Raw genomic sequence first — 72089 nt, 5'->3', positions numbered from 1 at the left:
TCAACCCGAGCCAGTTTCCTGTAGTGGGTTCGATTCCCACATTGGGCGTCATTAATTATTTTACTCTTTATCCTTCCCGGTTATCATTTTCAACGGTTATCATTTGTAACTAACATTCGCATTCAACATTCATTACATTAAGCAATTTCCACCACTTTGATTACGCATTCGCATTCAACAAACACATTCATTACATTAACCAATTTCAACCGCCACATGGTAAGGGACTCAATTAGCTCGTGGGAAACACAAGTGATTCCAGTACACGAGCATCTTTCCCGAGTGGTATCAAAACCCGCGTCAGTTCGATTCCCACATTGGGCGTCATTATTTATTTTACTCTTTATCCTTCCCGGTTATCATTTTCAACGGTTATCATTTGTAACTTTTGTCATTCGCATTCAACATTCATTACATTAAGCAATTTCCACCACTTTGATTACGCATTCTTATTCAACAAACACATTCATTACATTAACCAGATTCAACCATTACTGAGAAAGGAGCCTGATTAGCTCAGTTGGAAACACAATGGCAATGTCTACCCGCGCCAGTTTCCTGTAGTGGGTTCGATTCCCACTTTGGGCGTCATAAACTATTTTACTCTTTATTCTTCCCCCTTATCATTTGTACCTTTTTTGTAACATTTGTAACATTTCATTTTTAACGCTTATCATTTGTACCTTTTTGTAACATGTATTTGTAACATTTTACCATTTATTTCACAATAATTTATTTTCCCTTTCTATTCTTCCCGCTCATCATTTTTAACGCTTAACGTTTGTAAATTAACATCTGCCTTCGCCTTCACACGCAATTTCTTCCGAAATTGCAATTCTAGTTATTATTCAACATCCGCTCACTTTTTTGACGCTTAACTACTTCCACATACTTCAACTGATTCACTCCATTCCACTTTTCACTTATTCCAAATATTCATGGCACGACTGGTCACATTTTTCTCCTTCCAAAAATTTTCCGTTTTCGCAAAATTCACAAATTTACGGCGAATTTTACCCCATTCATTCTTAATGGCAGATTCATCATTTCACATTTACATTGTTCCAGTTTGAAATTCACATAATTCAACACATTGGGGACATTCCCAAACTTGCCAAATTCAACATTTTCACGTTTTCATCTTTTATTTTGAAATTCACACCCAATTCCTTTTTCCCTTCTCATTTCTACATTTTTCAACCGATTCAACCCATTCCAACTTTCAACTGTTCATCTTTTCTCTACCTATTCCACAACTTCCCACTTACCAAAAACTTCACATCTTTTATTTTGAAATTCAACCAAAATTCTCTAAAATTTCCTTTTTTCTACTCTAATTTCTACATTTTTCAACCGATTCAACCCCTTCCAACTTTCAACTGTTCATCATTTTTCTACCTATTCAACAACTTCCCACTTCCCAAAAACTTCACTTCTTTTATTTTGAAATTCACACCCAATTCCTTTTTTCCTTCTCATTTCTACATTTTTCAACCGATTCAACCCATTCCAACTTTCAATTGTTCATCATTTTTCTACCTATTCCACAACTTCCCACTTACCAAAAACTTCACATCTTTTATTTTGAAATTCACTCCCAATTCCTTTTTCCCTTCTCATTTCTAAATTTTTCAACCGATTCAACCCATTCCAACTTTCAACTGTTCATCATTTTTCTACCTATTCCACAACTTCCCACTTACCAAAATCTTCACTTCTTTTATTTTGAAATTCACACCCAATTCCTTTTTCCCTTCTCATTTCTACATTTTTCAACCGATTCAACCCATTCCAACTTTCAACTGTTCATCATTTTTCTACCTATTCCACAACTTCCCACTTACCAAAAACTTCACGTCTTTTATTTTGAAATTCACACCCATTTCCTTTTTCCCTTCTCATTTCCACATTTTTCAACCGATTCAACCCATTCCAACTTTCAACTGTTCATCATTTTTTTCCTATTCCACAACTTACCAAAAACTTTACATCTTTTATTTTGAAATTCACACCCAGTTCCTTTTCCCTTCTCATTTCTACATTTTTCAACCGATTCAACTCGTTTCAACATCATTCTGCTACATTCCTTAAATATTTATTCAACTTCTTCACCTTTACACGCAATTCCTTCAGGAATTGCAAATTCTAGTTATTATTCTATTTTATTCCCGCCACTTTTTTGTCCCGCTTCTTCTTCCACAAAATTCATCCGATTCACTCCATTCCACTTTTCACGTATTCCAAATATTCACGACATGAGCGCTTGTATTTTTCTCGTTCCGAAAATTTTCCGTTTCCGCAAAATTCCCCAAATTCCGACAAATTTTTCCCCATTCATTCTTAATGGCACATTCGACATTTCACATTTACGTCGTTCCAATTTGAAATTCACATCATTCAGCACATTCTAATCACATTCGGAAGGATTCTCGACATTCCCAAAATTCCCAAATTCAAAAATTTCACTTTTCACGTTAAAAATTCCGACAAATTTTCACAAAATTTCGTTTTTCACCTCTAACTTCTACATTTTTCAACCGATTCAACTCGTTCCAACTTTCAACTGTTCATCTTTTGCCTACCTATTCCACAACTTCCCACTTACCAAAAATTCCAAATTTTCAAATTTGAAATTCAACCAAAATTCTCTAAAATTCCGTTTTTCTACTCTAATTTCTACATTTTTCAACCGATTCAACCCATTCCAACTTTCAACTGTTCATCTTTTGCCTACTTATTCCACAACTTCCCACTTACCAAAAATTCCAAATTCTCAAATTTGAAATTCAACCAAAATTCTCTAAAATTTCGTTTTTCTACTCTAATTTCTACATTTTTCAACCGATTCAACCCATTCCACATTTATTCCCCTTATTCACCTTATGCTTACCACATTCACTCCCATTCACCCCCACTTCCACTATGCTTCCCACATTCACTCCCATTCACCCCCACTTCCACTACGCTTACACATTCAACCCTTGATCCCCAATTCCAGTGTGGCGGCCATCTTGGATTGACCCTCAAGTGCCCCCAATGAACCCAAAATGAACCGGAAGTGCCCCAAATCAAACCGAAAGTGACCCCAAATAGACCGGAAGTGACCTCAGGTAAACCGGAAGTGACCCCAAATCAAACCGGAAGTGACCCCAAATGTACCGGAAGTGACCTTTCTAGACCGGAAATGACCCCGAATAAACCGGAAGTGACCTCAGACGAACCGGAAGTGACCCAAATTAAACCGGAAGTGACCCAAATAAACCGGAAGTGACCCCAAATAGACCGGAAGTGACCCCAAAAAGACCGGAAGTGACCTCAGGTAAACCGGAAGTGACCCCAAATCAAACCGGAAGTGACCCAAAATGAACCGGAAGTGACCTTTTTAGCCCGGAAATGACCCCAAATAAACCGGAAGTGACCTCAGCTAAACCGGAAGTGACCTGTTTTAAACCGGAAGTGACCCAAATAAACCGGAAGTGACCCCAAATAGACCGGAAATGACCCGAATCAAGCCGGAAGTGACCTTATTTCAACACTAAGTGCCCCAAATAGCTACATTTGCGCTAACGTCTTCGTTTTTTGTCCGATTTAACCCGTTTCAACATTTTTACCCAGAAAGTGAACCTCCTGAGGCCGTTTCTTTGGGTTTTGTTCCAAATTTAGAAAGATTTTGGCGCAATTGCTTTTTTTTATTTTCCCATTCATTCTCTATGGGGATTCAACATTTGCTCTAACTTCTACATTCTTTAACTGATTCAACCCGTTCCAACTTTCAACTGTTCATCTTTTGCCTACCTATTCCACAACTTCCCACTTACCAACAATTCCAAATTTAAAATTCAACCAAATTCTCCAAAATTTCGTTTTTCTACTCTAACTTCTACATTTTTCAACCGATTCAACCCATTCCAACTTTCAACTGTTCATCTTTTGCCTACCTATTCCACAACTTCCCACTTACCAAATATTCCAAACTTTCAATTTTGAAATTCACCACAAATTCTCCAAATATTCTACATTTCTCAAGTAATTCAACACGTTTCAACATCGTTCGGCAGCATTCCCCGAAAAAGTTATTCATACATTTCGCCTTCACACGCAATTTCTCCAGAAATTGCAAAATTCTAGTTATTATTATTATTCTATTTTATTCCCGCCACTTTTTTGTCCCGTTTCATCTTTCACATAATTCATCCGATTCACTCCATTCCACTTTTCACGTATTCCAAATATTCACGACATGAGCGCTTGTATTTTTCTCATTCCGAAAATTTTCCGATTCCGCAAAATTCCCAAAATTCCGACAAATTTTTCCCCATCCATTCTTAATGGCACATTCGACATTTCACAAAATTTCGTTTTTCACCTCTAACTTCTACATTTTTCAACCGATTCAACCCATTCCAACTTTCAACTGTTCATCTTTTGCCTACCTATTCCACAACTTCCCACTTACCAAAAATTCCAAATTTTCAAATTTGAAATTCAACCAAAATTCTCTCAAATTCCGTTATTCCACTCTAATTTCTACATTTTTCAACCGATTCAACCCATTCCAACTTTCAACTGTTCATCTTTTGCCTACCTATTCCACAACTTCCCACTTACCAAAAATTCCAAATTCTCAAATTTGAAATTCAACCAAAATTCTCTAAAATTTCGTTTTTCTACTCTAATTTCTACATTTTTCGACCGATTCAACCCATTCCAAATGCATTCACCTTATGCTTCCCACATTCAATCCCATTCACCCCCACTTCCACTACGCTTACACGTTCAACCCTTGACCCCCAATTCCAGTGTGGCGGCCATCTTGGATTGACCCTCAAGTGCCCCCAATGAACCAAAAATGAACCGGAAGTGCCCCAAATCAAACCGAAAGTGACCCCAAATAGACCGGAAGTGACCTCAGGTAAACCGGAAGTGACCCCAAATCAAACCGGAAGTGACCCCAAATGTACCGGAAGTGACCTTTTTAGACCGGAAATGACCCCTAATAAACCGGAAGTGACCTCAAACGAACCGGAAGTGACCCGAATTAAACCGGAAGTGACCCAAATAAACCGGAAGTGACCCCAAATAGACCGGAAGTGACCCCAAATAGACCGGAAGTGACCTCTGGTAAACCGGAAGTGACCCCAAATCAAACCGGAAGTGACCCCAAATGAACCGGAAGTTACCTTTTTAGACCGGAAATGACCCCAAATAAACCGGAAGTGACCTCAGCTAGACCGGAAGTGACCTGTTTTAAACCGGAAGTGACCCAAATAAACCGGAAGTGACCCCAAATAGACCGGAAGTGACCCCAAATAGACCGGAAGTTACCTCTGGTTAACCGGAAGTGACCCCAAATCAAACCGGAAGTGACCCCAAATGTACCGTAAGTGACCCTTTTAGACCGGAAATGACCCCTGATAAACCGGAAGTGACCTCAGACGAACCGGAAGTGACCCGAATTAAACCGGAAGTGGCCCAAATAAACCGGAAGTGACCCCAAATAGACCGGAAGTGACCCCAAATAGACCGGAAGTGACCTCTGGTAAACCGGAAGTAACCCCAAATGAACCGGAAGTGACCTTTTTAGACCGGAAGTGACCCCAAATAAACCGGAAGTGACCTCAGCTAAACCGGAAGTGACCTGTTTTAAACCGGAAGTGACCCAAATAAACCGGAAGTGACCCAAATTAGACCGGAAATGACCCGAATCAAACCGGAAGTGGCCTTATTTCAACACTTAGTGCCCCAAATAGCTACATTTAGGCTAACTTTTTCGTTTTTTGTCCGATTTAACCCGTTTCAACATTTTTACCCCAAAAGTGAACCTCTTGAGGCCGTTTTTTTTGTTTTGTTCCAAATTTAGAAAGATTTTGGCGCAATTGCTTTTTTTATTTTCACATTCATTCTCTATGGGGATTCAACATTTGTTCTAACTTCTACATTTTTTAACTGATTCAACCCGTTCCAACTTTCAACTGTACATCATTTGCCTACCTATTCCACAACTTCCCACTTACCAAAAATTCCAAATTTGAAATTCAACCGAATTCTCCAAAATTTCGTTTTTCTACTCTAATTTCTACATTTTTCAACCGATTCAACCCATTCCAACTTTCAGCTGTTCATCTTTTGCCTACCTATTCCACAACTTCCCACTTACCAAATATTTCCAACTTTCAGTTTTGAAATTCACCACAAATTCTCCAAATATTCTACATTTCTCAAGTAATTCAACACGTTTCAACATCGTTCGGCAGCATTCCCCGAAAAAGTTATTCATACATTTCGCCTTCACACGCAATTTCTCCAGAAATTGCAAAATTCTAGTTGTGTGAAGGCGAAGGCCTTCACACATATGTTATTCTACTCCATTCACTTTATTATTGTGTGAAGGCGAAGGCCTTCACACATTGATATTGTACTTTATTATTAAACAACTTATTCCTCCCACTTTTTTGACATCTAACTACTCCCACATGCTTCAACCGATTCACCTCGTTCAACCTTTCACACGTTCCAAAAATTCATGGCACGCTTGCCAGTATTTTTCGCGTTCATAACATTTACCGTTTTTAAGTAATTAGCAAATTTGTGCCTTTTATTTCCCCATTCATTCTTAATGGCAATGTCAACCCGAGCCAGTTTCCTGTAGTGGGTTCGATTCCCACATTGGGCGTCATTAATTATTTTACTCTTTATTCTTCCCGCTTATCATTTTCAACGCTTATCATTTGTAACTAACATTCGCATTCAACATTCATTACATTAAGCAATTTCCACCACTTTGATTACGTATTCGCATTCAACAAACACATTCATTACGTTAACCAAATTCAACCAGTATGTAGACAGGGACACAATTAGCTCGTGGGAAACACAAGTGATTCCAGTACACGAGCATCTTTCCCGAGTGGTATCAAAACCCGCGTCAGTTCGATTCCCACATTGGGCGTCATTATTTATTTTACTCTTTATCCTTCCCCTTATCATTTTCAACGCTTATCATTTGTACCTTTTTTGTAACATTTATAACATTTCATTTTTAACGCTTATCATTTGTACCTTTTTGTAACATGTATTTGTAACATTTTCCCATTTATTTCACAATAATTTATTTTCCCTTTCTATTCTTCCCGCTCATCATTTTTAACGCTTAACGTTTGTAAATTAACATCTGCCTTCGCCTTCACACGCAATTTCTTCCGAAATTGCAATTCTAGTTATTATTATTATTATTATATTTTATTCTCCTCACTTTTTTGTCCCGTTTCATCTTTCACATAATTCATCCGATTCACTCCATTCCACTTTTCACGTATTCCAAATATTCAGGAAAGGGTGGCTTGTATTTTTCTCATTCCGAAAATTTTCCGATTCCGCAAAATTCCCAAAATTCCGACAAATTTTTCCCCATCCATTCTTAATGGCACATTCGACATTTCACAAAATTTCGTTTTTCACCTCTAACTTCTACATTTTTCAACCGATTCAACCCATTCCAACTTTCAACTGTTCATCTTTTGCCTACCTATTCCACAACTTCCCACTTACCAAAAATTCCAAATTTTCAAATTTGAAATTCAACCAAAATTCTCTCAAATTCTGTTATTCCACTCTAACTTCTACATTTTTCAACCGATTCAACCCGTTCCAACTTTCAACTGTTCATCTTTTGCCTACCTATTCCACAACTTCCCACTTACCAAAAATTCCAAATTCTCAAATTTGAAATTCAACCAAAATTCTCTAAAATTTCGTTTTTCTACTCTAATTTCTACATTTTTCGACCGATTCAAACCATTCCAAATGCATTCACCTTATGCTTCCCACATTCACTCCCATTCACCCCCACTTCCACTACGCTTACACATTCAACCCTTGACCCCCAATTCCAGTGTGGCGGCCATCTTGGATTGACCCTCAAGTGCCCCCAATGAACCCAAAATGAACCGGAAGTGCCCCAAATCAAACCGAAAGTGACCCCAAATAGACCGGAAGTGACCTCAGGTAAACCGGAAGTGACCCCAAATCAAACCGGAAGTGACCCCAAATGTACCGGAAGTGACCTTTTTAGACCGGAAATGACCCCTAATAAACAGGAAGTGACCTCAGACAAACCGGAAGTGACCCAAATAAACCGGAAGTGACCCCAAATAGACCGGAAGTGACCCCAAATAGACCGGAAGTGACCTCTGGTAAACCGGAAGTGACCCCAAATCAAACCGGAAGTGACCCCAAATGAACTGGAAGTGACCTTTTTAGACCGGAAATGACCCCAAATAAACCGGAAGTGACCTCAGCTAAACCGGAAGTGACCTGTTTTAAACCGGAAGTGACCCAAATAAACCGGAAGTGGCCCAAATTAGACCGGAAATGACCCTAATCAAACCGGAAGTGACCTTATTTCAACACTAAGTGCCCCAAATAGCTACATTTGCGCTAACTTTTTCGTTTTATGTCCGATTTAACTCGTTTCAACATTTTTACCCCAAAAGTGAACCTCTTGAGGCCGTTTTTTTTGGTTTTGTTCCAAATTTAGAAAGATTTTGGCGCGATTGCTTTTTTTTATTTTCCCATTCATTCTCTGTGGGGATTCAACATTTGCTCTAACTTCTACATTTTTTAACTGATTCAACCCATTCCAACTTTCAACTGTACATCTTTTGCCTACCTATTCCACAACTTCCCATTTACCAAAAATTCCAAATTTGAAATTCAACCAAATTCTCCAAAATTTCGTTTTTCTACTCTAATTTCTACATTTTTCAACCGATCCAACCCATTCCAACTTTCAACTGTTCATCTTTTGCCTACCTATTCCACAACTTCCCACTTAACAAATATTCCAAACTTTCATTTTGAAATTCACCACAAATTCTCCAAATATTCTACATTTCTCAAGTAATTCAACACGTTTCAACATCGTTCGGCAGCATTCCCCGAAAAAGTTATTCATACATTTCGCCTTCACACGCAATTTCTCCAGAAATTGCAAAATTCTAGTTATTATTATTATTCTATTTTATTCCCGCCACTTTTTTGTCCCGTTTCATCTTTCACATAATTCATCCGATTCACTCCATTCCACTTTTCACGTATTCCAAATATTCACGACATGAGCGCTTGTATTTTTCTCATTCCGAAAATTTTCCGATTCCGCAAAATTCCCAAAATTCCGACAAATTTTTCCCCATCCATTCTTAATGGCACATTCGACATTTCACAAAATTTCGTTTTTCACCTCTAACTTCTACATTTTTCAACCGATTCAACCCATTCCAACTGTTCATCTTTTGCCTACCTATTCCACAACTTCCCATTTACTAAAAATTCCAAATTTTCAAATTTGAAATTCAACCAAAATTCTCTCTAATTCCGTTATTCCACTCTAATTTCTACATTTTTCAACCGATTCAACCCATTCCAACTTTCAACTGTTCATCTTTTGCCTACCTATTCCACAACTTCCCACTTACCAAAAATTCCAAATTCTCAAATTTGAAATTCAACCAAAATTCTCTAAAATTTCGTTTTTCTACTCTAATTTCTACATTTTTCGACCGATTCAACCCATTCCAAATGCATTCACCTTATGCTTCCCACATTCACTCCCATTCACCCCCACTTCCACTACGCTTACACATTCAACCCTTGACCCCCAATTCCAGTGTGGCGGCCATCTTGGATTGACCCTCAAGTGCCCCCAATGAACCCAAAATGAACCGGAAGTGCCCCAAATCAAACCGAAAGTGACCCCAAATAGACCGGAAGTGACCTCAGGTAAACCGGAAGTGACCCCAAATCAAACCGGAAGTGACCCCAAACGTACCGGAAGTGACCTTTTTAGACCGGAAATGACCCCTAATAAACAGGAAGTGACCTCAGACGAACCGGAAGTGACCCAAATTAAACCGGAAGTGACCCAAATAAACCGGAAGTGACCCCAAATAGACCGGAAGTGACCTCTGGTAAACCGGAAGTGACCCTAAATCAAACCGGAAGTGACCCCAAATGAACCGGAAGTGACCTTTTTAGACCGGAAGTGACCCCTAATAAACCGGAAGTGACCTCAGACGAACCGGAAGTGACCCAAATTAAACCGGAAGTGACCCAAATAAACCGGAAGTGACCCCAAATAGACCGGAAGTGACCCGAATCAAACCGGAAGTGACCTTATTTCAACACTGAGTGGCCCAAATAGCTACATTTGCGCTAACTTTTTCGTTTTTTGTCTGATTTAACCCGTTTCAACATTTTTACCCCAAAAGTGAATCTCCTGAGGCCGTTTTTTTTGTTTTGTTCCAAATTTAGAAAGATTTTGGCGCAATTGCTTTTTTTTATTTTCCCATTCATTCTCTATGGGGATTCAACATTTGCTCTAACTTCTACATTTTTTAACTGATTCAACCCGTTCCAACTTTCAACTGTACATCTTTTGCCTACCTATTCCACAACTTCCCACTTACCAAAAATTCCAAATTCGAAATTCAACCAAATTCTCCAAAATTTCGTTTTTCTACTCTAATTTCTACATTTTTCAACCGATTCAACCCATTCCAACTTTCAACTGTTCATCTTTTGCCTACCTATTCCACAACTTCCCACTTACCAAATATTCCAAACTTTCAATTTTGAAATTCACCACAAATTCTCCAAATATTCTACATTTCTCAAGTAATTCAACACGTTTCAACATCATTCGGCAGCATTCCCCGAAAAAGTTATTCATACATTTCGCCTTCACACGCAATTTCTCCAGAAATTGCAAAATTCTAGTTGTGTGAAGGCGAAGGCCTTCACACATATGTTATTCTACACCATTCTCTATTATTATTATTATTATTATTCTATTTTATTCTCCACACTTTTTTGACACGTTTCATCTTCCACATAATTCATCCGATTCACTCCATTCCACTTTTCACGTATTCCAAATATTCACGACATGAGCGCTTATATTTTTCTCGTTCCGAAAATTTTCCGATTCCGCAAAATTCCCAAAATTCCGACAAATTTTTCCCCATTCATTCTTAATGGCACATTCGACATTTCACATTTACGTCGTTCCAATTTGAAATTCACATCATTCAGCACATTCTAATCACATTCGGAAGGATTCTCGACATTCCCAAAATTCCCAAATTCGAAAATTTCTCGTTTTCACGTTAAAAATTCCGACAAATTTTCACAAAATTTCGTTTTTCACCTCTAACTTCTACATTTTTCAACCGATTCAACTCGTTCCAACTTTCAACTGTTCATCTTTTGCCTACCTATTCCACAACGTCCCACTTGCCAAAAACTTCACATCTTTTATTTTGAAATTCAACCAAAATTCTCTAAAATTTCGTTTTTCTACTCTAATTTCTACATTTTTCAACCGATTCAACCCATTCCAACTTTCAACTGTTCATCATTTTTCTACCGATTCCACAACTTCCCACTTACCAAAAGCTTCACATCTTTTATTTTGAAATTCACACCCAATTCCTTTTCCCTTCTCATTTCTACATTTTTCAACCGATTCAACCCATTCCAACTTTCAACTGTTCATCATTATTCTACCTATTCCACAACTTCCCACTTACCAAAAACTTCACATCTTTTATTTTGAAATTCACACCCAATTTCCTTTTCCCTTCTCATTTCTACATTTTTCAACCGATTCAACCCATTCCAACTTTCAACTGTTCATCATTTTTCTACCTATTCCACAACTTCCCACTTACCAAAAACTTCACATATTTTATTTTGAAATTCAACCAAAATTCTCTCAAATTCCGTTTTTGTACTCTAATTTCTACATTTTTCAACCGATTCAACCCATTCCAACTTTCAACTGTTCATCATTTTTCTACCTATTCCACAACTTCCCAAATACTTCACATCTTTTATTTTGAAATTTACACCCAATTCCTTTTTCCCTTCTCATTTCTACATTTTTCAACCGATTCAACCCATTCCAATTTTCAACTGTTCATCTTTTGCCTACCTATTCCACAACTTCCCACTTACCAAAAATTCCACATTTTCAAATTTGAAATTCAACCAAATTCTCAAAAATTCAGTTTTTCAACTCTCATTTCTACATTTTTCGACCGATTCAACCCATTCCAAATTTATTCACCTTATGCTTCCCACATTCACTCCCATTCACCCCCACTTCCACTACGCTTACACATTCAACCCTTGACCCCCAATTCCAGTGTGGTGGCCATCTTGGATGACCCTCAAGTGCCCCCAATGAACCCAAAATGAACCGGAAGTGCCCCAAATCAAACCGAAAGTGACCCCAAATAGACCGGAAGTGACCTCAGGTAAACCGGAAGTGACCCCAAATCAAACCGGAAGTGACCCCAAATGTACCGGAAGTGACCTTTTTAGACCGGAAATGACCCCTGATAAACCGGAAGTGACCTCAGACGAACCGGAAGTGAACCAAATTAAACCGGAAGTGACCCAAATAAACCGGAAGTGACCCCAAATAGACCGGAAGTGACCCCAAATAGACCGGAAGTGACCTCAGGCAAACCGGAAGTGACCCCAAATGTACCGGAAGTGACCTTTTTAGACCGGAAATGACCCCTAATAAACCGGAAGTGACCTCAGATGAACCGGAAGTGACCCAAATTAAACCGGAAGTGACCCAAATAAACCGGAAGTGACCCAAATTAGACCGGAAATGACCCGAATCAAGCCGGAATTGACCTTATTTCAACACTAAGTGCCCCAAATAGCTACATTTGCGCTAACTATTTCGTTTTTTGTCCGATTTAACCCGTTTCAACATTTTTACCCCAAAAGTGAACCTCTTGAGGCCGTTTTTTGTTTTTTTTTCCAAATTTAGAAAGATTTTGGCGCAATTGCTTTTTTTATTTTCCCATTCATTCTCTATGGGGATTCAACATTTGCTCTAACTTCTACATTTTTTAACTGATTCAACCCGTTCCAACTTTCAACTGTACATCTTTTGCCTACCTATTCCACAACTTCCCACTTACCAAAAATTCCAAATTTGAAATTCAACCAAATTCTCCAAAATTTCGTTTTTATACTCTAATTTCTACATTTTTTAACCGATTCAACCCATTCCAACTTTCAACTGTTCATCTTTTGCCTACCTATTCCACAACTTCCCACTTACCAAATATTCCAAACTTTCGATTTTGAAATTCACCACAAATTCTCCAAATATTCTACATTTCTCAAGTAATTCAACACGTTTCAACATCGTTCGGCAGCATTCCCCGAAAAAGTTATTCATACATTTCGCCTTCACACGCAATTTCTCCAGAAATTGCAAAATTCTAGTTATTATTATTATTCTCTTTTATTCTCCACACTTTTTTGTCCAGTTTCATCTTCCGCATAATTCATCCGATTCACTCCATTCCACTTTTCACGTATTCCAAATATTCACGACATGAGCGCTTGTATTTTTCTCATTCTGAAAATTTTCCGATTCCGCAAAATTCCCAAAATTCCGACAAATTTTTCCCCATCCATTCTTAATGGCACATTCGACATTTCACAAAATTTCGTGTTTCACCTCTAACTTCTACATTTTTCAACCGATTCAACCCATTCCAACTTTCAACTGTTCATCTTTTGCCTACCTATTCCACAACTTCTCACTTACCAAAAATTCCAAATTTTCAAATTTGAAATTCAACCAAAATTCTCTCAAATTCCGTTATTCCACTCTAATTTCTACATTTTTCAACCGATTCAACCCGTTCCAACTTTCAACTGTTCATCTTTTGCCTACCTATTCCACAACTTCCCACTTACCAAAAATTCCAAATTCTCAAATTTGAAATTCAACCAAAATTCTCTAAAATTTCGTTTTTCTACTCTAATTTCTACATTTTTCGACCGATTCAACCCATTCCAAATGCATTGACCTTATGCTTCCCACATTCACTCCCATTCACCCCCACTTCCACTACGCTTACACATTCAACCCTTGACCCCCAATTCCAGTGTGGCGGCCATCTTGGATTGACCCTCAAGTGCCCCCAATGAACCCAAAATGAACCGGAAGTGCCCCAAATCAAACCGAAAGTGACCCCAAATAGACCGGAAGTGACCTCAGGTAAACCGGAAGTGACCCCAAATCAAACCGGAAGTGACCCCAAATGTACCGGAAGTTACCTTTTTAGACCGGAAATGACCCTTAATAAACAGGAAGTGACCTCAGACGAACCGGAAGTGACCCAAATTAAACCGGAAGTGACCCAAATAAACCGGAAGTGACCCCAAATAGACCGGAAGTGACCTCTGGTAAACCGGAAGTGACCCTAAATCAAACCGGAAGTGACCCCAAATGAACCGGAAGTGACCTTTTTAGACCGGAAGTGACCCCAAATAAACCGGAAGTGACCTCAGCTAAACCGGAAGTGACCTGTTTTAAACCGGAAGTGACCCAAATAAACCGGAAGTGACCCAAACTAGACCGGAAGTGACCCGAATCAAACCGGAAGTGACCTTATTTCAACACTGAGTGGCCCAAATAGCTACATTTGCGCTAACTTTTTCGTTTTTTGTCTGATTTAACTCGTTTCAACATTTTTACCCCAAAAGTGAATCTCCTGAGGCCGTTTTTTTTGTTTTGTTCCAAATTTAGAAAGATTTTGGCGCAATTGCTTTTTTTTATTTTCCCATTCATTCTCTATGGGGATTCAACATTTGCTCTAACTTCTACATTTTTTAACTGATTCAACCCGTTCCAACTTTCAACTGTACATCTTTTGCCTACCTATTCCACAACTTCCCACTTACCAAAAATTCCAAATTCGAAATTCAACCAAATTCTCCAAAATTTCGTTTTTCTACTCTAATTTCTACATTTTTCAACCGATTCAACCCATTCCAACTTTCAACTGTTCATCTTTTGCCTACCTATTCCACAACTTCCCACTTACCAAATATTCCAAACTTTCAATTTTGAAATTCACCACAAATTCTCCAAATATTCTACATTTCTCAAGTAATTCAACACGTTTCAACATCGTTCGGCAGCATTCCCCGAAAAAGTTATTCATACATTTCGCCTTCACACGCAATTTCTCCAGAAATTGCAAAATTCTAGTTTATTTTACTCTTTATCCTTCCCGGTTATCATTTTCAACGGTTATCATTTGTAACTTTTGTCATTCGCATTCAACATTCATTACATTAAGCAATTTCCACCACTTTGATTACGCATTCGCATTCAACAAACACATTCATTACATTAACCAAATTCAACAGTTACTGAGGTAGGAACCTGATTAGCTCAGTTGGAAACACAATGGCAATGTCAACCTGCGCCAGTTTCCTGTAGTGGGTTCGATTCCCACTTTGGGCGTCATAAAGTATTTTACTCTTTATTCTTCCCCCTTATCATTTGTACCTTTTTTGTAACATTTGTAACGTTTCATTTTTAACGCTTATCATTTGTACCTTTTTGTAACATGTATTTGTAACATTTTCCCATTTATTTCACAATTATCTATTTTCCCTTTGTATTCTTCCCGCTCATCATTTTTAACGCTTAACGTTTGTAACTTAACATCTGCCTTCGCCTTCACACGCAATTTCTTCCGAAATTGCAATTCTAGTTGTGTGAAGGCGAAGGCCTTCACACATTGATATTGTACTTTATTATTAAACAACTTATTCCTCCCACTTTTTTGACATCTAACTACTCCCACATGCTTCAACCGATTCACCTCGTTCAACCTTTCACACGTTCCAAAAATTCATGGCACGCTTGCCAGTATTTTTCGCGTTCATAACATTTACCGTTTTTAAGTAATTAGCAAATTTGTGCCTTTTATTTCCCCATTCATTCTTAATGGCAATGTCAACCCGAGCCAGTTTCCTGTAGTGGGTTCGATTCCCACATTGGGCGTCATTAATTAATTTACTCTTTATTCTTCCCGCTTATCATTTTCAACGCTTATCATTTGTAACTAACATTCGCATTCAACATTCATTACATTAGGCAATTTCCACCACTTTGATTACGTATTCGCATTCAACAAACACATTCATTACATTAACCAATTGCAACCACGACATAGTAAGGGACTCAATTAGCTCGTGGGAAACACAAGTGATTCCACTACACGAGCATCATTCCCGAGTGGTATCAAAACCCGCGTCAGTTCGATTCCCACATTGGGCGTCATTATTTATTTTACTCTTTATCCTTCCCGGTTATCATTTTCAACGGTTATCATTTGTAACTTTTGTCATTCGCATTCAACATTCATTACATTAAGCAATTTCCACCACTTTGATTACGCATTCGCATTCAACAAACACATTCATTACATTAACCAAATTCAACCAGCAAGAAGGAAGGGTCCTCATTAGCTCAGTCGGAAACACAATGGAAATGTCAACCCGAGCCAGTTTCCTGTAGTGGGTTCGATTCCCACATTGGGAGTCATAAATTATTTTACTCTTTATTCTTCCCCCTTATCATTTTCAACGCTTATCATTTGTACCTTTTTTGTAACATTTGTAACGTTTCATTTTTAACGCTTATCATTTGTACCTTTTTGTAACATGTATTTGTAACATTTTCCCATTTATTTCACAATTATCTATTTTCCCTTTGTATTCTTCCCGCTCATCATTTTTAACGCTTAACGTTTGTAACTTAACATCTGCCTTCGCCTTCACACGCAATTTCTTCCGAAATTGCAATTCTAGTTATTATTATTATTCTCTACGATTCTCCACACTTTTTTGACACGTTTCATCTTCCACATAATTCATCCGATTCACTCCATTCCACTTTTCACGTATTCCAAATATTCACGCGACGAGCGCTTGTATTTTGCTCGTTCCGAAAATTTTCCGATTCCGCAAAATTCCCAAAATTCCGACAAATTTTTCCCCATTCATTCTTAATGGCACATTCGACATTTCACATTTACGTCGTTCCAATTTGAAATTCACATCATTCAGCACATTCTAATCACATTCGGAAGGATTCTCGACATTCCCAAAATTCCCAAATTCGAAAATTTCACGTTTTCACGTTAAAAATTCCGACAAATTTTCACAAAATTTCGTTTTTCACCTCTAACTTCTACATTTTTCAACCGATTCAACTCGTTCCAACTTTCAACTGTTCATCTTTTGCCTACCTATTCCACAACGTCCCACTTACCAAAAACTTCACATCTTTTATTTTGAAATTCAACCAAAATTCTCTAAAATTTCGTTTTTCTACTCTAATTTCTACATTTTTCAACCGATTCAACCCATTCCAACTTTCAACTGTTCATTATTTTTCTACTGATTCCACAACTTCCCACTTACCAAAAGCTTCACATCTTTTATTTTGAAATTCACACCCAATTCCTTTTCCCTTCTCATTTCTACATTTTTCAACCGATTCAACCCATTCCAACTTTCAACTGTTCATCATTTTTCTACCTATTCCACAACTTCCCACTTACCAAAAACTTCACATCTTTTATTTTGAAATTCACACCCAATTCTCCAATATTTCCGTTTCTCCTTCTCATTTCTACATTTTTCAACCGATTCAACCCATTCCAACTTTCAACTGTTCATCATTTTTCTACCTATTCCACAACTTCCCACGTCCCAAAAACTTCACATCTTTTATTTTGAAATTCCCACCCAATTCCTTTTTCCCTTCTCATTTCTACATTTTTCAACCGATTCAACCCATTCCAACTTTCAACTGTTCATCATTTTTCTACCTATTCCACAACTTACCAAAAACTTCACTTCTTTTATTTTGAAATTCACACCCAATTCCTTTTTCCCTTCTCATTTCTACATTTTTCAACCGATTCAACCCATTCCAAATTTATTCACTTAATTCACCTTATTCTTCCCACATTCACTCCCATTCACCCCCACTTCCACTATGCTTACACAATTCAACCCTTGACCCCCAATTCCAGTGTGGCGGCCATCTTGGATGACCCTGAAGTGCCACCAATGAACCCAGAATGAACCGGAAGTGGCCCAAATCAAACCGAAAGTGACCCCAAATAGACCGGAAGTGACCTCAGGTAAACCGGAAGTGACCCCAAATCAAACCGGAAGTGACCCCAAATGTACCGGAAGTGACCTTTTTAGACCGGAAATGACCCCTAATAAACCGGAAGTGACCTCAGACGAACCGGAAGTGACTTAATTAAACCGGAAGTGACCCAAATAAACCGGAAGTGACCCCAAATAGACCGGAAGTGACCTCTGGTAAACCGGAAGTGACCCCAAATCAAACCGGAAGTGACCCCAAATGAACCGGAAGTGACCTTTTCAGACCGGAAGTGACCCCGAATAAACCGGAAGTGACCTCAGCTAAACCGGAAGTGATCTGTTTTAAACCGGAAGTGACCCAAATTAGACCGGAAATGACCCGAATCAAGCCGGAAGTGACCTTATTTCAACACTAAGTTCCCCAAATAGCTACATTTGCGCTAACGTCTTCGTTTTTTGTCCGATTTAACCCGTTTCAACATTTTTACCCCAAAAGTGAACCTCCTGAGGCCATTTTTTTTTGTTTTGTTCCAAATTTAGAAAGATTTAGCGCAATTGCCTTTTTTATTTTCCCATTCATTCTCTATGGGGATTCAACATTTGCTCTAACTTCTACATTTTGTTTTTACTCTAATTTCTGCATTATTGCATTTCAAATTTCTAATGCATTTTTTGTGTATTGTGACAGCAAACGAGCAGGTGATCGAGCAAGCATCTGGTGAGCTGACGGATGTCTTCACAGAATTCTTTAACACTTCCCTGCAGCAGACCATCCTCCCGTCGTGTTTCAAAGCTGCCACCATCGTACCTGTGCCGAAGAAGCCTGCTCCGTCCTGCTTCAATGACTACCGCCCCGTGGCACTTACGCCCATCATCATGAAGTGCTTTGAGCGGCTTGTCATGGAGCACATCCGATCTGTTCTCCCCCCACCATTGACCCCTTCCAGTTTGCGTACCGAGCCCAACGGTCCTCTGAGGATGCCATCTGCTCTGCCCTCCACTCGGCCCTCACCCACCTGGAGAGAAGGGACACGTATGTGAGATTGCTGTTTGTGGACTTCAGTTCTGCCTTCAACACCATTGTGCCACAACGCCTCATCAGCAAACTTGACACGCTGGGCCTCAGTACCTACCTCTGCAACTGGCTACTGGACTTCCTCTGTCAGAGGCCACAGGTAGTACGTGTTGGCAACAAAATCTCCGCCAGCATCACGCTGAGCACGGGGGCCCCCCAAGGCTGCGTGCTCAGTCCGCTGCTCTTCACCCTCCTGACGCATGACTGCACTGCAACCTACAGCGACAACCGTATAGTGAAGTTTGCTGACGTCACGACTCTGGTGGGTCTCATCACCAAGGGAGACGAGACTCAATACAGGCTGGAGGTTGACCTTCTGACCATGTGGTGCAGGGACAACAACCTCCTGCTGAACGTCGACAAGACCAAGGAGATTGTTGTGGACTTCCGGAAGGGTCACACCCAACACCTGCCGCTGACCATCGACGGTGCTGTGGTGGGGAGAGTGAGCAGCGCCAAGTTCCTGGGGGTGCACATCAGTGAGGATCTCTCCTGGTCCACCAACACCGCTTCACTGGCAAAGAAACCCCAGCGCCGCCTGTACTTCCTGCGGAAACTCAGGCGAGCGAGCGCTCCTCCGGCCATCATGACTACATTTTACCGCGGCACCATTGAGAGCGTCCCCTCCTTGAAGGACATTTACACCACCCATCTCACCCGCAAGGCGACCACGATTGTGAGTGATGTGAGTCACCCCGCTCACTGTTTGTTCGAGCTTCTGCCCTCTGGGAAGAGGTACAGAAGCCTGCGCTCCCGCACCACCAGACTCTCAAACAGCTTCATACTCCAGGCTGTTAGGATCCTGAACTCGCTTCCCCGTTCTGCGTAGCATCCTGTAGTTTTACTGTCTGTATGCACACTGGCTCTTATTTGTTGTGTTATCTGGTTATTTATTATTTATTATTACTCTTATTATTTATTGTTTGTGCCTTCTTGTTTTTTTATATTGCGTCGTTTACTTGTATGTCTATCGTGTACTATGTCTTGTCACCGTGGGATAGAGAAAACGTAATTTCGATCTCTTTGTGTGTCTCGGCATGTGAAGAAGTTGACAACAAAGCAGACTTTGATATGAGAGCATTGTGTTCGTATGGAGTGTGTTTGAAGTGAACAGCAGAGAAGAAAGCGCATGTAATGGCGGCCTCCGTATGATATCCGGATAAATAAAAAAAAATTGTATCCATGTATAATGCGCACCCCAGATTTTAGGACAATAAATTACTTACATTTTGCGCATTATACATGGAAAAATACGGTATGTTAGTTTGCGAGCAAGCTGTAAGACGCATTCAGATTTGTTCCAAGAAGCAAAAAGCGCTCCATTTGCATTCATCTCTGAATGCAGACAGTAAACATGCAGCGTATCCACAATGTCCTCATTCGAAGCACATGTGCGTGTACCGGTGATAGTGAATGTCTGATAATTCATTCTTGTTTTTGGTTGGTAGAGTTTGTGTGCAATAAATATTTAAAATTCCCAAACCAAAATATTTGTATTTAAAAATAACATTTTAAAATTTTTACATGTGATACAAATCTATGTTCAAGCACAGTAACTGATTTCTCTCGCTCTCTTTCTCTCACGCTCTATTCCTCTTTATGCAGTTGAATTGCTTTGATGAATTGCTGTCACAAAGATTCGAGGTTTTTATTGTGGGAGAGATTTGGCATACATTACAACGTCTGTTGTGGTGGTGCTTGACACATTGTCCAAACTGTTACTTCCCAATTTGAACACTAGGTGTCACCCAAGTGACATTAAAAACTGACGTGGTGCTGTCGCTTCGTTGGAAATGTAAACAATAAAAGAAAAAAGAAGTATGAAATCGATTATCGAAATTACTGCAAGAGTCAAACTTGTTTGTCAACATTATAATTTCATACATCAATCCTCACATTTTGAAACATTCAACGGCCATTGAATACCTGCCGAGCTAGACGGCAATTGACTGATTTTCTGAATCCAAACTCTACTTTTGATATTCAACCAGCAGCACATCGTCATTTTTGTGACTAGGTACGTGGCTCAAAACACGATAATTTAATAAGCTACTTACCCGAGGGATTTGAAATTTAGATTTTCCGATTGTCGTAAATGCATCACGAGAGCATGTACGCGTCACGAGGTGAACACATTCATCCCGGTCCTGCCGTGAATGGGTGCCGAAGGTAAGTAGCAACACGTCGTCCTCATAAGAATGCAACTGGCCAAATGTGTTTCTTTAATGGTCTAAATTTACTATAAACTATCATGTTTATGTCCATTCGGTGTTTGTCTGTCCGCGCGTGTAGGCAAATAGCCCCAAACGGTCCTTGCGTTTTCTTGCTACCGTTAGCACGCTAGCATCTGCTACTGTTAGCTCGTTATCGCGCGTGGCAACGACATATATTCAAACGTTGAGGTAATATAGTTAGTGCGTCTTCTAGCTTCGAGACGCTCTGACGTTGGCGGTGATTGAGATATAACAAAATTAGGACGATAGGTTGCATGTTTGAACAGTGTTAAGATTGTTTGAATGTCCATTTGTTGTATAAGTTGCCATGTGTTTGGTTTAAGTGGTTACGTTTATAAAGTCAATAAACCTACGGCCGCCATTTTAATTTCTTTACGGCAGAAATGCATGGCGTCTTTCTCCGTGGAGTTCTTCAATAACAACGGGGAACGTCTAACAACCTGGTGGTTTTATTAGCGTCAAAGTAATTTCTGTTTAGAAAATTAGGTATTTGAGGCTAACTCAGTCATGTATTCATATTTAATGAAAATGTTCAGTGGCTGTAAATTCATATGCATATGAACACACACAGTTTTTGAGTCATTACAAACGATTTCTTTTTACATGCACGTTTTTGGTTGACTGATTTTCTGAAAATACGAGACTCGGGGGATTCGGAAGTCTGTTTAATGTTCGATAAATGTATTTTTGTATGCCTCAATAAGGCATTGCAATCTGTATGAGTGGTTTGTATGTGATCTCACTGCACACATACATTCTCACCGTGAGAACCCTGAAGGCCGTGATTGAGTAGTTTGATAATATGTTTGAATTACACCATTTTTCATGAAAATTGGCTGATCATGAGAGGAGCATCTCTGGTTCTGACCATTTTGCGGATGTGTAAAAGGTGTGTTGTGGGTTCTGTGGAAGTTTGAACATTTTCTCCAAACATAAGAAGATTCACGTTTGTATGCTGTATTGTATCTTATTTTTGATTGGTAGAGTTTGTGTGCAAGAAATATTTTAAATTCTCAAACCAAAATATTTGTTTGTATTTAAAAATAATATATTTTTAAAATTTTTACATTTGATGGAAATGTATGTTCAAGTATAGTAACTGATTTCTCTCTCTCTCTCTCTTCCTCTCTATGCAGTTGAATTGCTTTGATCAGGTAAGGTGTGGATTATGATTATTTAATTTCACTAATGGCATCAGACAGATTTATAATTTTTGCAGCAACAAAATAATTCTTTCTTCATCCTCTTGATTTTTACTGGATTTTGAAAATACAAGACTAAAGGAGATTGGAAAGTAGGTTTTGGTGTTACATAGAAAGGAACCTGAAAAAATACTTTAACAAAGATTCGAGGGTTTTTTTTTGTGGGAGAGATTTGGCATACATTACAACGTTTGTTGTGGTGGTGCTTTACACATTGTCCAAACTGTTACTTCCCAATTTGAACACTAGGTGTCACCCAAGTGACGTTAAAAAACTGTTTCAGTGTAAACAATAAAAGAAATATAAAATCGATTATCCAAATAACTGCAAGAGTCAAACTTGTTTGTCAACATTATAATTTCATACATCAATCCCTCCCATTTTGAAACATTTTACGGCCATTGAATACCTGCCGAGCTAGACTGCAATGCTTTTTTCATCGCCACTGCATGTCCTTCAAAAACAAGTGGTAGCTTGTTCAATTTTCAACGACTTTTATGGGGCAGTCTTTTTACTTCTGCTATCATTACAAAGCATATATAGATACGTTCTATTTTTTTTTCTTTGAGATGCTGATTTCTAACATTGTGACTCTTCAGTCGTGTTGTGTGCAAATAGCGACTAGTCCTCAAATTTATTTTTCATTGGTTCGGATGGGTTTGTATGGTGACAGGAGCATCCCCAGTTGTGACCACTGTGTGGATGTGTTTGAAGTGAATCATATTCAAATGTTTATGTTCTGATTTTGCTTAATTTTGGTTAAGTAGATTGTGTGCTAAAAATATTTAAAATATCAAAATGTCTATATTTTAAATAGTCCTGCAACATTTTGTACGTTTTTTGTACGCAGATGTATGTTCAAGTTCAATAACTGATTCTCTTTTTGTCTCTGTTTGCAGAGTTCATTCGCTTTGACCAAAGGTGAAGTGCGGATTATATCCAGCCAGCTAACCATGCTTCCACCCATTATGCAATAAAAGTTTCATAGTGATGATGTTTAACTGTAAAAAATGCTGTTTGTTCTTTGTTCAACATACAATTAGATGCAGAGATCCTGTCACCTGCGTTTATACATTTAATGTACAAATGCTATTGTTAGGAATATTACAATCTTTTAACATTTACTGCTGTGCCATTTATCATTAATTTTGTGGCCACCTAATAAACGCATGATTTTCTGCACAGAATTGCTAACCGAATTTCACATTTTATTATAAATTGTCATGCAAATTTAATTTAATTACTTATTTTTTTAATCATTTACTTAATTCAAAAACCATTTCTAGTATACGGCGGGTCAGCAGTGACAGTAAAAATAAGGTTGCAGTGCCACCATTTTTTAAAGCTGACGTGAATTACAAAAGAAGTAGAAAGATGGTACCGTTGTAACAACTATTTGAACACTGTGGTTGACTCTAATTAATGCTTTTATGCTTTTTGTACCCCTTCTCCCCAGGCTGCCGACTGAGTCCCCCCCCCCAACCCTCTTTATTGCTGCTCCACTTTTTGTCTCTGACTTCTTTCACTCACTGTCTATCTTGGATTGACAAGACGCATTGTGGTGGACGTTGACTGATCCCTGTGGGCTGGATCAGACATTGACGAATCAGACGTGGACTTTGATCCCTGTGTTGAGGATCAAACTTTTTTTTTGATCCTTGTGGTGTGGATCAGACATTGACTTGATCCCTGGTATCTGGATCAGACCTTGACTTGATCCTTGCCTGGATCGGACCTTGACTTGATCCCTTGCGGTGCGGGATCTGATTGAAAAAAAAAACCTGCCTTGGGATTGGCATTGAAATATAACCCTGTTGTGGGCTGTGCATTCAAAATATAACCCGTTGTGGGCTGTGCATTGAAATATAACTTCTTGGACCTGGGCCTAACTGTGAAATATTACTACCTCTTGTGCGAGATCCAATTGACAAAAGTGCAAGACACGAGCCATGCCACGCAAAAGCAAGAAGGCGCAAGCTGCCAAGGTAAGATGGCAACAGCGTAAAAACAACACAGACTCTGGAAGTGCAGATAAACCAACAACTGCCAAACAATTGATGGCCACTGAACCTGGAAACTCTACGGAGGTAATGATGTCTACATCTCATGATCCTGTAACATGTGTTTTGGCATCCTACAGTCAAGATCATCCAAAGTATGCTGATTCCAGAAACAGTCAGTGTGCTGCAAACTCTGCTACATTTCTAGCTTTCCTGCAGGAGACAGACAATGTGACAAGTGCTCACCTGGACTTTGTTCTCGATCGAGGCAATGAGCTCTATGTGGCTACTGTGGCTGTGCTGAAAGCAGAAGGACGATACGAACATCCTCATTTGGCAACCGATGAAATTCCATCCATTGTGAATGGCTTTCACAAAACACGTGTTAATAAAGTATCAGTCAATGTATGGTCTTTTCAATTCCTCTATTGCTGATGTGGCATTTATGATGCTCTGTGACGGACTTCAGTGCCTGGTGTCAGAGGTAAATTATGCTCTTTTGGTTATGAATTCATTGTTTATTGCTGTTTTCCGAAACCAACAAGGAAGATATGGCTATTTTGATCCACACGCCAGAGACCGTGATGGTCTCCCTCCGCCCTCCGGTGCACCACATGGTACAGCTGTCATGATGCTTTTTACATGTTTGAACGATCTGATAGATAAGCTCATACAGGTGTTCACTCTGGCTGGTGCCGCTCCCACTACTCAATATGAATTGATGCCGGTAAGTTTTCAACCTATTGACAATGCAAGTGACCGTGAAATGGCGACTGATGCAGAAGCTTCTCCAATGACAACACACAATGATGACGCTATGTTAAGCCAGTCTGCTGCTGAGATGACACACAACAGTACGGTGGTATGTACACAACAACAAAAAACACGAGATGTGTTGAAAATTGCGAGATCCAAAAGGAGAACATTTGCAAGACGAACTCAAGCTTACAACATAATTGACAAAGCTATGGCGAGAGTCACAAAACAAGAAACAAGGCGAATAAACGCAAACCTGAAAAAGAAGGAACGTTACAGCCAAACTCCAGAGATTAGACAACGTAAAAAGTCTTACATATTGACTCGCTACCAGCAAGATCCTAATTTCCGTGTAAAACAGAAGTCGTTTGCAGTCGACAATAGCAAACATGACACAATTAAGATGAAACAGCGTTCTTACACCAAACAGAAATATAGTCATGATGTTGAGTATCGGACCAAAAAACGTTCCTATATCAATCAGAGATATGGTCATGACGAACAATTTCGGAACAAACAACGTTCCTATATCAATCAGAGATATGGTCATGACGAACAATTTCGGAACAAACAACGTTCCTATATCAAGCAGAGATATAGTCATGACGATCAATTTCGGAACAAACAACGTTCCTATATCAAACAAAGATATGGTCATGATGATGAATTTAGGCGTAAACAACGTTCTTATATCAAAGACCGTTACGCACTTGATCCTGCATTCAGATCCAAGCAGAAGGAGAACTCAAGTTTGCTTTGGAAAGCCAAACATGATTCATCAATGAAGGCAAATGCTCATCGCACTGCAATGAAAGTACTACAAAAATACAGAGTCATTAACAGATTATGTAAAGAGAGAAACAATTGCGCAATCATGAAAGCTGTTGCGCTATTCAAAGTTCAGGTAAAAAATGGACCGACTTTTGTTTGCACAGTTTGCCACAGAGCATTATTTCCCAATCAAGTACGCCAGCTGACCAAATATAAGAAAAACAAGGACGTTGTTGCAAGTTGCCTTACACGAAGGTTTGTTCATGTTTGTAATCGTGAATGTAACACATGCTGCAAAGTACCGGATGAGAGAAAAATGGAGTGGATATGTCACACCTGCCATGCACATCTCAAAGATGGTAAAATGCCAGCACTTGCTGTAACTAACAATCTCCAACTTGCAGACATTCCCGCTGAACTGTGTGATCTAAATATTCTGGAAAGACATCTCGTTTCAAAATGCATTTCATTTGCCAAAATCGTCCCTCTGCCAAAGGGTCAACAACGAGCCATCCGTGGGAATGTTGTGTGTGTACCATCAGAAGTGGAAGAAACGGTCAATGTCTTGCCCAGACTAAGAAGTAGGTCTCAGGTGTTGAGAGTGAAACTGAAAAGACGACTTTGTTACAAAGGACATCAGATATTTCAAACTGTCACTTGGTCCAAGTTAATGAGTGCCCTGATAAAACTGAAACAAATTCATCCGCAGTACAGAAACATCACCATTCGCGACGATGCTGACCTTTGTGACCCGACGCTCACTGATGATGACAGCGGCTCTGATGAAGATGAAATGAACGAGAGTGACTACAATGAGGAAGACCTCGAGGCAATCCACGCATTTGAGAGGGATGCTCTCTGTGAATTGAACAGTGACTCACAGAACGATGCACGTGGTAATGTGCAGCAACAACAGTGTGCTGAAAATGTGGAAGAAGGTGATGCACCAAACGGTGGGGTTATCCTGGAGTCATGTCTCCAACCAAATGATGTGTCAGAGGAAATTATGAGTTTTACTCAAGGCATTTACTGTGTGGCTCCTGCAGAAAGAAATAACCCCGTAAGCTTTTTCAGGACTCCCAAACTTGAGGCCATGGCATTTCCAGTGCAATTTCCAACTGGACAAAACACCCTTGATGAAGACAGACAAATAAAAGTAACACCAAGCAAATATTTCAAAACACGTCTGTGTTGTGTGGATGAACGTTTTGCTCGTGATACAAACTACTTGTTCTTTGCTCAGTTTGTGACTGAAATTTACCTGGCAACATCAAGCATGAGAATCCAGCTACGCAAAGGTAAACCTTTTACCAGGGATGGTCGGAGGATAAACAATGCTATGCTGCAGGACAAACGTGAAGTTGAAAAACTGGTGCGCAGCAAGGATGCAGTCCGTTTCATGACGCCCCTGAGAGGCACGCCAGCCTATTGGGAAAGAACCACCAAAGATCTTTTTGCAATGATCCGACAGCTGGGTACACCCACATTCTTTTGCACATTTTCTGCTGCCGAAATGCGTTGGGAAGAGGTTATCACTGCCATTAAAGCGCAACAAGGTGAGGTGGTGAATTTTGCTGAACTTGACTGGGCCACGAAGTGTGAAATTCTGCGCAGCAATCCTGTGACGACAATGCGCATGTTTGACAAACGTGTGGAAGCTCTGTTCAGAGATTTGATCCTCTCTCCGGCACGACCGATTGGTGAAGTCGTCGACTACTTTTACCGATTGGAGTTTCAGCACAGAGGAAGTCCTCACATTCATTGCCTCATATGGGTTAAAGATGCCCCTGTATTTGAGGAAGCCTCAGAAGGAGCCATCTGCGATTTTGTGTCCCGCTACATCTCGGCTCAGCTGCCGGACCCAGAAAAGGAACCCGAGTTGTATAAAAAAGTCACAGAAGTTCAGATGCACAGCAAAGGTCACACCAAAACGTGCGTCAAACACCAAGGTGCAAACTGCCGATTTGGTTTTCCCAGACCACCGTGCGAAACCACAATGATCATCACACCTGTAGCCTGTGAAAATCAAGATCAACACAAGGAGAAGCAGGTGGTGGCAAATGACAAGCTTGTTCGTGTGCAGCGTTTGCTGAATGAACCCGAAACCTCATCCCTGACTTTGCCGCAGCTTTTGGCTAAATGCGAGCTCACTGACGCCGAGTACGTGGAATGTTTGTACACGACCGCCTCAAAGAGTTCTGTTGTGCTCAAGCGAGATCCAAAAGACTGCTGGGTGAACAACTACAACCGCCATTTGCTTCTTGCCTGGGATGCCAACTTGGACATCCAGTACATTCTGAATGCCTTTTCGTGCATCTCATACATCTGCAGCTACATCAGCAAAGCTGAACACGGTCTGAGTCAATACCTGAAGTCTGTTATTGAAAACTCACGCAATGAAAATGTCAATGAGAGCGATGAAATGAAACAAATCATGCAAGCGTACTCAAAGAAAAGAGAAGTGAGTGCTCAGGAGTGTGTCGCACGCGCGTGTGGCTTGCATATGAAACAGTCCTCTCGCAGTGTGGTATTTGTACAAACGAGTGACAATCCGCTGAAAATGAGTTATCCTCTCTCGCTCCTTGAGGGCAAAACGCAGGAGTCTCATGAAGTGTGGATGACTGGCCTGCCAGACAAATATAAAAGCAGACCCCAAACGAAGGACTTTGAAGTGATGTGCTTGGCCGATTTTGCATCAACATGCAGAATTGTTTATGGAAAACAGGTAAAAGGCAAAAATGTTTTGCCTCTGCTGAACGACATGGGCTTTGTCCAGAAAAGAAAAGAAAAAGCTGCGGTCATCAAATACTGCAAATTCTCTGAACAAAAGAATCCAGAGGAATATTACTGCTCCTTGCTCAAGCTGTACCTGCCTCATCGTGCTAATTGCCAGTTAAAATCTGAACGCTGTCCCTCATATCAGTTGTTTCATGATCATGCCTGTGTACAGTTACCATATAACGACTCTGTGGAGCGTGTGTGCGAAATTGTCAACAGGAACAGAGAAAGGTATGAGAAGCACAGTAAAGACATTGACGATGCCATCCAAGAGGTGGAGGAGAGCGGGCTCGTCATAAACGAATGGTGCCACCTGGCTCCTGAGAGCGAGTTGCAAAGACTCGAATGCATTGAGGAAAACAACGCAAGAGATGAACCAAATGACAACGTGGAGGACAATGTCCCGGACTATAACGTAAGGTCAGAAACGTCTGAAATTTCCATTGCGACAGAAGCTGCTGCCATCGATCCCGCAGTGTTACGTGACATGTATCGGAACCTGAACCAAAAGCAAGCGTCTGTTTTCTACAAGGTCAGAGATTGGTGCATAAAACGTGTGTGTAGCTCAAAGCCCATCGAGCAGTTCTTCTACCACATCAACGGTGGCGCCGGGACCGGCAAATCGCATCTCATTAAGTGTATCCACACCGAGGCTACCAAAATACTGCAAAGACTACCACGACTGGCTGAGGAGGCCGACATTTCCAAACAGACGGTCGTTCTCGCAGCCTTCACTGGCACGGCGGCATTCAACATTTCTGGGACAACTTTGCATTGTCTGCTCAAACTGCCGAGAAGTCTCAAACCCCCGTACCACGGCCTGGGCAATAAACTGGACGAAGTCAGAGCCGAGCTGTCGATCGCCCAAATACTCATCATCGACGAGATTTCCATGGTGTCCAAAGACCTCTTTGCCTACGTGAATGCCAGGTTGATACAAATCAAAGGCATCAATTTACCTTTTGGTGGCATGTCTGTTCTTGCTGTTGGAGATTTCTTTCAGCTCCCTCCCGTGAGACAGTCCAAACCGCTATGCGTGTACGATCCCACTCGGCTGGACCACTGGCGTGACAACTTCAAAAAGATCACGCTCACCGCCATCATGAGGCAGAAAGACGATGTTGCCTTTGCCGAACTGCTGAACCGACTCCGGGTGAAAGAAAAGTCTGATGAACTTTCGGAACTGGACAGAGCTCTTCTTGCTACGAGGTACACTTCTCCAGAAATGTGTCCAAGTCATATTCTGCATGTTTTTGCCACCAATAAACAGGTAGATGGCCATAACTCTGCGATGCTGGATCTGCTTCATAAGGACATTGTACAAATTGATGCAGATGACTACAAGAAGGACAAACAAACCGGCAGAATGGCGAGGCAAACTTTCCCTGTGCAAGGCGCTAAGAGCGAGCTCCCGGACTCGATCAGAGTTGCCCTCGGTGCTCGTGTTATGCTCACGCGTAATTTTGATGTTCAAGCAGGTCTGTGCAACGGGACGTTTGGAAAAATTGTGGAATTGGTCAACTATCCGAATGAAGCCCGCGTAAAGAAAGTTGGGTTGGAACTTGATCATGTGAGTAACACAGCGCGTGCCGCTAACCGTGTGTACATTGACAGACAGGAGGAGAAGCTGAAAAAGCCTGGAGTGACGCGCCGACAGTTTCCCATCAAGCTTGCTTTTGCCTGCACGATCCACAAGGTACAAGGCATGACAACGTCAGAGGCTGCTGTTTCGCTGAAAGGCGTTTTCGAACACGGCATGGGGTACGTAGCTCTGAGTAGAGTGACCTCGCTCAGCGGTCTGCATATTCTGCATATGGACGAGAGAAGACTTCATGCAAATCCAGAAATCACTGCTGCTCTTGCTGAGATGGCAGAGGATTCTTTGGAGAGCGTCATGCCACTCCTTCACGTGATGCCGTCGGTAGATCGAGCAAATCACCTGGTTGTCGTCCATCATAACACCGAAGGGCTGTCTTGTCATGTGCAGGACATCAGGTGCCACCACGAGCTGCACTTTGCTGATGTTTTGTGCTTCACAGAGACACACCTTCAAGGATCTGTGGCTGATGGACGTGCCTGCTTGGAAGGCTTCACAATGTTTCACAGGAACCGAAGAGATTCTTACACAAACTGTCCTGACTTGGCAACAAAACTTGGTGGCGGCGTAGGTATTTGTGTCAAAAGTCACATTGCAGCCCAGGAAAAGAAATACATACAGGGTGTGACCGACATTGAATTTGTTGTGGTGAAACTTGAAGCTCCCCTCAATGTGTTGATTGCTGCCGTTTACAGGCCTCCAGGCAACAGTCTGCGCACTTTTCTGCCAAGCTTGGGAAATCTCTTGCGGTACCTTGAAGTAATGGACCATCATCAGATCTTGGTTTGTGGAGATTTTAATGAAGATATGCTATCTGCCTCATTCAAGCCCATTCTCGATTTGTTTCGCTCAACAGGTTACACGCAACTCATAACCACTGCTACCACTGACAAAAACACATTGCTTGACTTAATTTTTGTCTCTCGACCTCAGTGTGCTCTTCATTCAGGTGTCTTGCAAACGTACTACAGCTATCACAATCCTGTTTTCTGTGTTTTGGCCACTGAAAGGTAAGTCACAGCTAAATCATGTGGTTCAGCATTTGCAAAAAGGATGGAAATCAGAACGTGAACGTTGTCGTAAGTGTATAATATTAGTGGTGGGATGTGGTGGGTGATTTGTTGCCTTTAGGTGAGATGGGATCTGGGGCGAAAGTTGCTCAAAATGACAAATGAAAGAAACCTGCTGGAATAGTGGTTGGGGGTCGGTGAGGAATCACGTTGAGTTAAGGGAAGGCAGAGGCTTATTAAAATTTCAAAAAGCCTTCCCTTAACTCAACTTTTTAATTTTTAAAAAGCCTTCCCTTAACTCAACTTTTTATTTTTAAAAAGCCTTCCCTTAACTTAACGTTTTAATTTTTAAAAATGTTACTTTTATTTTTTTTAAATTTTAACTTTTAAAACTTTTACCTTTTTACATTTTTAAATTAACTTATGGTTGAGAGGAGACTTTTTAACTTTTTAAACCTTTATTTTACAATCAAATTTTAACCTTTTAAACCTTTATTTTACAATCAAATTTTAACCTTTTAAAACTTTATTTTACAATCAAATTTTAAAATTTTAAACCTTTATTTTACAATCAAATTTTAACCTTTTAAACCTTTATTTTACAATCAAATTTTAAAGATGAGTTAAGGGAAGGCCTTTTACATTTTAATTTTTTAATTGTTTTGAACTTTTATTTTGAATTTTTTTGAATGTCATAATCACCAGGCGAGAACAGAAAACAGATGAGGTAAGTTGCTCGTCATGAAACATGTTTTTTCCTTTCTTTCTAAAGAGAGTAAATGCTGCTATTTCACTCCTTTGTATTTTAACAGTTTTTATCTGGCGAAAGCAGTTCATCCCAGAATGGAGGTAGGCATGACATATCACCTTATTGTAATGTAATTATAAAATTGTAACATGTTGTAATTTATAGTTAAGCTTGTGTAAGCCCTCTGTACAATCATACATTTTCAATCAACTTTGCTGGATTGTCCTTTTTTCTCCACAAAGACCTTGAGCATGCAAAAACATTCATCATGGACGAATGACTCCCAAGCAGACTCAAGGCACGCCACCCCTACAACATGGCAGCACAAGAGATGCTCAATTCCATCCCTGAAGACATCTCCAGAGATGCCTGGCTGGCAGCAGCTTGGAAGCAGGAGTGGGAGGCAGCTGGCCCCTCCCTCATGCACAGTTATGTCTGGGAACCAGGAGACGGCGCCATAGGAGGAGACGAACTACCTCGCCAGCAGTGGACCACACTGAACCGCTTAAGAACTGGTGTTGGGCGCTTCAACATGTCTAGTGGGGTCTGGCGGACAGTGCGGCATGCGAGTGCGGAGCCCTCGAGCAGACAGCCGACCACACCATCAACACCTACACCAACATATAGACCACCCTCAGAGGCCGGCCTCTTCGACCTGGGACCAGAGATGCTGGCGTGGCTCCACGACACCAAGTTGGAGCGCTGACGTTACACGAGAGAGAGAGAGAGAGAGAGAGAGAGAGAGAGAGAGAGAGAGAGAGAGAGAGAGAGAAGAAGAAAAGAAAAGTTGGGTTGGAACTTGATCATGTGAGTAACACAGCGCGTGCCGCTAACCGTGTGTACATTGACAGACAGGAGGAGAAGCTGAAAAAGCCTGGAGTGACGCGCCGACAGTTTCCCATCAAGCTTGCTTTTGCCTGCACGATCCACAAGGTACAAGGCATGACAACGTCAGAGGCTGCTGTTTCGCTGAAAGGCGTTTTCGAACACGGCATGGGGTACGTAGCTCTGAGTAGAGTGACCTCGCTCAGCGGTCTGCATATTCTGCATATGGACGAGAGAAGACTTCATGCAAATCCAGAAATCACTGCTGCTCTTGCTGAGATGGCAGAGGATTCTTTGGAGAGCGTCATGCCACTCCTTCACGTGATGCCGTCGGTAGATCGAGCAAATCACCTGGTTGTCGTCCATCATAACACCGAAGGGCTGTCTTGTCATGTGCAGGACATCAGGTGCCACCACGAGCTGCACTTTGCTGATGTTTTGTGCTTCACAGAGACACACCTTCAAGGATCTGTGGCTGATGGACGTGCCTGCTTGGAAGGCTTCACAATGTTTCACAGGAACCGAAGAGATTCTTACACAAACTGTCCTGACTTGGCAACAAAACTTGGTGGCGGCGTAGGTATTTGTGTCAAAAGTCACATTGCAGCCCAGGAAAAGAAATACATACAGGGTGTGACCGACATTGAATTTGTTGTGGTGAAACTTGAAGCTCCCCTCAATGTGTTGATTGCTGCCGTTTACAGGCCTCCAGGCAACAGTCTGCGCACTTGAGAGAGAGAGAGAGAGAGAGAGAGAGAGAGAGAGAGAGAGAGAGAGAGAGAGAGAGAGAGACTCCCAAACCAGGGTGGCAAGAAGCAGGACTTCTCATTCCTCTGTAAGTAGCCAATTATTATTGACTATTGTTACAAAACACTCTCTTTAATTTTGAATGTCTTTTTCAACTCATGTCCTCAACCACCTCTATGTTTTTTCTTCTTCAGTTTTCTATGTTGCGTGTGGCTCCACATGCTCCATTTGTATAGACCATTTGTTTGGCCACCTTGGTACTCAGCCTTGATGAGACCTGGCCTGTCTCGCCAAAAAAATGACCGACATTTTAAGAAGATCCATGGGACCAGTGTTATTCTCCTTTTCTATTGACTCCAAGCAACAGGTAAGTAATTGTGATTCCAAATTGAATGTGTTCATATCATTCACTCAAGATGGACACAAGTTGTACATATGCTTGATTTATGACTGTATTGTAATGTGATTTTTCAAAATGAATTAATTATGATGTTATATTATAGCACAGGGAGAGCCAAGACTTTCCAAAAGACCTGTACAACGGAGGCCAGCATCATGAAACACAAACTCCCAAACCAGCACGGTAACATGAAACACAAACTCCCAAACCAGCATGGTAACACACAGGACTTCTTCTGATTCTTCTGTGAGTAACCATCAAGGAATATTTTCATGAAGCATTTTGCTCCTTTTCCTCAACACATCTTTCATGTTTTTTTTTAGTATGTTCTTGGGTCTTGCCTGTGGTTCTACACGCATCCAGAAATGCAGACAAAGAACAGCTTGGCCTTTAACAGTCGGAAGCCTCTGATTTTACTCTACTAAGCCTCAGATACAGTCTGTTTTCTGTTCTCATTCAGTCATTCATTCATTCATTCATTCATTTATTCATTTATTCATTTATTTATTTATTTATTTATTTATTTATTTATTTATTTATTTATTTATTTATTTATTTATTTATTTATTTATTTATTTATTATATTTTTTGCCTCAAATTATGTTTGCATTATCTTTTGTATAACAGCGTCTTCAATCATGTTGCACTTAAACTCTTAAAAAATAACACTGAAATTAACATAACATCCATCCATCCATTCATTCTCTGAACCGCTTAGTCCCCACGCGGGCCGCAGGTGTGCTGGATCCTATCCCAGCCGTCATCGGGCAGTAGGTGGGGGACGCCCTGAACCGGTTGCCAGCCAATCGCAGGGCACACAGCGATTATTATCTATTGAATCAGTAAAATACTTGATATGTTTTTATTTGTTATGTCTTCAGCGTTTTTGAAAGTTATTTATATTATTTCTTGCATTACTTCTTTGACTCAATTAAAAAAACTGTATTTTGTCCCAAAAGGCACTATTTTTTTCCTTCTCTTGTGTGTGATTTATTATATTTTGTTTCCAATATTTAAACAGCTCAGTGACCTAGTGGTAGAGTGTCCGTCCTGAGACTGGAAGGTTGTGGGTTCAAACCCTGGCCGGGTCATACCAAAGACTATAAAAATGGGACCCATTGCCTCCCTGCTTGGCACTCAGCATTAAGGGTTGGAATTGGGGGGTTAGATCACCAACTGATTCCCGAGCGCGGCACCGCTGCTGCTCACTGCTCCCCTCTCCCCCAGGGGATGGATTAAAATCACACGGGGATGGGTTAAATGCAGAGGACAAATTTCACCACACCCAGATGTGTGTGTGACCATCATTGGGACTTTAACTTTAACTTTTTTAACATGAATTTGAACACTTTCGAGTCAAGCCCAATTTATTCATACTTTCCGAAAGTTATTTATATTATTTCATGTATTACTTCTTTGATTCAATTAAAAAAAAAAAAACTAATTCCTCCCAAAATCAGGAGTTTCCGGGTTAACGTAATAAATCGGTGAGCGATTGGCTAAGGCAGCGCCCAATTACGTGAGCGGTTGTCTAAGCCAGCGCCCAATTATGTGAGCGGTTGGCTAAGGCAGCGTTATGGTAGCCAATCAGAGCCGGTGCTCTGTAAACTATTGCGGTTCGGTGTTATTGTGGAAATTATTACTCGCCACTTTAAACTTTGTGAAAATTATTAAGTATTCCAATATCCTCACATTTCATTTACTAGACATTTGCGTGTACATACATTTTCTAAATTTTAGAAAAGTCGCGTACACGCAGATTTGCGCTGCTAGATAAGAGTCAACATTCAGCATCTTACAAAATACACAAATCAGACATCTATTCGTTTAAGAATACTAATTCATTATGTTCATATGCCCATGTATTTCACCACTTAGTAATTGCCAATTTATATTTGGTGAACGACAATTGGCTGCAGAGAATGACGTTCCTGACGGGTCGCAGCCAGACGGTGAGAGTGGGCCGTCATACATCCACACCTCTCAGTCTCGGTACCGGCTCCCCACAGGGCTGCGTACTGAGCCCACTGCTTTACACGCTCTACACACATGCATGCACCCCCGCCCACCGTAGCAACATCATTGTGAAATTTGCGGATGACACAACCGTGGTGGGACTCATCTCAAAGGGGGATGAGTCTGCCTACAAGGACGAAGTGGTCCGGCTATCGGAGTGGTGCGGAGAGAACAATCTGCTCCTAAACACTTTTTTTAAATTATTCTATTTATTCTATTTTTTTTTTTTTTTTATCTCATGCGCGGATCGGTTGGCACTTTTTAAATTTCGTTGTACAGGTGACAATGACAAATAAAGATCTATTGTATTCTATTCTATTCTAGAACCGCGATCATGGTCGAAAATATGTTTTGACCATGACTGACAGCTCTCAATTGTATAATCACAATTCACATGATGTGTTTAGCAGTTATTATTTTTCTTTCTTCCGTGTGTAATTAATATCTTATTGTTAGGTTTTTACAGACAGAGTGAATAAATGTTAAGAGAAACGCACCAACGGACAGACCACAAGTGAGGCAGAATATTGAGTCGTAGCTTGCGCAAGGAGTGCAGTACAGACAGCTTACAATGCCCAACCTACACTAAAGTCTGTCTGCATCCTTGCTCTCTTTATTTGGGGAATTTTCCTCATCACATGTGTAGCAGAAACCAAATAAGGGTAGGGGGAAGCGCAAACGGTTTCTGCTTTTGGTAAGCGCAGGAAACTTCTGGTGTGTGTAGATTACTGCAAACGTTATGCTAATGTGGCGACATAGGAAGAAGCAAACAGAGTTCATCAAGTTCAATGGGTTCAAGCAGTCTTATCAGCAAGGACCAGGGGCGCTCCCAGCGCTCCATTTCTTGAGGGTGTGAGGTGCCGAGTCAGCCACTTGAGGAAGGCTGACACAATGTCGTTGCTGCTGTCTCTCGCTGACCGAGACAAGACCTCACACCTTGGCTGATGTGGTATTCTGTGGTGGACATAAGAACAGCAAAGCAGAACAACGTACGCACGTACGCAGATCTAATCTAACGGTAGATCTAACGAGACATCATTTACTGTAATATAGTAATATAGAAACTAAAAGAGAACGCATGATAACATATATATACAATTTTCCAACAATTCCCCCCTGTTTATCATAAGTTCTCAGAGACCCTCAAATCACCCAAAGGCTACTTCAAAAGATTTTCAGCCGCAGGATCATACGTCATAAGAACAAATTTACACCCGGGAGGCGACCGAAGCCAATCAGACAACGTCGGACTCAGGAAAAAGGTCGGACAGGTCCACAGCGGGGGCCTCATCAATGGAGTCAATGCGAAGATGACAACTCGGGGGCCGTGGGAGCTCAAAGTCGTCCTCAGGGAGCAACGGAAAAGCGTCAGCCGGCGGAGAGATAGCAGTTGTAATCAATTTATTAATTAGGGACCGGAGACACGGAATGCAACAACATCCACACAAGGTCAAAACAGCAGAAAAAACGGCAAGGGAGACAAGGACCGAGGAAACCAGGGTGCGGTACTTGCCGAACACATTCAGCCAGCTGTTCCAAACCTCCGTGTTCACACCACTGTGGTCCTTCATCTTCCCATTCAAGGTCCTCAAACCCTCAAGGGCCAGGGACAGGCTTCCGCCGGCTGCAGTGTTATTTGGGATAAAAGTGCAGCATTGCTCACCGAACATGGCGCAGACACCGCCCTCCTTAGCGAGTAGCATGTCAAGGGCCATCCGGTTCTGGAAAGCCATGAGGGAAGTCGCGGCCAGCTGGGAGTGGACCGCTCTGAAGCCCGCCTCGGTCCAATTTCCAAGCCTCTGCACGTTGTAGTGGATGTAATTGATCCTGTCAACATTTTTGTTAAGGGTGCACCACCAACAAATGGAGGATTCGAAACCAGCTGCTATCTGGTTCACCAGCTTATACTCATCCGGCACTCCTCTGGGAACTCCAATGGCATCTATATAGGTCGGATCCGCCGCGCCTTGCCACTCGGCACTCCGCTTAGCCCTCGACCAGGGTCGGGGCACAAAAGAATCAATAAAAACGTCTAGCTCATGAGTAGATGCGGGCATTAATAAAACGGGAAGCAAAAGGGTCACCAAAGCGCAAGTACCAGAGCTATTAAAAGGGAGACTATCATAAAGTGTGTCAGTGTTGCACCAAAACCAAATATCACTACGAGCGATGGGTGAGAAAAAGGCAGCGCCATAGAACAGGGAAGTGCACAAAGGAGCTGACAAAACGCCTAGGCTTGCGCCGGTACCGGGCAACTTGATGCACGTGAAATTACCTTTAGCAACATCAGTGGAAAAAAGGGGTTTGGACTTTGCCAAGGAGGAAACGGGATAGACCTTGTCCCAACTGGAGCAAGGATGAGCAGACGGAATGGAAGGGGTAGACATCACAAAAATCGCACACTCAGGAGCCACACTCGCGGGAATGATTCTCAAGAGGGGCCGTGGGCCCATACACACAACGCAACTGGTGTTAGTCACATTAGCAGCTTGCTCGGCCATGAGGAGCCAATTGTTAGTCTGGCCACTCATACCTGTGGAGGCCACAAAGTGACTGTCTACATCGGTGAGGGCCACGCTCGTAATCACTGCCCCAGATGTTTTGGAAAAGTCGCTCAACACGGGACTGTCAGCGCCCCGCATAGTTTTGTTAACGCAAAGGACAATAGGAAACTGAGGATCCTTCCCAGAGGACCAAGCCCACAACTGAAAACCCCAACAGGAAGTATTGAGCAGGGTAGCGTGAGGGGGCCGAACCGTGTCATCAGGGAGTGTAACGGTCAAAAGAAGGCTTGAGCCTTGGTTCTTCAAAGTGATACGTTTAGCAAAAAACACAGCTTCTTCACTGGAGCCAGGAGGCCAGTAACCTGGTACCTGCGAGGTGATGAAGGCGCTCCAGTCCGAAATGTCTGGATTGACAGTCAAATACCACCAATACCCAGGCCATTTGTCACCCGTAGTGAGCCAGCCTTGTCGGGTACCTTTCAAACTCTTCAAGGGCACGGTGATAGTGGAAGCCGTGTTTGGGGCCACGGTGAACGCCAATGAATGTAGGTACGCGTTGGCTATGCGCCATGGCACGCAGGAAATACCGTCGTGAACGAGAGCAGGCGTGCAGTGTTTAAAGGTGGACGAGACTTCACGCCTAATGGACGAGACCTCACGCCTATGTCTACGCGAGGCAACATCATCCCATGGACAATATCGGGAATCAACGGAACTACCGCGTCTGAGCCTAGGATCGTTATCCGTCGAACAAAGTTTGTAAAACTCATAATCAGAAATAGTAAAAACATCAGGTGAATCAGAAACAGCGGAAACTACAGGTAAATCAGGAACAGTGGAAACTCCAGGTGAACTGTCTGGAGTCGTGTGTTTTATAAAAACAGGGCCGATGCGCATATAGCACACTGTCCCAACTACAGTGAAACCAAAAATGACAAAAATCCAAATGAATGCTTCCCAAGGTTTGCAACCATCCCGCACCTTCGCAAGACATTGTTCCAACGGCATTTTAACACCTAGTTTTAGATCTCCTCAGAGTCAACTCCCTGAGCTTCGGGTTGGTGGCTTGGAATGCTTCTGCTGGCTTTCGTGTCAACCCTGGATCTTGGCACCAGAATCAGGCACTATTACCAGACTTGCACACCTTCCGTACTTAGGTTGGGTCTGCGGAGATCACCTTTTTACAGTGTGACAAATGAATCCACGTGTTACGTTCGGCTATTTTTAAAGCGTTAGGTGTTGTGAGAAGCACTAAAAAGGGACCTTCCCACTTGGGCGAGTGCCAATTCTTCTTCTTGATGCTCCTGATCAAGACCCAGTCTCCCGGAACCACTTTGGGGTCCTCCTGCGGAGAGATGGGTTGGTCAGTAATGTTACTGGTCTGATTTTTAGCATGTTCCAACATTTTTCTCATGTAGTCGGCCAAAGTGGCCTCTTCCGGCACGTCCCAAACATTTTTAAACTGAGGAAGCCTGTATGGTCTTCCAAAGATGGTTTCATAGGGAGTCAACCCAGTTGTACTTGTAACATTCATGTACATTTTCACTAAATCTAGACACTGAGTCCATGGTCGTTTAGTTTCCTCCATGCATTTTTTTAGTCTATTTTTTATAGTACCATTAAAACGCTCAATCAAGCCAGCTGACTGTGGATGGTAGGAACAATGGTTCTTTATATTTATGTGGAACAATCTCCCAATGTTTTGCACCACTTGATTGACAAAATGTTGACCATTGTCACTATAAATTTTTTCTGGAATGCCATATCTTGGAATAATGTCTTTGCACAATGCTTTTGCTACTGTTAGTGCGTCCGCATGTCTAGTGGGAAAAACTTCTACCCATTTAGAAAACGCATCGATGATGACCAAACAATATTCTTTTCCCTCGCTCTTATTTAATTGGATGTAATCCATATGTATTGTGTGAAATGGATACAATGGAGTCGGAAATTTTCCTCTCCGAGGTCGCAAGTTACCTTGTGGATTGTGTTTAGCACAAATCAAACATGCTCTGCAAAATTGTTGCGAAAAACCAGCAAACCCGTATGCTGTGTAAATGGACTCAATCTGTTTCACCATCCCCCCTGTCGAGACATGGGTGACCCCATGACTCGAAATAGCAGCCCACTTATACAAGTTCCGAGGCAAGACAGGCTTGCCCAGAGGTCACACAAAAAGGCCATTGTCATTTTTAATGGCGCCCCGTTTCTCCCAAGAGAGGCGCTCCTGGGAGGGGCTCTGAGATTGCATGTCAAGCAGCACGTCAGGAGAAACGTGTGACATGGAATCGGTATCAGTACAAGAAGAGAGGACATGGAGCACGCCTTCAGCGGCAGCCTTGGCAGACCTGTCAGCGAAGGCGTTACCCAAAGAAACAGGATCAGTCCTAGTAGTATGAGCAGCACATTTGCAGACCGCCACCTTGGAGGGCAGTTGGACAGCGTCCAAAAGTTGGGGAAGCAATGTCGAATGGGTGACGGGCTTGCCTGTAGATGTTACCATGCCACGGTTGCTCCATTGTTGAGCAAAGACGTGCACTGTGGCAAAAGCATACTGACTGTCAGTCCAAATGGTGACAGGCTTGTTCGCGAAAAGAATGCAAGCTTCCGTGAGAGCAATGAGTTCAGCGGCCTGTGCCGACATATGGGAAGGCAGTTTCACAGCTTTCAAAACCTCGTCAGCTGTAACGACAGCGTAACCAGAGAGGGTCACGCCAAGAGCATTTTTCTTCGAAGATCCATCAACAAAAACCACGTGACCGTCAGACAAGGGTGTGTCCTCCAGATCGGGCCGAGCCTTGGCTACTTGTTGGGCCGCATCGACACAATCATGGAAATCACCGTCATCCGGAAGAGGAATGAGAGTAGCAGGATTGAGTGTTGTGCACCTCTCAACGGTCAGATGCGGTTGGGAAAGCAAAGTAGCCATGCACGACAAGTGACGTGCAGGCGACAAAAAGGTCATGTTTGTTTGTAGCAAAAGAGCTGACACTGCATGCGGAACTTTCAGCGTTAAAGGATGAAACAACACAACGCTGGCGCTGCTTTCCACAGCCATGGAGGCCGCCACCACGGCCCTCACACATGGTGGGAGAGCGCAAGCAACACTATCCAATTTAGAAGAATAAAAGGCAATAGGGCGAAGTTTCAAGCCATGCGATTGCATCAAAACAGAGGTCATATAATGACCTTTGCAATCAACAGTCTGGACAAACGGTTTGTCATAATTGGGCAAGGCTAGAGTGGAGCTAGAGACCAATGCCTGCTTGATCAACACAAATGCATCCTCCGCCTCAGGAGTCCATTTTAGTGGAGTGGACATCGAGATGTCCTCAACATACATTAATTTGGACAGAGGAGCGACAATTTGGGCATAATCAGGCACCCAGCTCCTGCAATAACCAGCAAGACCCAGAAAAGACATCATTTGTTTCTTAGTGAGTGGTTTAGGGGCCTGCAAAATGGAAACTTTCCTGCTCTCAATTATAGTTCGACCTTGGGAACTAAGATTGTGTCCTAAATATTTAATTTCCTCGGACCACAGTTGGAGCTTGTTTTTGCTGACCTTGTGGCCTTCCTTCGCCAAGTGATGTAACACTGCAAGTGTGTCCGTCTGACAAGAATCAAAATCAGGAGAAGCAATCAAAATGTCATCAACATAGAGCAAAATCTGACTTCCCTTTGGCGGGACAAATTTTGCCATGCTGGCCGCCATCACCTGCGAATAGATAGTTGGGCTTTCGCAGTACCCTTGGGGCAGTCTGGTAAAGGTGTACCTCGAGCCAGCATAAGTAAATGCAAACCAAAACTGGCTTTCTTCAGCAACAGGAACAGAGAAGAAAGCGTTGCTAATATCAATTACTGAGAATATCTTTGCATCAGGCGTCAATGAATTCAACAAGGTGTGTGGGTCAGGGACACAAGGTGCCCTCTGAATGACGGCGCTGTTCACTGCTTGCAAATCTTGCACCATTCTCCACCCGACAGAAGGAGGCGCTTTCTTCACAGGAAAAATCGGAGTATTACAAGGAGAATCAGGACAGAGAATAATGACACCAGCTTTTAGCAAATCCGAAATAACAGGTGCGATGCCTTGCAGGGCATCGGGTTTCAATGGATACTGTCGCACACAAGGACGGTACTCAGTCTTAGGTCTAATGACAACAGGAAGTGCACTTTTCACCAACCCAACGTCAGAGGGCCCTGTTGACCAGAGATCAGTCGGGACCTCAGCGAGGACCTGCTCATCTCCTGGTGACAACACAAAATGTCAAGCTGAGGGTGCTTTCTCAGAACAAGTTTTAGCATGCACACCACAAGAAAGGAAAAAGATGTGGTTCAAGACACTTCTGAAAAGCTTGGTAGAAGGACTGTAAAGAACACCAGAACTATCTCGAGTCCAGTCAAGGGCAGCCAATCCGTCTTTGGCCATGAATCCCACGCTTTGCCATGTGGATGAAAAAGGTCGGAACAAGGAGATATGGAGCGGGGTGGCCGTCTTGTGTAAATTTTCGATTCTAGAGGGAGCTGGCTGCATGACTACACAAGCGCGGCTTTCACCATCATGTAAGAGGAAAGCTGCTCTCAAGATGATAGGCGTAGCAGCCTTAAGCATGGCTTCGTAGTTTTGGTCAGGACCGGGCGTGTCCTTGTGCCACAAGGTCACGTGCAAGTCGTTTGGTTCCATTGCCTGCTCAGGGCATCGCAAAAGGCTTCTGGCCCGTGCCAAAAGAGGAGACCCAAATTGTCTCACCTCGGGGTCAATTAAATCCAATGAATAAAAATAGTAGCAATGAAATTGACCAAATATTTGTAATTGGTGACGCCTTTTGACAACGATTTTGTCATCAAGAGATACTAGAGAAAGACCAAGAGCAGTGAGAGCATCTCTTCCAAGCAAGTTAATAGGGCAATTTGGCATCAGCAAGACAGGAATGCAACAACTTCCTCCTTCAGGGTCCCGTATCCAGACTGGATGAGACTGAGGAACTGGAGTTGTCATTCCATTTGCTGCCCTCACCCAAAAGGATCTCCCGCCTTCTCGCACATCCGCAGGAATGTCGCGACAAGTAGTGATGCACGCTCCTGAATCACACAAAAAGGTAATGGGAGTACCATTCACAAACAAAGTTATCACAGGTTTCTCTACATTGTTCATCAACAAGTCCTGAATGTTCAAATCTGCATCAATAGGGGGAGCTGTTGTCAAAACAGCTCCTTCAGTTCCATGCTGACTGTCGGTTAGTCACAAGGGAGGGACAGCCCCGCTTTTATGGGGGTCCGGACAATATTTTGCTATGTGGCCCTCCTTGCCGCACGCCCAGCAGACAGGAGGCTGAGTGCTAGGTTGCTTCGGTTGACCTGTCGGGCCATAACCGAGAGCACCATGCCGGTAGCCTCCCCTGCCCTTGCCGCGGAAGTTTCCACGACCATGCTTCTTCTGGTAAGGTTCAAAAGTTTTGTTTTGATAAAATGCATCATGTGAGTCTTTATCAGCAAAAAAAATGGTAGCCACTTTCCCTTTTTCTTTTCCTTTTTTCAAATTAACAACTTTCTCAGCATGCATGGCATGATCAATAAATTGTGGCAGTGTGGAAGTAGGGAAAGTGATCATATGTTTCACAACCCAGTTTTGAATTGCTGGTCGCGAATTTGTATGTAGAGCATTTTTGAACTGCTGGTTGTAAACCTCAGTTCCAGGTACCAAGCCGCTATTGGCTTTGAACACTTTCTCCAATCTGTGTCTATAATCTTCAAACAATTCATCCTCTTTTTGTTTGGTTCGACCAATTTCTGCATAATTTGCTCTACGTTGAAATTTAGTTTTTATCCTGCCCAAAAGTTGCTCAATTTGATTTCTCAATGGCAGCCCATTATATTCCAATGGGCGGCCATTTTCATCAAAAGGATCCCAATTGCCCTTGACACTGGCCCAGTCTTTGGTCAAAGTTGCCATAAAAACTTGTTGCACCTCATCTCCTCTTAAATTATAAGAAGCAATGAGTTGCATCATGTCAGTACAATATTGCTCAACATCTTCAGACGGCAATGCTATTCCCTCAGTGGCTGATTTTACATCAGCATGAGTCCACGTTCTGTAGACTAAAATAGTGGGCCCTCCGTCATCATGGGGGTTTGCCACTTGAATCATTGGGTAGGCCTCGGTTACTCCTGCGCCCATGTAGTTCGGGCTGCCGTCTGCTACGGGGGCCGATGGAGAGGGAGCTTCCGCTTTTACGCGGCTCCGCGTAACCATGGCGTGAGCAAAATCACTATATTTTGGAGGGTCATCTACGACCGGCAATTGTGGGTACAATCGCTCGCGCTCCACAGTACTTCTCCTAACAATCTGTTCATCTTTCTCATCTGAATCCACCCCCTCCTCGGGCACGGCTCTCAAGCGAGGCCGCGCTACTGAAGTTTCATCATCTTCTCGTCTGTGCAATAAAAGGCTCTCTTTGGAGACGGACTTTTCTTCGCTCCTTTTGTTCTTTAATTTTTCTTTTATTTGTCCACATTTTCTTTTTTCTGCTTCCAATTCCCATTTCACTATTAAATGATACCCATCTTTATTCTTTTTATTTGCACCATGTTTGGCAATAATCGATTGTTTGAGATTGTTTAATGAGTTTGCACTCAATTGACCATCGAAGTTATAATTCGTTATCCATTTATCGAGATATTTCACATTTTTAGGGTCGACCCATTCCATTAATTTCCAATCTTTGCATTTTAATTTATCTCGAGGTAAAGAGTTTCGTTTGCTGTTTAAATTTCCCATGGTTTTATTTTCTAAATTTCGGAGTTGGCGGTTCGAATGGCACCTACAGTGTCCTAAAGCCAACTTTATTCACAGGACAGTGGTTAAATATTCGATGTGGAGTAAGTCTCCTTTCACCTTCCCAGCAGGGAAGCGGAGAGTTCTCTAGCCTCTGCACCTCACACAAAGCCACTGTTTACAATCCTGTGTTTTTATATAGAGGAGAGCTCAAATGAGATCACTCTCAGTCAAACCGCACACAAACACACCACACGCGTTTTTCACCACTTTTAGGAATAACAGAGGAGTCCGCACCTCCTTGCGGAATTTAACTAACAATTAATCGCTAGGTTTAACTAACAATTAGTTAGGGGGCTCCGCACCGCCCCGCGGAATTTAACTGTTCCTATTTCACTTGACAGGGTCTAGAATTCCCAAGGTTTTAGTGACTTCTCGTCACTTTTCTCTTTAAGTGACCTCTTGTCACCGCTCATTCATTCCTTTTAGTAGAATCAATATTCCTACTCACAGTCCGCTGGTCCTTTTCCTCGGGTGATTTCGGCAGTCCCCCCAGCGTCCAGCCGAACCGCTCGAGGCAGTCCCGTCAAAGGGCTTTTGTTTACCTTGGCCAAGGATTTTTCCTGCGTCGAGGAGTCCCGCCGGAGCCGCAAGGACGTATAGAAATCCCGGACGAGCCCCCAATTTCTGTTAGGTTTTTACAGACAGAGTGAATAAATGTTAAGAGAAACGCACCAACGGACAGACCACAAGTGAGGCAGAATATTGAGTCGTAGCTTGCGCAAGGAGTGCAGTACAGACAGCTTACAATGCCCAACCTACACTAAAGTCTGTCTGCATCCTTGCTCTCTTTATTTGGGGAATTTTCCTCATCACATGTGTAGCAGAAACCAAATAAGGGTAGGGGGAAGCGCAAACGGTTTCTGCTTTTGGTAAGCGCAGGAAACTTCTGGTGTGTGTAGATTACTGCAAACGTTATGCTAATGTGGCGACATAGGAAGAAGCAAACAGAGTTCATCAAGTTCAATGGGTTCAAGCAGTCTTATCAGCAAGGACCAGGGGCGCTCCCAGCGCTCCATTTCTTGAGGGTGTGAGGTGCCGAGTCAGCCACTTGAGGAAGGCTGACACAATGTCGTTGCTGCTGTCTCTCGCTGACCGAGACAAGACCTCACACCTTGGCTGATGTGGTATTCTGTGGTGGACATAAGAACAGCAAAGCAGAACAACGTACGCACGTACGCAGATCTAATCTAACGGTAGATCTAACGAGACATCATTTACTGTAATATAGTAATATAGAAACTAAAAGAGAACGCATGATAACATATATATACAATTTTCCAACACTTATTAATGTTGAATGGGGGCGGGGTTGTGCTACGTTCATAGAAATCTGAATTCACAAGGACTGTGATCGTAGTATATCATGAACAAAATCTTAAAGTGCTGAAACATGTTCACTCAATCGTTTAGTCACATTTCAGACGAATTTACAGGGATATGTGTGTCTGACACTCTTTTTATCGATTGCATATCCAAATATTGCATATCCAAATGTTGCATATCTGTTTAGCCTAGCTGCACTTAAATTTCCCACTACCCGCAAAGATATTGGGGCGCACACAAGTTCGCATCAGACTTTCCCAGACGTCGAAAGAGGTAAGTAGCTCGCTCAACCCAGTCCGAAATTTGATTTTCCCAAAACATTTATAAACACTTTGTAGTCTAGTGTTGTACTGTAGACCATTGTGTTACTCTGTAAATTAGTATTTACTACTTTAAACTGGGTGAAAATTAAGTAACATCCTCACTTTTCCGCGTGTACAGACAGGCCTTTTAAAATGTTTCTTAAAAGGCCTGTACACGCGAATTTGAGTAAGAGGTCTTCAGGTCCGTTTCTTAATGTTTAATAACAATTGCACCGATTTGGTTGAAGAAGAGCTGATATTCAAGAAAAAAAACGAAATAAACCTCGCGCACGACGGCAAGTGTAAAATTGTAAAAAGTGTATTAAATGAGTCCTATGACCTTAAAAATGTATATTATAATATATATTATACCTATGTCCTCAAAAAAATTGATCCATTAGTAAGCATCTCTCGAACAATATATTTCTTCAAATGGTTTAGTTTTTGAGACGACGATGACTAAATATCATTCAGTAGTGCGTACTCTTAAACCAAATGAGCAAATATTCCGAGTCATATTGTATAAACTTATTTGTACAATTATAAATTGGCAATATTGTTGTATACGTGATTTAACATTGTGATGCCGCCTTAACAAGGCTGCATAGACACCTTTTTTGATCTATACCGCATGTGGGAAAAAAGCCTGGGAACTAGTGAGCGGCCAGAAAAAAAAAACCGTGGCGCTGTCAATCATGCGAGTGTCGCGGCTAGATCAGTCAACTCTCAGCACCGTTTCTGGCTGCAGATGTTTATTTCACTATAACAAATAGAAAATCAATCTTTGCTTACCGTTGGAACAAATGCACAGGTGCCAACATATGAGTTTCCCAAATTATGTAGGGGATGAAATTGTAGATCAAAGGAGTCAACTCTTAACATCTTCCAAAATACACAAAACTGGAAGTAGTTCATTGGAAATAATAAATAAATAAATAAATAAATAAATAAATAAATAAATAAATAAATAAATAAATAAATAAATAAATAAATAAATAAATAAATAAATAAATAAATATATGATAGATAGATAGATAGATAGATAGATAGATAGATAGATAGATAGATAGATAGATAGATAGATAGATACATACATAGATAAATAAAACCAACAAAAAACAATTAAACAATAGCCATTTAGGACAAAAACAATTAAACAATAGCCATTTAGGACATTAACCATAGTCCTTCTAAAAGGGTAGGGCTGCTATTTTATAACCGATTTCTGTCATCATGTAGACTAATTCAACCATATATAAGTGCTATAGTAATTATGTCTCTGATGATCAGTTATTATTTTCATTTTTTTTGTCAGAATGGAAAACCTGTGGACGCTCCACCAAATGCCAGCGGCGGTCACGGCCAAAGTGGTGGCCTTAAAAACATCAACAAGATATTCCAGATGGGCCCTTAAAGAGGATGGCACGGTGGAGGCTAAGGCTTCCCACTGTAATACAGTGGTGGCCCTCTGTGATGGCCACCATTTGTGTAAAATGATTCTTTTTGAAAATTTAGCCTCTGATGTCTCCGTTGGAGGCACTTTTCGAATTATTAATTTTGGCCGGGGAAAAGAACAAGGGGTCCTCCTCTCCCGGCACAACACCGGCATTTATGTGGCTGGGGCGATAGAAGTGACCCCAGATTTGGAGGTGAGGGGGACAGCTCTGCTGTACCCTCCAAGCATTGCCAGAGCCTTAAAGGACATCCGCCATGAGGAGGGTGTCCTTTTCACGACAGACGGCATTGTCTCTGCTGTAAGATCAATCTCTCTCTCTTTCCGCTCCCTCTCTTTCATGAAGTAGTGATGATTAATCTGTTTTTCATTTTTAGATCCGCCCCATGAGGATGGCGATGTCACGTGGGTCTGTCGTCCCATTAGGCATCATTTATTTAAAAAAAGTAAACTGATTGTTCTCTCTCTCTCTGTCACACTATCTGTGTGTGTTTGTGTGTGTGCGCGTGCGTGTGCATGCATGTGTGTGCGTATGTGTGCATGTGCGTGTCTAAATATAGATACATCACACACACTCACATTTCACCTGAGTAAGGTGCCTTCAAGGCCTGATCCTTTCCAAGCTTTTGATAGCTCACTCTAATATCACCCGTGCAAAGTTTGCTGACGATCATGCATATTAGAGGAGGGAGACGTCTAAACCTGCAAGACACTGGTTTTGTAGGACAGAAATTTGACACCAGTTTCTTGAGTATTTCTCTAGCTTTATTGTCTTAGTCATTGTAGCCTAGATCGACATTTCAACAGCTAGTACTAATTTGTCATTTTCATTACAGGATCAAATGGTAATAAAGGTGGTCAGGTGGCGAGAGGCGAACATTTTTGTCCTAACGGTTGGACAGCGGGTGTCTCTTACGCACCTGAAAACATCGTGTTCCGGTGGCCTGGAGCTCCACTCCACCGAAAATACTGAGATCAAGGTACCTAAAGCAAGCTGTTTTTCCCATGTGTATAAACAAAGGTATTCTAAATTGAATCAACACTGTTATTTACTTGGGATGCACTGCTATCAGTGGCTCATCATCACTAAGGTTGAAGTCAGATTCACGCTTTGGGAGTGTTCTCAAAATCTGGATCATCAACTTTATAAGATTTTGTCTCAGATGCAGCTCTATCAGGAAGACATACAATTTCACTTGCTTCCTTGACTGTATAAAATCATTGTGGTTGTGATTATGGTCATGAAATTAATCAAATTGTTTTAGGTTTTCTATCTATCTATCTATCTATCTATCTATCTATCTATCTATCTATCTATCTATCTATCTATCTATCTATCTATCTATCTATCTATCTATCTGCCCATCATGTTTTCTCGTGGTGTTTTAAACACAATAAATTGTCATGAAATTTCTTTGCGCAGGAACTGGAACAAGAGCCATTTCGATTTGTGGCCTTTAAAATAAAAGGTGAAGACGTGGAGCTTTTGGACGCCACCAATGCCACCAAAAAGGTTCCATTGACAGTGTGGAAAGAAAGATTCCCCGAAGGCCCTAATCTTACCCCAGAGGGGCTTTTGTGGTAATTTTTTTCTTTTGTTCTATTGTTTGTATTTCTTGTTTGTTGTTCTGTTTAAAATGTTCTATTATTAAAGTTTAAAGTTAAATGCACAAAATAGTCATTGTTTATTTATTTTGTATTAAATTGAATTAATTTAATCTAAATTATGATAATATATTTCACCTCTTAGTTATATTTAGTTGTCCGTGTATAAATTGTGTGTTGAGTCATTATATTAAATGTATTAGTTGTATCAATTCAATAGATGCTTTCCTTTTTTTTCTCCCCATATTTTTCCAACTATTTTTTAAAATTATGATAAATTATTATTGACAATTGCTACACCAAAATACAACTTACATATTTAGTTTTCCTTTCATGGTCTGGCTTGATAACCACATAAGCTACAACAAAACCAGGAAAAAAGTAACTAGGTTTTTACTAAACATTGTTAAATGTGCACTATATTGGCACTATATTGGGTGATAAGCTTAACTAACTTAAATGCTAGCTTAACTCAACGTTTTAATTTTTAAAAATGTTACTTTTACTTTTTAAAATGATAACTTTTAAAACTTTTAACTTTTTACATTTTTAAATTAACTTATGGTTGAGAGGAGACTTTTTAACTTTTTAAACCTTTATTTTACAATCAAATGCGTCAATTGACGCTCCATCGATGCGACACGTTACCGTCGCACATCACGTGTTGCTTACGTCATATGAATGCGTCTTGTTCGAGCGCACACACCTATAACGTAATTGTGTGAGGCTATTGTAGTGGAGTGACGAGTGTAATTGTATCATAGTTTATGGAGAAAAACAATTTAACAGGGACATTCGACGTGCTGTCAAAGCGTTCTTTGGCCCGCTGTCCAAAGAACATAGAAAACGATACGGAATGCGATCATCTCATGTGCGGTGGCGCCACAAAGTGGATTGCAGAAGTTAACTCAGCAGCATGGACGCGTTCCAGGCAGTTGCTGCGACCGCAAGGGGGTAAGTATTACTAAAAAAAAAAAGCACTCAAGTTTCAAACTTGCCTAGTGGACAGTGAAGCAGAAAATAGATGTGTCAAAAAGTGTGAGGAAAATATGCACTGTCTGCCGACGCACATTTTTCATAGTCCATGTGGAACTGACTCACCTTAAGCAACACGCAATACGGTGGACACGAATGAAAAAACGCACAACTAAGCAAGGGGGAACCTGGACAGATCCATCAGGCAACGACAAAGATGGTATGTAAATATTTTTTTTACATCCTCTGGTCAAGGTTAATATGAGAATGTACAATGGATGTCTGTATCGTATGGAAAAAGCTATTATACATTTTGGGTGTAGTAAACGACCCGGTAAATACATACTTGAGATAAACTGCTATCAGTGGCTCATCATCATCAAGGCTGAAGTCAGAATCATGCTTTAGAGTTTTCTCTAAATCTGGATCACCAATTTTGTAAGATTTTGTCTCAGATACAGCTCTATCAGGAAGACATACAATTTCACTTGCTTCCCTGACTGTATAAAATCATTGTGGTTGTGATTATGGTCATGAAATTAATCGAATTGTTTTAGGTTTTACGTTTATTATCTGTCTGCCTGTCTGCCATCCATGCATCATGTTTTCTCGTGGTGTTTTAAACCCATAATAAATTGTCAAAACATTTCTTTGCGCAGGAACTGGAAGAAGCGTTTCACGTTGTGGCCTCCAAATTAAAGGCGATAATATGTATATTTTCCTTATGTAGTATCTCACTGGTGTTCTTAACACGAGGACAGCGGCTGTTTTGAGCTACCTCTAACAGCGGGGTGCGTCAATTGACGCTCCATCGATGCGACACGCTACCGTCGCGCATCACGTGTTGTACACGTCATATTAACGCGATCGTCTTGTTCGAGCCCATGCCCCGAGAACGTAATTGTGTGAGGATATTGTTGCGGAGTGACGAGTGTAATTGTATCATAGTTTATGGAGAAAAACAATTTAAAAGGGACGTTCAACGCGCTGTCAAATCAGTCATATTTAAACTTGCGCAATGACGTCGGCATGTGGTCGCGGAGGAAAACGTAAGTTTTGGGGGGATTTTTTTAGCAGCATGGGCGATAATTAGAGGTATCAATGTTTTATTTATGCCATCGCTAACACACACAGGGCGGTTATTAGAATTTGGGCGATAATTAGAATAATTACGGTATTGCAATCACAATTGCAAAGAAACAATTGGTTGAGGAGCAGTTTTATAGCAGATTTTTGTTGTTGTATTGCGATACCGTATTGCTAATGCTAATCTGTTGATTGTGGAGAGAGAGAGAGAGAGAGAGAGAGAGAGAGAGAGAGAGAGAGAGAGAGAGAGAGAGAGAGAGAGAGAGAGAGAGAGAGAGTCTCAGTAAAGATATCTGTCACACTCTCATTTCACCTGAGTAAGGTCCCTTAGGGCATCATGTTGCCTTAGTAATTGAAGCCTAGATCCACATTTCAACAACTAGTACTAATTTGACATTTTCATTACAGGATCAAAGAGAAATTAAGGTCCTCACATGGCGCGAAACCAACTTTTTCCATGTCAAACTTGGACAGCGGCTGTCCATGACACACATGACAACATCATCAGAAAATACTGTAATAAAAGGTACCTAAAGCAAGCAGTTTTTTATGTGTATAAACAAAGGTGTTCTCAATTGAATCAATACTGTTATTTACTTGGGATGCACTGCTATCAGTGGCTCATCATCATTAAGGTTGAAGTCAGATTCATGCTTTAGGAGTTTTCTCAAAATCTGGATCACCAACTTTGTAGGATATTGTCTCAGATACAGTTGTCTGTCTGTCTGTCTGTCTGTCTGTCTGTCTGTCTGTCTGTCTGTCTGTCTGTCTGTATATATCTATATCTAACCAACCTACATACCTACCTACCTACCCAACCCCATCCATCAATCAATCCATCCATCCATCCATCCATACATCCATCCATACATCCATCCATCCATACATACATATCCATCCATCATGTTTTCTCGTGGTGTTTCAAACATAAATTGTCATGAAATTTCTTTGCGCAGGAACTGGAAGAAGAGCCCTTTCGCTTTGTGGGCTTTAAAATCAAAGGTGAACAGGTGGAGCTTGTGGACGCCACCAATGCCACCAGAATGGTTCCATTAGAGGAGTGGAACCAAAAATTCCCCGATGGCCCTAATCTTCCCCTAGAGGGGTTTTTGTGGTAAATTTTTTTTTTTGTTCTGTTGTTTGTATTTTGTGTTACTTGTTTGTTCTGTTTAAAATGTTCTACTATTAAAGTTTAAAGTTAAATGCACAAAATAATAATTGTTTATTTTATTCATTTTTATTACATTATGATAATATATTTCACCACTTCATCAACATCTGCCCCCTATAGAGACCACCCTCAGAGGCCGGCCTCTTCGACTTGCAACCAGAGATGCTGGCGTGGCTCCACGACACCAAGTTGGAACACTGACGTTACACGTGAGAGAGAGAGAGAGAGGCAACGTCGATTTAGGTGACCCAGTTTATTATTTTGTTTATAGCAAATACAGTTGCAAATATATTGTTTCAATGTGTAGTTAATGGTATTAATGTATAGTATATGATTTTAATCTATTTTAATCTATAGTAATGGTATTTTACCCATGCCTTATTTTGGGATATTTGTAACTTCTGCTGTCTTTATCTTAGTATTCTGGAATACTATGGTTTATTTCGAAAATGTTTCTCAGATGTCGCATGTTTTCCCATTCTAGATTGATAGATAGAATTTACGGTAGCGTTCTTTGGCCTGCTGTCCAAAGAACATAGAAAACAATACGGAATGCGATCATCTCATGTGCGGTGGCACCACAAAGTAGATTGCAGAAGTTAACTCAGCAGCATGGACGCGTTCCAGGCACTTACTGCGACCGCAAGGGGGTAAGTATTACTAAAAAAAGCACACAAGTTTCAAACTTGCCGAGTGGACAGTGAATCAGAAAATAGATTTGTCAAAAAGTGTGAGGAAAATATGCACTGTCTGCCGACTCACATTTTCATTGTCCATGTCTCACCTTAAGCAACACGGTGGACACGAACAAAAAAACGCACAACTAAGCAAGGGGGAACCTGGACAGATCCATCAGGCAACGACAAAGATGGTATGTAAATATTTTTTTAAACCCTCTCAAGGTTAATATGAGAATGTACAATGGATGTCTATCGTATAGAAAAAGCTATTATACATTTTGGGTGTAATAAACGACCAGGTAAATGGATAGATAATACATAAAAACCATTCGTTTGCATACATTGATAAATGAAAGATCAACATTATGTGCCACTTGCCTCCCCAGAACTTTTGGTTTATAGGAAGGTTTGTTTTCTATTTAGAGGAAGAAATGCATGCGCCCAAGTGCAATATGTATTTTTGCCAGCAGAGGACGCTGAAAATAAATATGTTGCATAGCGGATGAGCTGTCTTAATCATTTCTGTCTGTAACAATTGCACACACAGCCTTACATTTGTAACAAGTTTCAAGAGATGTGCATATTTTTTCATTGGACATGCAATGTAATTCTGTCAACTTTTAAATAAACTATGTTATTTTACTTTTAATGTGGATAGAGGATTTATTTTTGGTGTTTTTGATTTTACTGCAGATTATCCAGACATCCCCAACGTCAAAGCAGCAGTATCTTTGGCCTCAGCATCCTTATTTTCCACTGGGCTTTGTGGACAGGAATGTCTTTTTCGACATGTTCCAACTTTAAACTGTTCATCTCATGCCTAATAATTGTCACTCAGCACTGACACCTGGTGGACGTTATGTTGTCATGCAGATGTTGTTATGCCTAATAAGAACAGATTCAGATTTGATTCTTAGTAGTTATCTTGCTGACTGTTTCTTGTTGACTAATACTTCTTGCGTATGTACTGTTTTTACTCGCTTATTGGTTTTCTTGCTTACTGCTTTTTCTAAAATGTACATATTCACCTGCAGTTTCCAAATTTTTTTAACCTATTTGTATTGTCCCAACATCAACAGGTTCAGCTCAATCCCACTTCATGTCTACATCATTCAGTGTCATTTAACAGCGTTTTTCCTTTCTAACTTATTCATTTTGCCACCAATTCAACCCGTTTCAACATTTAGCTCATGCATCTTATGCCTAACTATTCCACAACTTCTCACTTACCAATAATTTGAAATTCTCTAAAATTTCGTTTTTCTACTCTAAATTCTACAATTTTCAACCGATTCTACCTATTCCAACTTTCAACTGTTCATCTTTTGCCTACATATTCCACAACTTCCCACTTACCAAAATTCCAAATTTGAAATTCAACCAAATTCTCCAAAATTTCATTTTTCTACTCTAATTTCTACATTTTTCAACCCATTCAACCCATTCCAACTTTCAACTGTTCATCTTTTGCATACCTATTCCACAACTTCCCACTTACCAAATATTCCAAACTTTCAATTTTGAAATTCACCACAAATTCTCCAAATTTTCTACATTTCTCAAGTAATTCAACTCGTTTCAGCATCGTTCGGCAGCATTCCCCGAAGAAGTTATTCATACATTTCGCCTTCACACGCAATTTCTCCAGAAATTGCAAAATTCTAGTTGTGTGAAGGCGAAGGCCTTCACACATATGTTATTCTACTCCATTTACTTTATTATTGTGTGAAGGCGATGGCCTTCACACATATGTTATTCTACTCCATTTACTTTATTATTATTATTGTGTGAAGGCGAAGGCCTTCACACATATGTTATTCTACTCCATTTACTTTATTGTGTGAAGGCGAAGGCCTTCACACATATGTTATTCTACTCCATTAACTTTATTATTATTATATTTTATTCTCCTCACTTTTTTGACACGTTTCATCTGCCACATAATTCATCCGATTCACTCCATTCCACTTTTCACGTATTCCAAATATTCACGCGACGAGCGCTTGTATTTTTCTCGTTCCGAAAATTTACCGATTCCGCAAAATTCCCAAAATTCCGACAAATTTTTCCCCATTCATTCTTAATGGCACATTCGACATTTCACATTTACGTCGTTCCAATTTGAAATTCACATCATTCAACACATTCTAATCACATTCGGAAGGATTCTCGACATTCCCAAAATTCCCAAATTCAAAAATTTCACGTTTTCACGTTAAAAATTCCGACAAATTTTCGCAAAAATTCGTTTTTCACCTCTAACTTCTACATTTTTCAACCGATTCAACCCATTCCAACTTTCAACTGTTCATCTTTTGCCTACCTATTCCACAACTTCCCACTTACCACAAACTTCACATCTTTTATTTTGAAATTCAACCAAAATTCTCTAAAATTTCGTTTTTCTACTCTAATTTCTACATTTTTCAACCGATTCAACCCATTCCAACTTTCAACTGTTCATCATTTTTCTACCGATTCCACAACTTCCCACTTACCAAAAGCTTCACATCTTTTATTTTGAAATTCAAACCCAATTCCTTTTCCCTTCTCATTTCTACATTTTTCAACCGATTCAACCCATTCCAACTTTCAACTGTTCATCATTTTTCTACCTATTCCACAACTTCCCACTTACCAAAAACTTCACATCTTTTATTTTGAAATTCACACCCAATTTCCTTTTCCCTTCTCATTTCTACATTTTTCAACCGATTCAACCCATTCCAACTTTCAACTGTTCATCATTTTTCTACCTATTCCACAACTTCCCACTTACCAAAAACTTCACATATTTTATTTTGAAATTCAACCAAAATTCTCTCAAATTCCGTTTTTGTACTCTAATTTCTACATTTTTCAACCGATTCAACCCATTCCAACTTTCAACTGTTCATCATTTTTCTACCTATTCCACAACTTCCCAAATACTTCACATCTTTTATTTTGAAATTCACACCCAATTCCTTTTTCCCTTCTCATTTCTACATTTTTCAACCGATTCAACCCATTCCAACTTTCAACTGTTCATCATTTTTCTACCTATTCCACAACTTCCCACTTACCAAAAACTTCACATCTTTTATTTTGAAATTCACACCCAATTCCCTTTTCCCTTCTCATTTCTACATTTTTCTACCGATTCAACCCATTCCAACTTTCAACTGTTCATCATTTTTCTACCTATTCCACAACTTCCCACTTACCAAAAACTTCACATCTTTTATTTTGAAATTCACACTCAATTCCCTTTTCCCTTCTCATTTCTACATTTTTCAACCGATTCAACCCATTCCAACTTTCAACTGTTCATCATTTTTCTACCTATTCCACAACTTCCCACTTACCAAAAACTTCACATCTTTTATTTTGAAATTCACACCCAATTCCCTTTTCCCTTCTCATTTCTACATTTTTCAACCGATTCAACCCATTCCAACTTTCAACTGTTCATCATTTTCGACCTATTCCACAACTTCCCAAAACCTTCACATCTTTTATTTTGAAATTCACACCCAATTCCTTTTTCCCTTCTCATTTCTACATTTTTCAACCGATTCAACCCATTCCAACTTTCAACTGTTCATCATTTTTCGACCTATTCCACAACTTCCCACTTACCAAAAACTTCACATCTTTTATTTTGAAATTGGCCACAAATTCTCCAAATATTCTACATTTCTCAAGTAATTCTACACGTTTCAACATCGTTCGGCAGCATTCCCCGAAGAAGTTATTCATACATTTCGCCTTCACACGCAATTTCTCCAGAAATTGCAAAATTCTAGTTATTATTATTATTCTATTTTATTCCCGCCACTTTTTTGTCCCGCTTCTTCTTCCACAAAATTCATCCGATTCACTCCATTCCACTTTTCACGTATTCCAAATATTCACGACATGAGCGCTTGTATTTTTCTCATTCCGAAAATTTTCCGATTCCGCAAAATTCCCAAAATTCCGACAAATTTTTCCCCATCCATTCTTAATGGCACATTCCACATTTCACAAAATTTCGTTTTTCACCTCTAACTTCTACATTTTTCAACCGATTCAACCCATTCCAACTTTCAACTGTTCATCTTTTGCCTACCTATTCCACAACTTCCCACTTACCAAAAATTCCAAATTTTCAAATTTGAAATTCAACCAAAATTCTCTCAAATTCTGTTTTTCTACTCTAATTTCTACATTTTTCAACCGATTCAACCCATTCCAACTTTCAACTGTTCATCTTTTGCCTACCTATTCCACAACTTCCCACTTACCAAAAATTCCAAATTTTCAAATTTGAAATTCAACCAAAATTCTCCAAAATTCAGTTTTTCCACTCTAATTTCTACATTTTTCAACCGATTCAACCCATTCCAACTTTCAACTGTTCATCTTTTGCCTACCTATTCCACAACTTCCCACTTACCAAAAATTCCGAACTTTCACATTTGAAATTCAACCAAATTCTCCAAAATTTCGTTTTTCCACTCTAATTTCTACATTTTTCGACCGATTCAACCCATTCCACATTTATTCCCTTTATTCATCTTATGCTTACCACATTCACTCCCATTCACCCCCACTTCCACTATGCTTACACAATTCAACCCTTGACCCCCAATTCCAGTGTGGCGGCCATCTTGGATGACCCTGAAGTGCCACCAATGAACCCAGAATGAACCGGAAGTGCCCCAAATCAAACCGAAAGTGACCCCAAATAGACCGGAAGTGACCTCAGGTAAACCGGAAGTGACCCCAAATCAAACCGGAAGTGACCCCAAATGTACCGGAAGTGACCTTTTTAGACCGGAAATGACCCCTAATAAACCGGAAGTGACCTCAGACGAACCGGAAGTGACCCAAATTAAACCGGAAGTGACCCAAATAAACCGGAAGTGACCCCAAATAGACCGGAAGTGACCCCAAATAGACCGGAAGTGACCTCTGGTAAACCGGAAGTGACCCCAAATCAAACCGGAAGTGACCACAAATGAACCGGAAGTGACCTTTTTAGACCGGAAGTGACCCCAAATAAACCAGAAGTGACCTCAGCTAAACCGGAAGTGACCTGTTTTAAACCGGAAGTGACCCAAATAAACCGGAAGTGACCCAAATTAGACCGGAAATGACCCGAATCAAACCGGAAGTGACCTTATTTCAACACTAAGTGCCCCAAATAGCTACAATTGCTAACTTTTTCGTTTTTTGTCCGATTTAACCCGTTTCAACATTTTTACCCCAAAAGTGAACCTCTTGAGGCCGTTTTTTGTTTTTTTTCCAAATTTAGAAAGATTTTGGCGCAATTGCTTTTTTTATTTTCCCATTCATTCTCTATGGGGATTCAACATTTGCTCTAACTTCTATATTTTTCAACTGATTCAACCCGTTCCAACTTTCAACTGTACATCTTTTGCCTGCCTATTCCACAACTTCCCACTTACCAAAAATTCCAAATTCGAAATTCAACCAAATTCTCCAAAATTTCGTTTTTCTACTCTAATTTCTACATTTTTCAACCGATTCAACCCATTCCAACTTTCAGCTGTTCATCTTCTGCCTACCTATTCCACAACTTCCCACTTACCAAATATTCCAAACTTTCAATTTTGAAATTCACCACAAATTCTCCAAATATTCTACATTTCTCAAGTAATTCAACACGTTTCAACATCGTTCGGCAGCATTCCCCGAAAAAGTTATTCATACATTTCGCCTTCACACGCAATTTCTCCAGAAATTGCAAAATTCTAGTTATTATTATTCTCTTTTATTCTCCACACTTTTTTGACACGTTTCATCTTCCACATAATTCATCCGATTCACTCCATTCCACTTTTCACGTATTCCAAATATTCACGCGACGAGCGCTTGTATTTTTCTCGTTCCGAAAATTTTCCGATTCCGCAAAATTCCCAAAATTCCGACAAATTTTTCCCCATTCATTCTTAATGGCACATTCGACATTTCACATTTACGTCGTTCCAATTTGAAATTCACATCATTCAGCACATTCTAATCACATTCGGAAGGATTCTCGACATTCCCAAAATTCCCAAATTCGAAAATTTCACGTTTTCACGTTAAAAATTCCGACAAATTTTCACAAAATTTCGTTTTTCACCTCTAACTTCTACATTTTTCAACCGATTCAACTCGTTCCAACTTTCAACTGTTCATCTTTTGCCTACCTATTCCACAACGTCCCACTTACCAAAAACTTCACATCTTTTATTTTGAAATTCAACCAAAATTCTCTAAAATTTCGTTTTTCTACTCTAATTTCTACATTTTTCAACCGATTCAACCCATTCCAACTTTCAACTGTTCATTATTTTTCTACTGATTCCACAACTTCCCACTTACCAAAAGCTTCACATCTTTTATTTTGAAATTCACACCCAATTCCTTTTCCCTTCTCATTTCTACATTTTTCAACCGATTCAACCCATTCCAACTTTCAACTGTTCATCATTTTTCTACCTATTCCACAACTTCCCACTTACCAAAAACTTCACATCTTTTATTTTGAAATTCACACCCAATTTCCTTTTCCCTTCTCATTTCTACATTTTTCAACCGATTCAACCCATTCCAACTTTCAACTGTTCACTATTTTTCTACCGATTCCACAACTTCCCACTTACCAAAAGCTTCACGTCTTTTATTTTGAAATTCACACCCAATTCCTTTTCCCTTCTCATTTCTACATTTTTCAACCGATTCAACCCATTCCAACTTTCAACTGTTCATCATTTTTCTACCTATTCCACAACTTCCCACTTACCAAAAACTTCACATCTTTTATTTTGAAATTCACACCCAATTTCCTTTCCCCTTCTCATTTCTACATTTTTCAACCGATTCAACCCATTCCAACTTTCAACTGTTCATTATTTTTCTACCGATTCCACAACTTCCCACTTACCAAAAGCTTCACGTCTTTTATTTTGAAATTCACACCCAATTCCTTTTCCCTTCTCATTTCTACATTTTTCAACCGATTCAACCCATTCCAACTTTCAACTGTTCATCATTTTTCTACCTATTCCACAACTTCCCACTTACCAAAAACTTCACATCTTTTATTTTGAAATTCACACCCAATTTCCTTTTCCCTTCTCATTTCTACATTTTTCAACCGATTCAACCCATTCCAACTTTCAACTGTTCATCATTTTTCTACCTATTCCACAACTTCCCACTTACCAAAAACTTCACATCTTTTATTTTGAAATTCAACCAAAATTCTCTCAAATTCCGTTTTTGTACTCTAATTTCTACATTTTTCAACCGATTCAACCCATTCCAACTTTCAACTGTTCATCATTTTTCTACCTATTCCACAACTTCCCAAATACTTCACATCTTTTATTTTGAAATTCACACCCAATTCCCTTTTCCCTTCTCATTTCTACATTTTTCAACCGATTCAACCCATTCCAACTTTCAACTGTTCATCATTTTTCTACCTATTCCACAACTTCCCACTTACCAAAAACTTCACATCTTTTATTTTGAAATTCACACTCAATTCCCTTTTCCCTTCTCCTTTCTACATTTTTCAACCGATTCAACCCATTCCAACTTTCAACTGTTCATCATTTTTCTACCTATTCCACAACTTCCCACTTACCAAAAACTTCACATCTTTTATTTTGAAATTCACACCCAATTCCCTTTTCCCTTCTCATTTCTACATTTTTCAACCGATTCAACCCATTCCAACTTTCAACTGTTCATCATTTTTCGACCTATTCCACAACTTCCCAAAACCTTCACATCTTTTATTTTGAAATTCACACCCAATTCCTTTTTCCCTTCTCATTTCTACATTTTTCAACCGATTCAACCCATTCCAACTTTCAACTGTTCATCATTTTTCAACCTATTCCACAACTTCCCACTTACCAAAAACTTCACATCTTTTATTTTGAAATTCGCCACAAATTCTCCAAATATTCTACATTTCTCAAGTAATTCAACACGTTTCAACATCGTTCGGCAGCATTCCCCGAAAAAGTTATTCATACATTTCGCCTTCACACGCAATTTCTCCAGAAATTGCAAAATTCTAGTTGTGTGAAGGCGAAGGCCTTCACACATATGTTATTCTACTCCATTTACTTTATTATTATTATTATTCTATTTTATTCCCGCCACTTTTTTGTCCCGTTTCATCTTTCACATAATTCATCCGATTCACTCCATTCCACTTTTCACGTATTCCAAATATTCACGACATGAGCGCTTGTATTTTTCTCATTCCGAAAATTTTCCGATTCCGCAAAATTCCCAAAATTCCGACAAATTTTTCCCCATCCATTCTTAATGGCACATTCGACATTTCACAAAATTTCGTTTTTCACCTCTAACTTCTACATTTTTCAACCGATTCAACCCATTCCAACTTTCAACTGTTCATCTTTTGCCTACCTATTCCACAACTTCCCATTTACTAAAAATTCCAAATTTTCAAATTTGAAATTCAACCAAAATTCTCTCTAATTCCGTTATTCCACTCTAATTTCTACATTTTTCAACCGATTCAACCCATTCCAACTTTCAACTGTTCATCTTTTGCCTACCTATTCCACAACTTCCCACTTACCAAAAATTCCAAATTCTCAAATTTGAAATTCAACCAAAATTCTCTAAAATTTCGTTTTTCTACTCTAATTTCTACATTTTTCGACCGATTCAACCCATTCCAAATGCATTCACCTTATGCTTCCCACATTCACTCCCATTCACCCCCACTTCCACTACGCTTACACAATTCAACCCTTGACCCCCAATTCCAGTGTGGCGGCCATCTTGGATGACCCTGAAGTGCCACCAATGAACCCAGAATGAACCGGAAGTGCCCCAAATCAAACCGAAAGTGACCCCAAATAGACCGGAAGTGACCTCAGGTAAACCGGAAGTGACCCCAAATCAAACCGGAAGTGACCCCAAATGTACCGGAAGTGACCTTTTTAGACCGGAAATGACCCCTAATAAACCGGAAGTGACCTCAGACGAACCGGAAGTGACCCAAATTAAACCGGAAGTGACCCAAATAAACCGGAAGTGACCCCAAATAGACCGGAAGTGACCCCAAATAGACCGGAAGTGACCTCTGGTAAACCGGAAGTGACCCCAAATCAAACCGGAAGTGACCACAAATGAACCGGAAGTGACCTTTTTAGACCGGAAGTGACCCCAAATAAACCGGAAGTGACCTCAGCTAAACCGGAAGTGACCTATTTCAAACCGGAAGTGACCCAAATAAACCGGAAGTGACCCAAATTAGACCGGAAATGACCCGAATCAAACCGGAAGTGACCTTATTTCAACACTAAGTGCCCCAAATAGCTACAATTGCGCTAACTTTTTCGTTTTTTGTCCGATTTAACCCGTTTCAACATTTTTACCCCAAAAGTGAACCTCTTGAGGCCGTTTTTTGTTTTTTTTTCCAAATTTAGAAAGATTTTGGCGCAATTGCTTTTTTTATTTTACCATTCATTCTCTATGGGGATTCAACATTTGCTCTAACTTCTACATTTTTTAACTGATTCAACCCGTTCCAACTTTCAACTGTACATCTTTTGCCTACCTATTCCACAACTTCCCACTTACCAAAAATTCCAAATTCGAAATTCAACCAAATTCTCCAAAATTTCGTTTTTCTACTCGAATTTCTACATTTTTCAACCGATTCAACCCATTCCAACTTTCAACTGTTCATCTTTTGCCTACCTATTCCACAACTTCCCACTTACCAAATATTCCAAACTTTCAATTTTGAAATTCACCACAAATTCTCCAAATATTCTACATTTCTCAAGTAATTCAACACGTTTCAACATCGTTCGGCAGCATTCCCCGAAAAAGTTATTCATACATTTCGCCTTCACACGCAATTTCTCCAGAAATTGCAAAATTCTAGTTATTATTATTATTCTATTTTATTCCCGCCACTTTTTTGTCCCGTTTCATCTTTCACATAATTCATCCGATTCACTCCATTCCACTTTTCACGTATTCCAAATATTCACGACATGAGCGCTTGTATTTTTCTCATTCCGAAAATTTTCCGATTCCGCAAAATTCCCAAAATTCCGACAAATTTTTCCCCATCCATTCTTAATGGCACATTCGACATTTCACAAAATTTCGTTTTTCACCTCTAACTTCTACATTTTTCAACCGATTCAACCCATTCCAACTGTTCATCTTTTGCCTACCTATTCCACAACTTCCCATTTACTAAAAATTCCAAATTTTCAAATTTGAAATTCAACCAAAATTCTCTCTAATTCCGTTATTCCACTCTAATTTCTACATTTTTCAACCGATTCAACCCATTCCAACTTTCAACTGTTCATCTTTTGCCTACCTATTCCACAACTTCCCACTTACCAAAAATTCCAAATTCTCAAATTTGAAATTCAACCAAAATTCTCTAAAATTTCGTTTTTCTACTCTAATTTCTACATTTTTCGACCGATTCAACCCATTCCAAATGCATTCACCTTATGCTTCCCACATTCACTCCCATTCACCCCCACTTCCACTACGCTTACACATTCAACCCTTGACCCCCAATTCCAGTGTGGCGGCCATCTTGGATTGACCCTCAAGTGCCCCCAATGAACCCAAAATGAACCGGAAGTGCCCCAAATCAAACCGAAAGTGACCCCAAATAGACCGGAAGTGACCTCAGGTAAACCGGAAGTGACCCCAAATCAAACCGGAAGTGACCCCAAATGTACCGGAAGTGACCTTTTTAGACCGGAAATGACCCCTAATAAACCGGAAGTGACCTCAGACGAACCGGAAGTGACCCAAATTAAACCGGAAGTGACCCAAATAAACCGGAAGTGACCCCAAATAGACCGGAAGTGACCTCTGGTAAACCGGAAGTGACCCCAAATCAAACCGGAAGTGACCACAAATGAACCGGAAGTGACCTTTTTAGACCGGAAGTGACCCCAAATAAACCGGAAGTGACCTCAGCTAAACCGGAAGTGACCTGTTTTAAACCGGAAGTGACCCAAATAAACCGGAAGTGACCCAAACTAGACCGGAAGTGACCCGAATCAAACCGGAAGTGACCTTATTTCAACACTGAGTGGCCCAAATAGCTACATTTGCGCTAACTTTTTCGTTTTTTGTCTGATTTAACCCGTTTCAACATTTTTACCCCAAAAGTGAATCTCCTGAGGCCGTTTTTTTTGTTTTGTTCCAAATTTAGAAAGATTTTGGCGCACTTGCTTTTTTTTATTTTCCCATTCATTCTCTATGGGGATTCAACATTTGCTCTAACTTCTACAGTTTTTAACTGATTCAACCTGTTCCAACTTTCAACTGTACATCTTTTGCCTACCTATTCCACAACTTCCCACTTACCAAAAATTCCAAATTCGAAAATCAACCAAATTCTCCAAAATTTCGTTTTTCTACTCTAATTTCTACATTTTTCAACCGATTCAACCCATTCCGACTTTCAACTGTTCATCTTTTGCCTACCTATTCCACAACTTCCCACTTACCAAATATTCCAAACTTTCAATTTTGAAATTCACCACAAATTCTCCAAATATTCTACATTTCTCAAGTCATTCAACACGTTTCAACATCGTTCGGCAGCATTCCCCGAAAAAGTTATTCATACATTTCGCCTTCACACGCAATTTCTCCAGAAATTGCAAAATTCTAGTTATTATTCTATTTTATTCTCCTCACTTTTTTGTCCCGTTTCATCTTTCACATAATTCATCCGATTCACTCCATTCCACTTTTCACGTATTCCAAATATTCAGGAAAGGGGTGCTTGTATTTTTCTCATTCCGAAAATTTTCCGATTCCGCAAAATTCCCAAAATTCCGACAAATTTTTCCCCATCCATTCTTAATGGCACATTCGACATTTCACAAAATTTCGTTTTTCACCTCTAACTTCTACATTTTTCAACCGATTCAACCCATTCCAACTTTCAACTGTTCATCTTTTGCCTACCTATTCCACAACTTCCCACTTACCAAAAATTCCAAATTTTCAAATTTGAAATTCAACCGAAATTCTCTCAAATTCCGTTATTCCACTCTAATTTCTACATTTTTCAACCGATTCAACCCGTTCCAACTTTCAACTGTTCATCTTTTGCCTACCTATTCCACAACTTCCCACTTACCAAAAGTTCCAAATTTTCAAATTTGAAATTCAACCAAAATTCTCTCAAATTCCGTTATTCCACTCTAATTTCTACATTTTTCAACCGATTCAACCCGTTCCAACTTTCAACTGTTCATCTTTTGCCTACCTATTCCACAACTTCCCACTTACCAAAAATTCCAAATTCTCAAATTTGAAATTCAACCAAAATTCTCTAAAATTTCGTTTTTCTACTCTAATTTCTACATTTTTCGACCGATTCAACCCGTTCCACATTTATTCCCCTTATTCACCTTATGCTTACCACATTCACTCCCATTCACCCCCACTTCCACTATGCTTCCCACATTCACTCCCATTCACCCCCACTTCCACTATGCTTACACAATTCAACCCTTGACCCCCAATTCCAGTGTGGCGGCCATCTTGGATGACCCTGAAGTGCCACCAATGAACCCAGAATGAACCGGAAGTGCCCCAAATCAAACCGAAAGTGACCCCAAATAGACCGGAGGTGACCTCAGGTAAACCGGAAGTGACCCCAAATCAAACCGGAAGTGACCCCAAATGTACCGGAAGTGACCATTTTAGACCGGAAATGACCCCTAATAAACCGGAAGTGACCTCAGACGAACCGGAAGTGACCCAAATTAAACCGGAAGTGACCCAAATTAAACCGGAAGTGACCCAAATAAACCGGAAGTGACCCCAAATAGACCGGAAGTGACCTCTGGTAAACCGGAAGTGACCCCAAATCAAACCGGAAGTGACCCCAAATGAACCGGAAGTGACCTATTTAGACCGGAAATGACCCCAAATAAACCGGAAGTGACCTCAGCTAAACCGGAAGTGACCTGTTTTAAACCGGAAGTGACCCAAATAAACCGGAAGTGACCCAAACTAGACCGGAAGTGACCCGAATCAAACCGGAAGTGACCTTATTTCAACACTGAGTGGCCCAAATAGCTACATTTGCGCTAACTTTTTCGTTTTTTGTCTGATTTAACCCGTTTCGACATTTTTACCCCAAAAGTGAACCTCCTGAGGCCGTTTTTTTTTTTTGTTCCAAATTTAGAAAGATTTTGGCGCAATTGCTTTTTTTTATTTTCCCATTCATTCTCTATGGGGATTCAACATTTGCTCTAACTTCTACATTTTTTAACTGATTCAACTCGTTCCAACTTTCAACTGTACATCTTTTGCCTACCTATTCCACAACTTCCCACTTACCAAAAATTCCAAATTCGAAATTCAACCAAATTCTCCAAAATTTCGTTTTTCTACTCTAATTTCTACATTTTTCAACCGATTCAACCCATTCCAACTTTCAACTGTTCATCTTTTGCCTACCTATTCCACAACTTCCCACTTACCAAAAATTCCAAACTTTCAAATTTGAAATTCACCACAAATTCTCCAAATATTCTACATTTCTCAAGTAATTCAACACGTTTCAACATCGTTCAGCAGCATTCCCCGAAAAAGTTATTCATACATTTCGCCTTCACACGCAATTTCTCCAGAAATTGCAAAATTCTAGTTATTATTATTATTCTATTTTATTCCCGCCACTTTTTTGTCCCGCTTCTTCTTCCACAAAATTCATCCGATTCACTCCATTCCACTTTTCACGTATTCCAAATATTCACGACATGAGCGCTTGTATTTTTCTCATTCCGAAAATTTTCCGATTCCGCAAGATTCCCAAAATTCCGACAAATTTTTCCCCATCCATTCTTAATGGCACATTCCACATTTCACAAAATTTCGTGTTTCACCTCTAACTTCTACATTTTTCAACCGATTCAACCCATTCCAACTTTCAACTGTTCATCTTTTGCCTACCTATTCCACAACTTCCCACTTACCAAAAATTCCAAATTCTCAAATTTGAAATTCAACCAAAATTCTCTCAAATTCCGTTATTCCACTCTAATTTCTACATTTTTCAACCGATTCAACCCATTCCAAATGCATTCACCTTATGCTTCCCACATTCACTCCCATTCACCCCCACTTCCACTACGCCTACACATTCAACCCTTGACCCCCAATTCCAGTGTGGCGGCCATCTTGGATTGACCCTCAAGTGCCCCCAATGAACCCAAAATGAACCGGAAGTGCCCCAGATCAAACCGAAAGTGACCCCAAATAGACCGGAAGTGACCTCAGGTAAACCGGAAGTGACCCCAAATCAAACCGGAAGTGACCCCAAATGTACCGGAAGTGGCCTTTTTAGACCGGAAATGACCCCTAATAAACCGGAAGTGACCTCAGACGAACCGGAAGTGACCCAAATTAAACCGGAAGTGACCCAAATAAACCGGAAGTGACCCCAAATAGACCGGAAGTGACCCCAAATAGACCGGAAGTGACCTCTGGTAAACCGGAAGTGACCCCAAATCAAACCGGAAGTGACCCAAAATGAACCGGAAGTTACCTTTTTAGACCGGAAATGACCCCAAATAAACCGGAAGTGACCTCAGCTAGACCGGAAGTGACCTGTTTTAAACCGGAAGTGACCCAAATAAACCGGAAGTGACCCCAAATAGACCGGAAGTGACCCCAAATAGACCGGAAGTGACCTCTGGTAAACCGGAAGTCACCCCAAATCAAACCGGAAGTGACCCAAAATGAACCGGAAGTGACCTTTTTAGACCGGAAATGACCCCAAATAAACCGGAAGTGACCTCAGCTAAACCGGAAGTGACCTATTTTAAACCGGAAGTGACCCAAATAAACCGGAAGTGACCCAAATTACACCGGAAATGACCCGAATCAAGCCGGAAGTGACCTTATTTCAACACTAAGTGCCCCAAATGGCTACATTTGCGCTAACGTCTTCGTTTTTTGTCCGATTTAACCCGTTTCAACATTTTTACCCCAAAAGTGAACCTCCTGAGGCCGTTTTTTTTGGTTTTGTTCCAAATTTAGAAAGATTTTGGCGCAATTGCTTTTTTTTATTTTCCCATTCATTCTCTATGGGGATTCAACATTTGCTCTAACTTCTACATTTTTTAACTGATTCAACCCGTTCCAACTTTAAACTGTTCATCTTTTGCCTACCTATTCCACAACTTCCCACTTACCAACAATTCCAAATTTAAAATTCAACCAAATTCTCCAAAATTTCGTTTTTCTACTCTAACTTCTACATTTTTCTACCGATTCAACCCATTCCAACTTTCAACTGTTCATCTTTTGCCTACCTATTCCACAACTTCCCACTTACCAAATATTCCAAACTTTCAATTTTGAAATTCACCACAAATTCTCCAAATATTCTACATTTCTCAAGTAATTCAACACGTTTCAACATCGTTCGGCAGCATTCCCCGAAAAAGTTATTCATACATTTCGCCTTCACACGCAATTTCTCCAGAAATTGCAAAATTCTAGTTATTATTATTCTTCTATTTTATTCTCCTCACTTTTTTGTCCCGTTTCATCTTTCACATAATTCATCCGATTCACTCCATTCCACTTTTCACGTATTCCAAATATTCAGGAAAGGGGTGCTTGTATTTTTCTCATTCCGAAAATTTTCCGATTCCGCAAAATTCCCAAAATTCCGACAAATTTTTCCCCATCCATTCTTAATGGCACATTCGACATTTCACAAAATTTCGTTTTTCACCTCTAACTTCTACATTTTTCAACCGATTCAACCCATTCCAACTTTCAACTGTTCATCTTTTGCCTACCTATTCCACAACTTCCCACTTACCAAAAATTCCAAATTTTCAAATTTGAAATTCAACCAAAATTCTCTCAAATTCCGTTATTCCACTCTAATTTCTACATTTTTCAACCGATTCAACCCGTTCCAACTTTCAACTGTTCATCTTTTGCCTACCTATTCCACAACTTCCCACTTACCAAAAGTTCCAAATTTTCAAATTTGAAATTCAACCAAAATTCTCTCAAATTCCGTTATTCCACTCTAATTTCTACATTTTTCAACCGATTCAACCCGTTCCAACTTTCAACTGTTCATCTTTTGCCTACCTATTCCACAACTTCCCACTTACCAAAAATTCCAAATTCTCAAATTTGAAATTCAACCAAAATTCTCTAAAATTTCGTTTTTCTACTCTAATTTCTACATTTTTCGACCGATTCAACCCATTCCACATTTATTCCCCTTATTCACCTTATGCTTACCACATTCACTCCCATTCACCCCCACTTCCACTATGCTTCCCACATTCACTCCCATTCACCCCCACTTCCACTATGCTTACACAATTCAACCCTTGACCCCCAATTCCAGTGTGGCGGCCATCTTGGATGACCCTGAAGTGCCACCAATGAACCCAGAATGAACCGGAAGTGCCCCAAATCAAACCGAAAGTGACCCCAAATAGACCGGAAGTGACCTCAGGTAAACCGGAAGTGACCCCAAATCAAACCGGAAGTGACCCCAAATGTACCGGAAGTGACCTTTTTAGACCGGAAATGACCCCAAATAAACCGGAAGTGACCTCAGCTAAACCGGAAGTGACCTGTTTTAAACCGGAAGTGACCCAAATAAACCGGAAGTGACCCAAACTAGACCGGAAGTGACCCGAATCAAACCGGAAGTGACCTTATTTCAACACTGAGTGGCCCAAATAGCTACATTTGCGCTAACTTTTTAGTTTTTTGTCTGATTTAACCCGTTTCAACATTTTTACCCCAAAAGTGAACCTCCTGAGGGCGTTTTTTTTGTTTTGTTCCAAATTTAGAAAGATTTTGGCGCAATTGCTTTTTTTTGTTTTCCCATTCATTCTCTCTGGGGATTCAACATTTGCTCTAACTTCTACATTTTTTGACTGATTCAACCCGTTCCAACTTTCAACTGTTCATCTTTTGCCTACCTATTCCACATCTTCCCACTTACCAAAAATTCCAAATTTGAAATTCAACCAAATTCTCCAAAATTTCGTTTTTCTACTCTCATTTCTACATTTTTCAACCGATTCAACCCATTCCAACTTTCAGCTGTTCATCTTTTGCCTACCTATTCCACAACTTCCCACTTACCAAATATTCCAAACTTTCAATTTTGAAATTCACCACAAATTCTCCAAATATTCTACATTTCTCAAGTAATTCAGCACGTTTCAACATCGTTCGGCAGCATTCCCTGAAAAAGTTATTCATACATTTCGCCTTCACACGCAATTTCTCCAGAAATTGCAAAATTCTAGTTATTATTGTGTGAAGGCGAAGGCCTTCACACATATGTTATTCTACACCATTCTCTATTATTGTGTGAAGGCGAAGGCCTTCACACATATGTTATTCTACACCATTCTCTATTATTATTATTGTGTGAAGGCGAAGGCCTTCACACATATGTTATTCTACTCCATTCACTTTATTATTATTATTGTGTGAAGGCGAAGGCCTTCACACATATGTTATTCTACACCATTCTCTATTATTGTGTGAAGGCGAAGGCCTTCACACATATGTTATTCTACACCATTCTCTATTATTATTATTATTATTATTATTCTCTTTTATTCTCCACACTTTTTTGTCCACTTTCATCTTCCACATAATTCATCCGATTCACTCCATTCCACTTTCCACGTATTCCAAATATTCACGCGATGAGCGCTTCCATTTTTCTCGTTCCGAAAATTTTCCGATTCCGCAAAATTCCCAAAATTCCGACAAATTTTTCCCCATCCATTCTTAATGGCACATTCGACATTTCACAAAATTTCGTTTTTCACCTCTAACTTCTACATTTTTCAACCGATTCAACCCATTCCAACTTTCAACTGTTCATCTTTTGCCTACCTATTCCACAACTTCCCACTTACCAAAAATTC

The 72089-nt window shown here is 40.4% G+C and overlaps 1 protein-coding gene and 3 long non-coding RNA genes across 7 annotated transcripts; 3 read left to right on the top strand and 1 right to left on the bottom strand.

The window, feature by feature from the left end:
* The first annotated feature begins 32381 nt into the window (after nt 1-32381).
* Nucleotides 32382-35139, top strand: LOC133147159 (uncharacterized). Its single transcript, XR_009711528.1, has 4 exons — nt 32382-33846; nt 33953-34125; nt 34262-34404; nt 34482-35139. It is a non-coding gene; the product is annotated as an uncharacterized LOC133147159 (long non-coding RNA).
* Nucleotides 35140-36701: 1562 nt separating this feature from the next.
* On the bottom strand, nt 36702-46809 carry LOC133147179 (uncharacterized). 3 transcript variants are annotated; one of them, XM_061271224.1, is made up of 2 exons: nt 45968-46809; nt 36702-40023 (listed from the first exon to the last, which is right to left on the bottom strand). In XM_061271224.1, the coding sequence occupies exon 2, from the start codon at nt 39684-39686 to the stop codon at nt 37410-37412; it is 2277 nt and encodes a 758-aa protein (XP_061127208.1). In that variant the 5' UTR covers nt 39687-40023; nt 45968-46809; the 3' UTR covers nt 36702-37409. The 3 variants fall into 3 exon arrangements, with proteins under 3 accessions (XP_061127208.1, XP_061127209.1, XP_061127211.1); XM_061271225.1 differs by lacking the exon at nt 45968-46809 and adding an exon at nt 42397-42651 and having other exon boundaries at nt 36702-39047; XM_061271227.1 differs by lacking the exon at nt 45968-46809 and having other exon boundaries at nt 36702-37520; nt 37838-40843.
* Nucleotides 46810-49171: 2362 nt separating this feature from the next.
* On the top strand, nt 49172-50224 carry LOC133147175 (uncharacterized). 2 transcript variants are annotated; one of them, XR_009711549.1, is made up of 3 exons: nt 49172-49348; nt 49434-49577; nt 50021-50224. It is a non-coding gene; the product is annotated as an uncharacterized LOC133147175 (long non-coding RNA). The 2 variants fall into 2 exon arrangements; XR_009711548.1 differs by having other exon boundaries at nt 49172-49577.
* Nucleotides 50225-53688: 3464 nt separating this feature from the next.
* Nucleotides 53689-55141, top strand: LOC133147174 (uncharacterized). Its single transcript, XR_009711547.1, has 3 exons — nt 53689-54084; nt 54225-54305; nt 54808-55141. It is a non-coding gene; the product is annotated as an uncharacterized LOC133147174 (long non-coding RNA).
* Nucleotides 55142-72089: the final 16948 nt, after the last annotated feature.

The sequence above is a fragment of the Syngnathus typhle genome, unplaced genomic scaffold (assembly GCF_033458585.1).
Source record: "Syngnathus typhle isolate RoL2023-S1 ecotype Sweden unplaced genomic scaffold, RoL_Styp_1.0 HiC_scaffold_34, whole genome shotgun sequence".
Taxonomy (NCBI): Eukaryota; Metazoa; Chordata; class Actinopteri; order Syngnathiformes; family Syngnathidae; genus Syngnathus; species Syngnathus typhle.
Note: the sequence above shows the minus strand (reverse complement) of the source record. Positions and strands in the feature narration are given on the sequence as shown.

Excerpts from the sequence above, each read along its gene's own strand:
- LOC133147179 (XM_061271224.1), bottom strand. The coding sequence starts at position 39,686 with ATGCCGTTGGAACAATGTCTTGCGAAGGTGCGGGATGGTTGCAAACCT.